Source organism: Hyperolius riggenbachi, chromosome 3 (assembly GCF_040937935.1).
Source record: "Hyperolius riggenbachi isolate aHypRig1 chromosome 3, aHypRig1.pri, whole genome shotgun sequence".
NCBI classification, from domain to species: Eukaryota; Metazoa; Chordata; class Amphibia; order Anura; family Hyperoliidae; genus Hyperolius; species Hyperolius riggenbachi.
In genome coordinates, this window is record NC_090648.1 from 502,715,390 (window position 1) to 502,787,478 (window position 72,089).

The 72,089-nt window shown below is 45.4% G+C and overlaps 1 protein-coding gene across 1 annotated transcript; it reads left to right on the plus strand.

Moving 5' to 3' along the window:
* The first annotated feature begins 1,058 nt into the window (after positions 1-1,058).
* TMEM263 (transmembrane protein 263) lies at positions 1,059-49,720 on the plus strand. Its single transcript, XM_068278325.1, has 3 exons — positions 1,059-1,175; positions 27,067-27,135; positions 46,344-49,720. Exons 2-3 carry the CDS (start codon positions 27,072-27,074, stop codon positions 46,622-46,624), a joined length of 345 nt encoding a protein of 114 aa, XP_068134426.1. The 5' UTR covers positions 1,059-1,175; positions 27,067-27,071; the 3' UTR covers positions 46,625-49,720.
* The last annotated feature ends 22,369 nt before the right edge of the window (positions 49,721-72,089 follow it).

Sequence of the window (72,089 nt, forward strand, 5' to 3'; positions counted from 1 at the left end):
ACTACGAGGGGCTGTAGAAAGCTGCGCCTCACTACGAGGGGCTGTAGAAAGCTGCGCCACACTACGAGGGGCTGTAGAAAGCTGCGCCTCACTACGAGGGGCTGTAGAAAGCTGCGCTACACTACGAGGGGCTGTAGAAAGCTGTGCCACACTACGAGGGGCAGTAGAGAGCTGCGCCACACTACGAGGGGCTGTAGAAAGCTGTGCCACACTACGAGGGGCAGTAGAGAGCTGCCTGCGCCACACTACGAGGGGCTGTAGAAAGCTGCGCCACACTACGAGGGGCAGTAGAGAGCTGTGCTATACTACGAGGGGCAGTAGAGAGCTGTGCCACACTACATGGGGCTGTAGAAAGCTGCGCTACACTACGAGGGACAGTAGAGAGCTGCGCCACACTACAAGGGGCTGTAGAAAGCTGTGCCACACTACGAGGGGCAGTAGAAAGCTGTGCCACACTACATGGGGCTGTAGAAAGCTGCGCTACACTACGAGGGGCTGTAGAAAGCTGCGCCACACTACGAGGGGCAGTAGAAAGCTGCGCTACACTTGAGGGGCTGTAGAAAGCTGCGCCACACTACGAGGGGCTGTAGAAAGCTGCGCCACACTACGAGGGGCAGTAGAAAGCTGCGCCACACTACCAGGGGCTGTAGAAAGCAATGATGTTATATGGGATGGGTAGTAGACAGCTGGAATGCTCTATAAGGGGCAATGGAGAGGTTTAGCAAGTGAACACAACAAGTTATCTCCCCCCAGCCTCCTATACTCAGTGGTGTTGCCGCGGTGTACCGGGTAAGTGCCTAGGCATTCTATATAGCAGAGCTGTCACCTGCATTCATACACACAGGACAGCACAGCCTGGCATTGGCCCCCCATGACCACCTGGCAGCCCAGGTACGCGGGCCCTCCCCTCCGCACAGACAGCCCCCCTCCCCGCCGCACAGGATGAGAGACCAGAAACATCTGGGCAGCTCCACGTCACGGCGGCCAGCTCGCCCGCCCATTGGCCAGCGCGGAGGAGAGCTGTGATTGGCTGAGCGGAAGGATGCGTCAGGCGCCACGTCTGCAGCGGAGTGCAGAGAGAGTGTGAGAGCGGCTGGCGGAGGGAGACGCGGAGAGCAGCTGTGTGACACGGCCGGGGATCCCGGACAGACGGATTGAGGGGGTCGCCGCAGCGGGTGAGTGATGCCCGTCCCGGTGGTCCCCATGCATGGCCGAGGGGCTGGAGAGGGGCTTCCATAGACGGCCAGGAGCAGCAGCTGGGGTCAGCCTGTAGGGACTGTGTGATGGAGCAGTGATAGGGGATGCTCTGGGGGAAGCAGCATTCAGGTTAAAGTGTACCTGTCTGTAGGAAAAACAAAGTGGCCAATTAATATACTTACCTTAGTAGAGGGAATCCTCCAGCGGCTTCTCCATCCACCTCGCTGTTCCAGCGCTGTAACCCCTGAAAATCATCGATAGGGGTTTGTTGATGAAGCACAGTCGCACGCGGAGGCGTAGATGTTTTGCGCCTGCGCAGTAGCATGGAGTGGAGGTTTGTTGATGGAGCACGGTCGCACCGCGGAGGTGTAGATGCTTTGCGCCTGCGCAGTAGCACGGAGTGGAGGTTTGTTGATTGAGCGGGGTCGCACCGCGGAGGCTTAGATGCTTTGCGCCAGCGCAGTAGCACAGAGTGGTTCGGGCTCAGGTTTTTCTGCCAAGCCCCAGCGGTTTTGCGATGCTGCGCAGGTGTGAGCTGTCGTGCGGTCACGCTTGTTCTCTGGGGCCGGAGGATCCACATTCTCCACGGAGGTAAGTGTCTGACTTTTGCCTCCGTTGAACTCGCAGGTTTGCTTTAAGGACTTTGTCATGGACTGTTCCAAGCAGGTACATGAGTACGGACTGCGGAGTGGATGGCTGTCGGTGGATGACTTGTTAGGGACTGTCTGATGACGCCTTGTAAAGAGAAGCATTAGCAGGAACTGTAGGATGGACTGCTGTCAGGAAAAAGTTTATCAAGACTATTGACAGTAGAACCATTATTAGGGACTGTTGGATAGACTATTGCCAGTAGAGCCTTAGTAGGGATTGTGGAATAGACTATTGCCAGCAAAGTCATTAATATGGACTGTAGGATAGACTATTTCCAGTAGAGCCATTATTAGGAATGGTGGAATAGACTATTGCCAGCAAAGTCATTAATAAGGACTGTAGGATAGACTATTGCCAGTAGAGCCGTTATTAGGGACAGAGGAATAGACTATTGCCAGTGAAGCATTTGTATTGACTGTGGGAAGGATTTATTTTATTTATTATTTATTGTATTTATAAAGCGCCAACATATTACGCAGCGCTGGACATTAGTTTAGGTTACAGACAATATTTAGGGGTGACAAACAGCAATATGACAATACAGGAATACAAGAAAGACCAGATCACGCAGCACAGTATGAGTACAAGGTAATGCTTAGTCAGTCACTGGATGGAGCATGGAGATCACACAGCACAGTATGAGTACAAGGTAATGCTTAGTCAGTCACTGGATGGAGCATGGAGATTAGGCAAGTTAGGTTCACTCAGATGCATAGCATGGGTTCACAGTAATGGAGGTGCATGATCAGGTAGGACACAAAAGAAGGAGGACCCTGCCCAAAGGCTTACAATCTAAAGGGAGAGGTAGGGACACGAGATGTAGGAGACCAGAGTTCAGCTGTGGGTTTAGAGCACTTGTGAGGGGTAGTAGGCCAGAGTGAAAAAGGGAGTTTTGAGGGCTTTCTTGAAGATGTTGAAGGAGGGGGCTGCCCTAATGGGTGGAGGTAGGGAGTTCCATAGTGTTGGAGCAGCTCTTGAGAAGTCCTGGAGGCGTGCATGGGACTGGGTGATGCGGGGGGCGGTTAGGCGAAGTTCATTGGAAGAGCAGAGTGAGCGGCTAGGTGTGTACCTCCTGAGTAAGATCGGAAATGTAGGTTGGACAGGTTTTGTGGACAGATTTGTAGGTCAGACACAGTATCTTGAATCTGATTCTGGACTGGATAGGAAGCCAGTGGAGGGATTCACAGAGGGGAGCCGCCGTGGTGGAGCGATGGGAGGAGTGGATAATTCTGTCTGCCACATTCATGATGGACTGCAGTGGGGCAATTCAGGTCATAGGGAGACCAGACAGAAGGGCATTGCAGTAGTCAAGGCGGGAAATTATGAGGGCATGGATGAGGAGTTTGGTGGTGGCAGAGGTCAGGAAAGGGCGAATCTTACAGATGTTACGAAGGTGGAAGTTGCAGGACTTTGTGAGGTTTTGGATGTGGGGAGTAAAGGTGAGTGCGGAGTCCAGGGTGACACCCAGACAGCGGGCTTGAGAGGTAGTGTGAATGGTAGTGTGGTTAACAGTGACATGCACATCTGGGAGGTTTATGGATGTCCGGGGTGGGGAAGATCATAAATTCCATTTTGTCTAGGTTTAGTTTCAGGAACCTAGCGGACATCCAAGAGGAGATGGCTGATAGGCAGGAGGAGACCTTGTCCATGGTAGTGGTGGATATGTCAGGGGTGTGGAGGTAGATCTGGGTGTCATCTGCATACAGATTATAGTTAAAACCCATGGAGGAGATCACCTTGCCAATGGAGGATGTGTATAGGGTGAACAGTAGGAGGCCAAGGACCGAACCTTGGGGGACTCCCACCGAGAGGTGGTTGGGGGTGTATGAGGACTCATTGAAGGCGGTCGTGAAGGAGCGGTTGGAGAGGTAGGATGAAAGCCAGGACAGGGCAAGATCGTGAATGCCCAAGAACTGGAGGGACTGGAGGAGTAGGGGATGATCTACTGTGTCAAAAGCTGCTGAAAGGTCAAGGAGGAGAATGGAGTATTTACCTTCAGCTTTAGCTAAGGCAAGGTCATTGACCACTTTGGTGAGAGCAGTTTTGGTTGAGTGGGCAGGCCGAAATCCAGATTGCAGTGGGTCTAGCAGTGAGTTTGCATTGAGGAACTGGGTCAGGCGTTTGTGAACCAGACGCTCAAGGAGTTTTGAGGCAAAGGGGAGGAGGGAGATAGGACAGTGGTTGGAGGGTAGCGATGGGTCGAGGGAAGGTTTCTGGGATCTCTACTTGTAGAGTAGAAACTGTGGGATAGACCGCTGCCAGCAGAACTTTTAAGCAGGGAGCAAACTTATTTGAATCCCATGCACTTTCCCACATAGTGGAAAATGCATGCAAAATCCCACATAATGTAAGTCTATGGGCAGAATACAAGTCGCATGCGATTCTTTGTCTTTGGGTGTTTTAAAATCCCACAGCAAGTTCCTTCTTCCCACATACTGTATGCAAATCGCATGCGATTAGCATGTAAATCTTTCCTACGCAAAATAATAAAAACATGTGAATTGCTTACATTTTGCATGCCTTAAAGGGACTCCGAGCAGTGCAGAAACTATGGAAAGATGCATATCATTTTAAAGCTCTCTTTCTCCTATTTCCAATGATATATAAACCGCCACCCTACGCCTTTTAGTTTTCGCTATTTTCGCGATTGAAATTGCAGCGGCCGTGATTTCAATCGCGAAAATAGAGAAAACTAAAAGGCGTAGGGCGACGATTTAGGTGTCGCCAGAAAGAGGAGAAAGAGAGCTTTAAAATGAAATCCATCTTTCCATAGTTACTTGTATTACACAGGACGACACTTTCCCCAGTGTCAGCAGCTCCATTCAGCAGTGTTTAAATAGCATTTGGTTTCTGGCTGACAATCCCGCTTTAAGCCTGGCACACACTTTCAATTATGATTGGCCAATTACTGACCAATTTTACAATTTCTAGGTAAAACCAACCAATTTTGAATACTATGAGCTGAATATGTAGGTATGCCCTCATACTACATGGAGGTGGTAACATTGGTCAGTGGTTAGCCAATCAAAATTGGTGTGTACCAATTTACAGAATGCGTACACACATCCAATTTTTATTGGCCAATTTTAACACCTTCATGTAGTGTCAGAGCTTACCCACACAATCTGTTTATAGTATTCGTCATCTGTTGGCCCTCCATACTATATGGAAGTGGTAAAATTGGGTAATCATTGGCGAATCAAAATTGGATGTGTGTATGCTCCCTTATTAGAGGCGTCGTTTTCAGAAGTGAATTCGATTGGTCACATATTGGCACTGAAACTGTTGTGGTCTGGGCCTGACAAGGGCAGCAAAGGGGACTGTGTGATGGACCACTCTTTGTAAATGGGTTTTAAAACCTGGTACACACATTCAATTTTGATTGGCCAATCACTAATCAGTCACCTCTATGTAGCATTAAACCCAACCCATTTTGAATACTGTGAACAGATTTTATGGGTAAGATCTCATACTACATGATTGTCAGTGGTAAAATTGGCCAATAAAATGTTGTATACGGGTATTGGCAAGCTCTTAACGATAAAATCCAGCAGCCGATCGATCGTTGTGGTAATCGGTCGGAAATAATCGGATATGCCCATTAATGGCTTAATCACTGCCAGCTATTCTGATCGATTCCATTAATCTGAATCAGTTAGCGGTAATTTGGCCATTAGTGTACCAGAGATAAAAATAAGTAAAGTATTTGATACTTACCCGGGGCTTCCTCCAGCACGTCTGAGTCCCTCGCCGTCCTCCCGCGGTCTCCCGTTCAGTCGCAATCAGCCCCGCTAACAGCTCAGTCGCGTCCAGTCTGGGGCTTCTGCGCATGTGCAGACCTCCCTGACCGCCTAACGCCAATGGGGGTGACCAAGGCGGCAGCCCCAGGAACACCTAACGCCAATTTGCGTCAAGTACTGGGGCAAGGACTTGCAGGAGATCGCGCGTGCGCTTCTGCATGAATGACAGAGCTCCACCTTCAGCCTCCCAGCGGCAATCGCTGCTAGGAGACTGTTAGACTGCAAAACTGCCGTCTATTTACATTGTACAGCACTGTGATCTACAGCAGCGCTGTACTGGGGGACAGCAGTGTGCTACGGCTGTCCCCCTTAGAGGCAGACAAGTGATCCACTGTCATAGGCTGAAGCCTATGACAGCCGATCACGGTGATAGGCTGGCAGAGGGAAGAGTAAAAAATAATACAAAAAAAATAAAAAATAGGCAATTTTATTTAAAAACAAATGAAATATTTACAAAACAACCCCCAAACATTGGGGGAGCGATCAGACCCCACCAACAGAGAGCTCTGTTGGTGGGGAGAAAGGGGGGGAAATCACTTGACTGCTGAGTTGTACGGCCCTGCAGCAAGCCCTCAAAGCTGCAGTGGCCCTTTTTGTGCAAAATGGCCTGGTCACTAGGGGGGGGGGGGGGTGTAAGCCTACGGTCCTCAAGTGGTTAATGGACACGACCAAAATTTTCCAGTCGATCACCACTGCGATTATATCTTGTTGATCAGCTGCGGGATTGTATCCTAAATGCCCACCTTTGCACTACTTGGAAGTGGTGAAGATTGGCCAATCAGAATTGGATGTGTGTACTATGCTTTAGTCCTGTGACTTGCTCAGTGTTTCTACAGTGCTCCTAAAAATGTGTCAGCGTTGTATAATAGTGTTATGTTTGTGTAAATAATGTAATGGGTAATGTTTGAAGAACTCCTGAGTATAGAAAAAATTACAGAGGCGCCAGCAGAATAAAATATAATCAATTTTAAAACAACAGTAAAATCCGGGGGGTAAGGGTGGACCCACCTCCCTCGGAACCAAAAACACAACCACTGTAGAAAGTGTAGATAAAATTTAATCTGTACTCCAGAATAACAATTGCAACGCGTTTCGCGGGTCTCAAGCCCGCTTCCTCAGGCAAAACACAAAAAACGGGAGCAGCTCAGAAGTTGTGCACACGCAGCGCAGCGCCTCTGTTGCTGCGTGTGCACAACTTCTGAGCTGCTCCCGTTTTTTGTGTTTTGCCTGAGGAAGCGGGCTTGAGACCCGCGAAACGCGTTGCAATTGTTATTCTGGAGTACAGATTAAATTTTATCTACACTTTCTACAGTGGTTGTGTTTTTGGTTCCGAGGGAGGTGGGTCCACCCTTACCCCCCGGATTTTACTGTTGTTTTAAAATTGATTATATTTTATTCTGCTGGCGCCTCTGTAATTTTTTGCATACGATTATCCACCTGGTGGATGGGTGCGAACACCCTTTCTTTTCTGCTGCGGAGAGCGACTTCTTGGCCTGAGTGGGGACAGGCTTAAAGTGAACCTCCGGACTAAAAATCGACTCAGCAGCACTGAAAAGGCCTGGTGTTTCTTTAACAGTTTCACAGCATCAGAACTTTGTTTCTCTTATCCAAGCCTCATTTTTAGCTGCACAGAAGAAAACTGCCCGGGCTTTTTTCCCCTGATGCTGTGCAAAGCATGATGGGATTTCTGATGTTGTTGCTCTCGTTCTGCTGTTTTGGTGCAAATTTGTTTTCTTTACATTTTGAATTTGACATTTGACGCCTAGAATGTGCAGCTGGGAGGGGTAATCAGGACACAGGACAGTTGGAACTGTCTCCTGCTCCTTGTCACCTCCTTTCAACCAAAAAGATGGCTGCCCTCATGACAAAGATGGCTGCCCCCATGAATCACAAACATTTGCCTGTTCTTTTAAAACAGGGTGGGTAAGAGATTATATTACCTATCTATTCTAATTAACATAACTAATGTAACTTAAAGACAGTATGTTTGTTTAGGCTGAAGTTCCCCTTTAATATCCCCATCCGCACTATAAGTGGTTGCCTGATATCCGGCGGCCCATGTTTGTGAGTATATCTCTGATTACTTATTACATATTATTCCAATTATCTCAGTAGTACACTATTGGGGGCTCCCGGTTTTTGTTTTTGTGCTTTACCCTCCTGAGTATGGAAGGTTGTATAATGAAAAAACTAATTTAGATGCCGGACGCAGGCGTAACCCTAACCCAAAAAATCAGTAAGGACTTTGAAGCAGTCTAGATGCAGCCAGCGATGAGTGTAACATTCAACTAACCAGTTCGACCTGATTGGCTGCTAGATAATTTAGGCAAATGTGTTATTATTAACCAGCAGTTCCTTTCCTCTGGCTGCTTGGCAGTTGAAAACACCTGTTATTTCCCACAATGCAATGAGGCTCCCAGGTCCTGACATCACACTCACCCCCCCCCCCCCCCCCCGATAATCTATTCGAGAAAACGTAAAGATTTCTTGTGGGAAAGGGGGCATCAGCTACTGATTGGGATGAAGTTCAATCCTTGTTTAGTTGCTCTCTAAGGTGACCATTAATGGTACAATCTCCCAAACATTTGATTGGAGCATATATGGTTGCTGGTGCCGATCAAATACGAACGATCCTTCTGAATGATTCGGAATGATTCTGATCGGATAGCTTATTTATTTTCTCCTCCATTGGTGGGCCCAAACGAACATTTCCGATCGATTGGATAGTTGATCGCTCTGGATATTTGATCATTAACGGGCACCTTAAAGCCTTGTGCACACCCTAGTCAGGGCAGCCTCTGCTGAGACTCTAGCATGTATGGCGGTCCCCGATTTTCCCCCTCGATGTATTGGCGAGTGATTGTATCAGCCAAGGTCATTCTTCTCCTATTTATTCCAATTGCTCCATCCTATACCATCCCGACAGCCCTCCTCCCCTCTCCATAGCAACAGAACGCATTGCTAGTCTGTAGGCTAGTGACATATCTATACATAACTCTGTCCCCAACTGTTGCAAGAGGGATCAATTCTCAATCTCTACGGGTGACAGTAATTGTGCGTGTGTGTGCACCTCTACATTCTGTACAATGGGGGTTGTCACATATTCAGCAACAGGCAGTGACTGGTCAATGGGCAATGTCTTAATGCAATGTTAAAGGATACCTGAAGTGACATGATGAGATAGACGTGTGTATGCACAGTGCCAAGCACACAAATAACTAGGCTGTGTTCCTTTTTTCTTTATCTACCTGAAAGAGTTAAATATCAGGTATGTAAGTGGCTGACTCAGTTCTGACTCAGACAGGAAGTGACTACACTCTACAGTGTGACCCTCACTGATAAGAAATAACCTTTTTTTTTACCTCTTTCTTGCTCTCAGAAGTCATTTTCTGCTAGGAAAGTGTTTTATAGTTGGAATTTCTTATCAGTGAGGGTCACACTGTAGTCACTTCCTGTCCTGAGTCAGGACTGAGTCAGCCACTTACATACCTGATATTTAACTCTTTCAGACAGAGAAAGGAAAAAAAAGGAACACAGCATAGTTATTTGTGTGCTAGGCACTGTACATACACATGTCTATCTCACTATGTCACATGTCACGTCGGGTATCCTGTAAGGAGTGTTAAATGGACTGGAATATATGGACATGGCACAGTACAAACAAGTGCACAGCGTCATGAAGGGGTTAAACCTGATCCCACAGAAAATTTGCTACAAGCTTGCATCTGACTTCCACAGTGTATTTTTTTTTTTTGTGTGCAATTTAATGTTGTTACAATGTATCTTTCCAATTCAGTTTATAGCCAGCTGTGAAGCTGAGATTTCAATTTTATCAGCTTTGAATCTGAAGTCTCCATCTTGCCATAGGAGTAAATTAGCTGCACAGAGTAGGAGCCCATGTTACTTGGTCTCTGTCAGGAATCCTGTGGAATGATTGTGTTTGAGCTGACACGTGTTTTACATGATTGGATGTAAGAAAGATGATGTAATATTTCTAATTAAATGTATAGAGATGGACAGAATGTATTTCCTGTTTTCTAGTAATAGTGGAGGCTCATGTTAGGCCCCATTCACACTTGCTGTTCGAGTCCGCAAGTGTCCGGGAGTCCGGGGGGCCGCAAAGAGACCGTACGGGTCTCTGCGTTGGCCACAAGGCGGCACAAGTTGCGGATCCGGAATGTATCAGTTCCGGCTACAATAAAGTAGCCGGAACTAGATACATTGCAGTGCCAGAAAGGCACCGCAAGCATGGGGGATACCAGCGTGTAGTCCGGGCCCCCCAAGTGGCATAGGACCGGTGCTGGAAGCATGCGGTCCTATTGCCAGTGTGATGAGAAACATCCGTTTCCCATTGCACAGCATGGCCGCATGCGAAGGGTCAGGATCCGGTCCGGGTGCGTGGGCCGGATGACCGGACCTGAAAAATAGCGCATGTTGGAAAACTGTCCGGAGTCCGGATCCGATCCGGCTCCGTTCTGTACGGAACATACGCATGTGAACGTCCGCATAGACTTTGCATTGCCATGCGGAACGTACGTTCCGTTTGTACAGTATACGGTCCGGATCCGATCAGGCGATTCCGGACAGCGAACGCTAATGTGAACCGGGCCTTAAAGGACACCTGAAGAGAGGGGAATATGGAGGCTGACATATTTATTTCCTCTTAAGCAATACAGATTACCTGGCTGTCCTGCTAGGCCTCTGTTTCTAATACTTTTAGCCATTGACCCCGAACAAGCATGCAGATCAGATGTTTCTAACAAGATTGGCCACATGCCTGTTTCAGGTGTGTGGTTCACACTACTGCAGCCAGCGAGATCAGCAGGGCTGCCAGGAAACCGGTATTGTTTAAAAGGAAACAAATATGTCAGCCTCCATATCCCTATCACTTAATACAATAAAATACATATGGCAGCCACCAGGACTGGACTGAGCTGTAGGATGATTCAGTAGGCAGTTGTAGGGAGCTCTATTCAAATTGCATAAATGTCATCTGAAATTATGGTGTTCATGATTGCTTCAGGTGACTGTTTCTTCAATCAATCTATGGACGAGCTGCTGGGCTTCTGCCAAGCAGCCCATCCTCTTCTATAAAGGAGGGGGGTGGGTTGGAATTCAGGAGTGTCGCTAAATAAGGATACTCAACATAATCCTACTCCTTCCAAAATTATGCAAATTTATTCAGCGTGGAAGGGAACCAATCAAATGCAGGAGGGATGTTTGCAGACACGTGCCTTGCGGTGAATTATCACTTACGATTGTGGCAATGAATATCTTGCGTGTGTGGATAGCTTGTGTGTCTTATTAGTAATAGGAAGCAATGTACAGCATGTGGAATATAATCTGCATAAGACAGATCATATATGATTGGGACAATGAATATCTTTGTGTGTGTGGATAGCTCATGTCTGATCAGTAAGGGCCCGTCTCCACTATCGCGGATCCGCATGCGGATTCGCATAGCCAATACAAGTGGATGGGCCTGTTTCCACTTGTCAGTTTTCCTGAGCGTTTTTCTGCACAGCAGAGCCATCAGAATTCGCCTGCGTGTGGAATGCAGGCGAATCATACGTAATGTATTTAATAGGGAAATCGCATGCGGTTTTGGCATGCGTTTTTTTTCCTGAGATTTCGCATATAAACTAATGTAAATTCACACAGGCAGTGACATGGATAAAATTGCATTTACCCTATCCTATGTGAAATCGCGGCAAAAAATGCATGCGGAATCGCACCCGCATGCGATTTCGTCAGTGGTGATCATGCGGCGATTTCGCACCGCAATAGTGGAAACGGGCCCTTATAGTAAGCAATGTACAGCATGTGGAATATAATCTGCATAAGGCCTGGTTTCCACTTGTACTTTTTGTGTCAGATTTTTCTCTTAGAAAATTTGCATTGATTTGGCAACTGCTGGTAGTGAATGGGGCTGTTTCTATGCAATTAGAATTTTCGTACGCGTGAAAAATTCTGAGGTCCTGCATCATATTTTCGGACATCGCGTACGATTTGCGTGCAATGCTTTGCATAGCAACGTCAATTTTGGCGTTGTTTGCATAAAAAAATTCGCATTAAATGCATGGTTACAGGAAGTTGTCAGCAGTCATGACTAAGCTGTTACTAGGCAGATTATGTGAAATTTGACTAATGGCAACTTTTGCGTACGAAAATGCGCATAAAAATGTGTACTAATTTACACGCAAATTTTTTACCAATCAGAAAAATCTTATACAATTTTTTGGGGACTCGAAAATTTCACACCACAGTGGAAACGTAGCCTTAAGGTGGCCACTAAAGATCCAATTTCTAGCGAAAAATCGTTTGAGCAATCCGATAATTCTGATCTGATGAAAAATCGTTCACTACACCATCAACGAACCAATCTTTTATTCCTATCTATCACAACCAACAGGAAAATACAAATTTTGGTTTGACAAAAATCCAGTCGGACGACTATATTTATAACCGATTGTGCCCATTACAACCAATCCGATCAATTTCCGATCGCCCGAACGATTTTTCGCTAGAAATTGGACCGTTAGTTGCCACCTTTAGGCAGATCACATGATTGTGGTAATGAATATCTTTCGTGTGTGGATAGCTTGTGTGTCTGATCAGTAAGGGCCCGTTTCCACTATCGTGAATCTGCATGCGGTTTTCTGCACGCAGATTCGCTTAACCGATACAAGTTAATTAGCCTTTCCACTTGTCAGGAAACCAGAGCAGGAAAAATCTGCACAGCAGAGCCATCGGTGCGATTCGCAAACAATGTAATTAATAGGAAATTCGCATGCGTTTTCGTTATGCAGATTTTCCATGCGAATTTGCGTACGTTTTTGCATAAAATCAATGTAAAAGCACACAGGCACTGACATGGTTACATTCGCATACTTACTAACATACGCGAAAACGTACGCAGATTCGCTGTAAAATTCGCATGCGAATTCGCGTATGAATTTGCATCCACGTGCGAATTTGTTTTTGCGTTTTCCGCAACGAATTCGCACCGCACCAGTGGAAATGGGCCCTAATAGGAAACCATGTACAATATGTGGAATATAATCTGCATAAAACAGATCACGTATGATTGTGGCAATGAATCTTTGTGTGTGTATAGCTCATGTGTCTGGTTATCAGTAACAGGAAGCAATGTACAATATGTTTAATATAATCTGCATAAAACAGATCACGTATGATTGCGGCAATGAATATCTTGCGTGTGTGTGTATAGCTCATGTCTGATCAGTAATAGGAAGCAATGTACAGCATGTGGAATATAATCTGCATAGAACAGATCACGTATGATTGTGGCAATGAATATCTTGCGTGTGTGTGTAGCTCATGTCTGATCAGTAATAGGAAGCAATGTACAGCATGTGGAATATAATCTGCATAGGACAGATCAGTTATTAGTAATATAACCTCGCACGATAAGTACAGCCACGTGTAGGATGTTCCTCCTGTCATTTTATACGTCTTGGTGACAGAAGTGCAGCCGTGTGATTCGCAGTCACATGCCTCCATTACAATCCGCGCTTGTGCCGTGCTGCGTATAATGTATACAGGCAGCCATCTGCTTTATGTAACGGCTTCTGGGAGGCTCCTCGCTGCCGATTGGTCGGTCAGGCCTCATGTGGCGTCTGCTCACACTGGGCTCTGGAGTAGCCAGTAAAAAGTTCCACAAACTTATAAATGTGAAATTGACATTTAAAGGGCACTTGAAGTGAGAAGGATATGGAGGCTGCCATATGTATTTCCTTTTAAACAATGCCAGTTTCCTGGCAGTCCTGCTGATCCTCTGCCTGTAATACTTTTAGCCATACACCCTGAACAAGCATGCAGATCAAGTGCTCTGACTGAATTCTGTCTAATTAGCTGCATGCTTGTTTCAGGTGTGTGATTAAGACACTACTGATGCATGAAAGATTAGCAGGACTGCCAGGCAACTGGTATTGTCTAAAAGGAAATACATTTGGCAGCCACCTCACTTCGGGTTCCCTTTAATTCCCAATTGTTTTTCTGATTGATTTTCCCATCACTGCCCTACAAAATCTATCAGAAATACGATCGAAAATACTCGAGCCAACCAGTCAACCTGATGGGAAATTGAATGGTGCCTGCTAGGCATTAAAGTACATAGAAACAAAACACTTTTTTTATCTGGCTGAGCAAACAATCCCGATGACACCAAAATGCTGAAAAAGTTCAAGGCTAATTATTTCTTTGTTGGGAGCTGAATAAACCAGTTTTACATCACTCTGACATGGCTGCTGTGGACATGCCAGAAGTCAGATTTAACTCCCAAAAGTCTAATAATGTATCTCGAAGCAGATTGTGTCCTGGCTGGGACTTTATTCTTCAAGGCATGGTACTAAATCTTTATTGCATATCAATGTTATTGACATTTTTGTTGCTTGTTTACAAAGAGTCTACAGTGGTTTGCAAAAGTATTCGGCCCCCTTGAAGTTTTCCACATTTTGTCACATTACTGCCACAAACATGAATCAATTTTATTGGAATTCCACATGAAAGACCAATACATAGTGGTGTACACATGAGAAGTGGAATGAAAATCATACATGATTCCAAACATTTTTTACAAATAGATAACTGCAAAGTGGGGTGTGCGTAATTATTCAGCCCCCTTTGGTCTGGGTGCAGTCAGTTGCCCATAGACATTGCCTGATGAGTGCTAATGACTAGAGTGCCCCTGTGTGTAATCTAATGTCAGTACAAATACAGCTGCTCTGTGACAGCCTCAGAGGTTGTCTAAGAGAATCTTGGGAGCAACAACACCATGAAGTCCAAAGAACACACAAGACAGGTCAGGGATAAAGTTATTGAGAAATGTAAAGCAGGCTTAGGCTACAAAAAATTTCCAAAGCCTTGAACGGAGCACTGTTCAAGCGATCATTCAGAAATGGTGGGAGTATGGCACAACCGTAAACCTACCAAGACAAGGCTGTCCACCTAAACTCACAGGCTGAACAAGGAGAGCGCTGATCAGAAATGCAGTCAAGAGGCCCATGGTGACTCTGGATGAGCTGCAGAGATCTACAGCTCAGGTGAGAGACTCTGTCCATAGGACAACTATTAGGGCCCATTTCCACTTTTCCACGGAAAAAATTTGCATGCATTTGTATGCGAATTACATGCGAATTTGCATGCGAAGTTGCATGAATGACGCTGTATGCAAATTTAACCATGGCAGTGCCTGTGTGCTTTTTAATTAATTCCATGCGAATTCGCATGAAAATTCGCATACACCCGCATAGTGGTATGCAAATTCTGATGGCTCTGCCATGCAAATTTTTGCCGCGGACGAAAACGCTCAGAAATCCTGACAAGTGGAAACAGTCCCATTCACTTGTATTGGCTATGCGAATTCGCATGAAGCAAACGCATGCGAACTCGCAATAGTGGAAATGGGTCCTTAGTCGTGCACTGCACAAAGTTGGGCTTTATGGAAGAGTGGCAAGAAGAAAGGCATTGTTAACAGAAAGCATAAGAAGTCCCATTTGCAGTTTGCCACAAGCCATGTGGGGGACACAGACAGCAACCATGTGGAAGAAGGTGCTCTGGTCAGATAAGACCAAAATGGAACTTTTTGGCCAAAATGCAAAACGCTATGTGTGGCGGAAAACTAACATTGCACATCACTCTGAACACACCATCCCCACTGTCAAATATGGTGGGGGCAGCATCATATGCATCATGCTCGGGGGGTGCTTCTCTTCAGCAGGGACAGGGAAGCTGGTCACAGTTGATGGGAAGATGGATGGAGCCAAATACAGGGCAAACTTGGAAGAAAACCTCTTGGAGACTGCAAAAGACTTGAGACTAGGGCGGAGGTTCTACAGGACAATGACCCTAAACATAAAGCCAGGGCAACAATGGAATGGTTTAAAACAAAACATATCCATGTGTTAGAATGGCCCAGTCAATGTCCAGATTTAAATCCAATCGAGGATCTGTGGCAAGATCTGAAAACTGCTGTTCACAAACGCTGTCCATCTAATCTGACTGAGCTGGAGCTGTTTTGCAAAGAAGAATGGGCAAGGATTTCAGTCTCTAGATGTGCAAAGCTGGTAGAGACATACCCTAAAAGACTGGCAGCTGTAATTGCAGCAAAAGGTGGTTCTACAAAGTATTGACTCAGGGGGGCCGAATAATTACACACACCCCACTTTGCAGTTATTTATTTGTAAAAAATGTTTGGAATGATGTATGATTTTCGATCCACTTCTCACATGTACACCACTTTGTATTGGTCTTTCACGTGGAATTCCAATAAAATTGATGCATGTTTGTGGCAGTAATGTGACAAAATGTGGAAATCTTCAAGGGGGCCGAATACTTTTGCAACACACTGTACATGCTGGACATTAGAGTAAATAACTAACTTGTTATAAAGTTACACAGAAGAAATGGGGTTTCCTGGCCAAAAGTGTATTTGGGTGGAGCACACAGCATTTTTACCACTAATGCAAGTCAATGGGCCGCATAAAAAATGTATATGCCTTTTGAAACGTGCGTTTTCAAAAACGCACATAATGAAAGTCAATGGTAACGCAATGGTATGCGTTTTTCATGTGGTTTTATATGCGTGTTTTTTTGTTTTGTGACGTATATCCACTTCCTGTTGTCTTTCTAGTGATTTGCATAAAACGCAATATAAAAACGCATGTAAAACTCATACAAAATGCATATGTGTTTTGTATATGCAAACCCTAAAGTCATAAAAATACACGCAAAACGCTTAAAAACCGGGTATGCGGGGGGGAAAAACGCACACAAAATTACGCACATGGCAGAAAACTCGCCTTTTCATACAAAGCCATGTGTGCACCCAGCCTTACTGCTCAGGCGCAGCTCTGTTCACACGGGCGCAGTGTGGCACCTCCTACACAGAGGAGAGTGCAGCCGCGGACTAGAAGAGGCTCCCGGCCAGCAAAAGTGGGTCAAGGAGGATAAGGGGAGACTCTGGACCATCCATGCTTGGCAAGACTCCCTAATGCTTCACAATGGCCTACTGAGCTTGTCCTTAATGACTGCAGAGGAGAAAAACTGTATACAAATTATTATTGCAACCCTTTGACACTTATATATGTTACGGCCAGAACCCGATGTTTGGCCACTTTGCGTTGTGTCTGGCCGGTCAATGTCCGAAATGAGCCGAATCCTGGCGGCTCCGATCATTTTCCCTGGCGCTGGCTCCGCCCCCCTGCTATCGGCTTTCAGTCAACCGGAGACACATGAACTACATGTCCCATGAGCAATGCCTCATGGGACTTGTAGTTCCACCACAGCTGGAGTGCCAAGGTTTGCCATCACTGTGACCTAGAGATAATTTTCATGCTCTGTTTAAAATAAATTTTAAGTATTTTACAATTGAAAAAGTATATCAACCTCCGAATCGCTCTCATCTCGGGTTCCCTTTTAAGGACTTTTTTTTTTTTTTTTTTAGGAAAACCAATTAACTTAAAGGGAACCCAAGGTGAGAGGGGTATGGAGGCTGACATGTTTCCTTTAAAATAATGCACATTGCCGGGCTGTCCTGTTGATCCTCTGCCTTTAATACTTTTAGCCATAGGCCCCTGAACAAGCATACAGATAAGACGTCTATGACAAATCTGACCAGATTAGCTTCATGCTAGTTTCAGTTGTGTGATTCAGACACTAATGACCAGAAAGAGCAGAAAACACATATATAAGTAGATAAATACTTGATCTACTTACATAACACATGTATTATACTGTCCACATATGGCACTGACTACTAAAGGGCCAGTGCTCCTAAAGTATGCGATAACTCTAAATCATAACAGCAGAAAAAGTTTGGAATGCAGGATTAGCATCTTTATCACTTAATACACTCAGACCAGTTGTTGTTGAAATTTGGTTTTTATGGTGACAATCCTGCTTTAAAAGGAAATAAATATGTCAGCCTCCATATCACTCTCGCATCAGGTTGGGGCAGTGTGGCTGCAGTGAGTCGGGCAGTGTAGCTGCAGTGTCAGTGTGGCTGCAGTGTGTCAGGCAGTATTGCTGCAATGTATTGGCCAGTGTGGCTGCAGTGTGTCAGCGTGGCTGCAGTGTGTCAGCGTGGCTGCAGTGTGTCAGCGTGGCTGCAGTGTGTCAGCGTGGCTGCAGTGTGTCAGCGTGGCTGCAGTGTGTCAGCGTGGCTGCAGTGTGTCAGCGTGGCTGCAGTGTGTCAGCGTGGCTGCAGTGTGTCAGCGTGGCTGCAGTGTGTCAGCGTGGCTGCAGTGTGTCAGCGTGGCTGCAGTGTGTCAGCGTGGCTGCAATGTATTGGCCAGTGTGGCTGCAATGTATTGGTCAGTGTGGCTGCAATGTATTGGTCAGTGTGGCTGCAATGTATTGGTCAGTGTGGCTGCAATGTATTGGTCAGTGTGGCTGCAATGTATTGGTCAGTGTGGCTGCAGTGTGTCAGTGTGGCTGCAGTGTGTCAGTGTGGCTGCAGTGTGTCAGGCAGTGTGGCTGCAATGTATCAGCCAGTGTAGCTGCAGTGTGTCAGTGTAGCAGTGTGGCTGCAGTGAGTCGGGCAGTGTAGCTGCAGTATCAGTGTGGCTGCAGTGTGTCAGTGTAGCAGTGTGGCTGCAGTGTGGCTGCTGTGTGCCAGTGTAGCAGTGTGGCTGCAGTGAGTCGGGCAGTGTAGCTGCAGTGTCAGTGTGGCTGCAGTGTGCCAGTGTAGCAGTGTGGCTGCAGTGTGCCAGTGTAGCAGTGTAGCTGCAGTGAGTCGGGCAGTGAAGCTGCAGTGTCAGTGGTTTTGGGTGAGAGAGGGGCAGCTATTCTGGGCTCTGCTTGCATGATGTGTCTGTGTAGGTAGAGGTAAATAGTTCCCCATCCCCTGGGATGACATGGAAGTGTTGCTGTAAAGCGTGGCAGAGCTTCCAGCTAGCCAGGGATCAGGTTTAAGTCTCTGCCACGTCACTCCAGCAAAGAAAAGCCTCCCTGTACTCAGCCAGCCGCCTCCCTCCTGCACAGCTTTCCTCTACAACCCATGCCTGTAAAACGTGTGATTATCCATCTGCAGAGCTGGAAGGAGATATGGGGGGGGTGCAAATTTTGCCTGCTGCTGCCGCCTTGTTGCACGTTAGACTCTTGCTTTGCACAACCGCCATGCAGAGAAGCGATATCAGACCTGTCTCGGCCGTATTACAGATGTAGGTCTTTTTTTAGCCTGCGGAGCAAGTACTTGAGCCAGTAGTCTTTTTATGGTGCTTTTATTATGTCATACTTCTGCTCGTTATATGTTGTAATAGCAAATTTATTTAGTCCTAGTTCACACTACAGATCACAAGCGCAATCGCTAAGCGCATTTGAGAGCAATTTTGTAAAGCGATTACTGGCTTTTTGTGCGATTTGTGTTTTTGTTTGGCAATTCGCGATTTTGTGTGTGCCGACAAACAGGTAGTTCACTCTTTGACCCGTATCTGAATGTCTTTTAAAGAAAATTTGCCCCCCAAAAAACGCTCACCGACTCGCTGTGCACTTTTAGGCTGCTTCCACACAGGGACGTTACAGGCGCACGTTAGTGCGCCTGTAACGCTCCCCCAACGCACAGCAATGTAACACAAGTGGGCTGTTCACACAGCCCACGTTGCGTTACATGTAATGCTGCACGTTCGGTGCAAAGTGCAGCATGCTACGGCGTTAGAGCGGCTATAGCCACGTTAGACTGTTTGCACATGCTCAGTGGGGGGCGGAGAGGAGGCGGGGAGATGCCGCTACAGTAGCCGCGCACATGGCTACTTAATATTCACTGCACTGGCGGCAGCTGATTGGCCGGCGGGACCACGTGATGCGGAGTGTCTCGCTCCGCATCACGTGGTCCCGCCGGCCAATCAGCGCCACTCTGGGAGACCTTATAGGGATAGAGCCGCCTAACGCGGCTCACTCTACCGTCCTCTCTTGCAGCACCATACGTTGTGTTAGGTGCACGTTATGCGACCTTAACGTGGCACCTAACGCAACGTCTTGGTGTGCAAGAAGCCTTAAAGCGATTTTCCTATACCTTACGTTGAAGCGCAATTGCCCAGAAAATGGTGCAGGACCCGCATTTGCAGTTTGCCAAAAACAAATCTCATCGCTCATATGAGAACGCTCACATAGGATTTCATCACAAAAGCGCTTTTAGAAACCCTAGCGATTTAAAAAGATAAATTTTAAAACGCTCAGTGTGAAGCAGCCCTTATTCTGTAGTGTTTTTGTATTTATGGTGGTCTACTTCTTTTTGTTTTTTGAGTGCTTGTAAAGCAAATGTATTGTGCTGAAACCTTGTAATTGGTCACATAAGGCTGCTTTCACACTATATCCATTGCGCATCCAGAAAAAGAGGGTCACACCAGTGAAGGGAAGTCACATTGTACGATACATACAGTGCAACATGCAGTCTGTAGATAGACTTGTGCCTGCCCCGCACCCAAAACCCAAAAAACTGAATGGAAATAAAATTGCATTGTGTTTCAATACATTGATATTTTCTGTTGCCATGCGACGTACATAGTGCGAAAGGTGCCCTATGACTGGTAAAATGCAATTTTCCATCAGATTGGTGCTCAAATCGATTATTTCCAACAGGTCTGATCTGATTTCTGATAGTTTCTCTGATCGATTTTTGTATAGAAGGGATCAGAAAATCGATCATAAAAGTGATCGGGTATCAGATCGGAAAAAAAACTGGAACAATTATCTGATCGTTTGTCGATTGCCTTTATCATCAGTATCCAATCTGATCGATCAGAATGTTCGTTGGAAGATAAAATTGGATCGGCCCTTAACTTGGCTGAAATGTAGAGATGGCAAGATGCTCATTGTTGTCACTGAAGTTAATTTGCACCGTTGTGATGCAGAACAGAAACCAGGTCTTCCTGTTAGTTTGGCGTGTGCACTTCAGTTGACACAGTGTGACAACGTGTTGCTCAGGAGATGCATTACTGCACACGTCTGTTTTTGTTGTGCTGGGCATGTGTAATGGCCAAACACAAGCAGCTGATCCCAGCAGGTGCTGAGCGTGTGTAATGGCCAGACACAAGTAGCAGATTCCAGCAGGCGCTAAGCGTGTGGTGGCCAGACACAAGTAGCCGATCCCAGCAGGTGCTGAGCTTGTGTGGTGGCCAGACACAAGCAGCTGATCCCAGCAGGTGCTGAGCGTGTGTGGTGGCCAGACACAAGCAGCTGATCCCAGCAGGCGCTGAGCGTGTGTAATGGCCAGACACAAGTGGCCGATTCCAGCAGGCGCTGAGCGCGTGTGGTGGCCAGACACAAGCAGCTGATCCCAGCAGGTGCTGAGCGTGTGTGGTGGGCAGAGACAAGTAGCCAATCCCATCAGGTGCTGAGCGTGAGTGGTGGGCAGACACAAGTAGCCGATTCCAGCAGGTGCTGAGCGTGTGTGGGCAGAGACAAGTAGCTGATTCCAGCAGGTGCTGAGCGTGTGTGGTGGGCAGACACAAGTAGCTGATTCCAGCAGGTGCTGAGCGTGTGTGGTGGGCAGACACAAGTAGCTGATTCCAGCAGGTGCTGAGCGTGTGTGGTGGGCAGACACAAGTAGCTGATTCCAGCAGGTGCTGAGCGTGTGTGGTTGCCAGATAAAAGTAGCCGTTCCCAGCGAGTTCTGAGGGTGTGTAATGGCCAGACACAAGTAGCCGATTCCAGCAGGCGCTGAGCGTGTGTGGTGGCCAGACACAAGCAGCCGATCCCAGCAGGTGCTGAGCGTGTGTGGTGGCCAGACACAAGTAGCTGATCCCAGCAGGTGCTGAGCGTGTGTGTGGTGGCCAGACACAAGTAGCCGATCCCAGCAGGTGCTGAGCGTGTGTGGTGGCCAGACACAAGCAGCTGATCCCAGCAGGTACTGAGCGTGTGTGGGCAGAGACAAGTAGCCGATCCCAGCAGGTGCTGAGCGTGTGTGGTTGCCAGATAAAAGTAGCCGATCCCAGCGAGTTCTGAGGGTGTGTAATGGCCAGACACAAGTAGGCGATCCAAGCAGGTGCTGTGTGTAATGGCCAGACACAAATACAAGTAGGTGATCCCTGCAAGTGCTGAGCGTGTGGTGGCCAGACACAAGTAGGCGATCCCTGCAGGGATTGATTGGGACTGGAAACATTGGTGTAGCCATATTGGACAGCTGTACCTTCCTAATGCTTATTCATTATATTAATCTGTATCATGATTATTATAGATTGGGCACTTTAGTTGTATAATAACAGAGGCAAGTAGAGCGGTCGGCCAGCATCTTTGTATAGATCCTTTCCAGGGAGAGCTTTTATAAAGAATAAAGGAAGTACTGAAAATGCCCCTTGAGGAGATGGATTAATCCAAAACATGTCAGATATGTCCTTTTTACTACATAAAGACAGCAAAATGGGGAAAAACATAATCCTATAGTGCACTTTCGGCTGTGTTCCCACTACAGAGGCAAATGGACATATTTTTTGTCAGTTATCCGCTGATCGCAAAACTGATGGTGAATGACTGTTACTTTTATAGATAGGAACCGATCACACTTGCACACCACTCGTGTGCAACAGATCCATGGGATTAGCTGTGGTAAGCGGGACGTACTTCTGTGCAGCCCGCGATAATCCTGGGCAGTCGGATGCGTTCCCCATATAACCTGTGTTTGAAATGCATCCTTCCCATAAAGCTGAAGCTATGAGCACTAATGCTATAGGGCGCTCCTTGTGAAAGGGTAATTCAGGGTTTCGAGTTACTACAACTCTGAGGGGGAATAGTATTTAACTCCGCCGGGAATCAGAGCGGCAACGGGGCGAGCCGTTACTCTGCTCACCCTGTATAGAGTACTGAGAGAAAAAACACAAAGACAACGGGAGCCCAAATGGTGCAGTGTGTCACAGGTAATGAGTATTCAAAAGAATTTTTCTGTAAAATACTCAAAGGTGGGTTGCACAAGCAGCAACCGACCACTTCAGGCAGGTGGAGTATCTTAAAGGGAACCTAAACTGAGAAGGATATCGATTTTTCCTTTTAAAATAATACCAGTTGCCTGACTCTCCTGCTGATCCTGTGTCTCTAATGCTTTCAGCCACAGCCCCTCAACAAGCATGCAGATCAGGTGCTCTGACTGAAGTCAGACTGGATTAGCTGCATGCTTGTTTCAGGTGTGTGATTTAGCCACTACTGCATCCAAAGAGATCAGCAGGGCTGCCAGGCAACTGGTATGGTTTAAAAGGAAACACCCATATCTCTGTTTAGGTTCCCTTTAAACCTGACTCCACTCAGGTCTACCAGCAGACCTGGATACAGTCACCTTAGATACCACAGGTGGCGGAGTTCCACCCTGGATCAGATGCACAAGACTCCCCTCACTGAAGAGCGGGGGGAGTAAGGCCCAGACAAAGGTAAAGAGGCGCCCAATGTATATAAAACACTCTAAAATCAGTAAAATAAAAAGGATGAGGTGGCTTACCTATTTGCCGCATTTGAGGCGGCCCGAATGCGGCAAATAGACTGCAATGGGACTTTTATTTGGCCTGAGGAAGTGGGCATGGTCCCACGAAACGCATTACCTGTGATTATTTTCAATTAAAATTCATTACCTAAAGTGAGTTGTCGTCTGTGAGGTAAGCCACCTCATCCTTTTTATTTGATTGATTTTAAAGTGTTTTATATACATTGGGCGCCTCTTTACCTTTATCTGCTCACCCTGTGCCCAACTCGCCGGCAGTGAAATAATACGTATGCAATTCCCTGGGCTCCAGTTAGACCACAGCGTACAATGAGATCGCATACTACACTGCAGTAGCGTACCTACGGGGGAGGCGGGGGGTGCGGGACGACACGGTACACAGAGAGTGGTGACACACTGACACAAATGGCGTCAGTTAGCTCATCATAATCACGCCCATCTTTCACCACAGATACCCGAGGTACGCCACTGCTGCACGATCTGCTTTCGCTGCCTTTTGTGGTCCGGCTGCAATTTGGAACCCAGCCTTACTCTACGACAAATGTACATTTTATCCAGGGCTGTGGAGTCGATACAGAAATCACCCAACTCCTCCGTTTTATGAAACCTCCGACTCCAGTTACCCAAATTTGCTCCGACTCCTCAACTCCACAGCTCTGTATTTTATACATATGCATACTCTACACTTGAGATGCTGTTACCCACACTAAGGCATAGTTGGTCATTAAAGAGACTCTGTAATGAAAAAAAGTTCCCCTGGGGGTACTCGCCTCGGGAGGGGGAAGCTTCAGGGTCCCAATGAGGCTTCCCCCACCCCTGTAGCTGCAGGCAGTCCAGCGCTGGCTCCCCCGAAGTGTCCCGGAATCCTCCCTCGACAAGCCTGACAAGCACGGATTTATTTACCTTCTCTGGCTCCAGCAGGGGCGCTGTTGAGGCTCTCAGCACAGAGATAGGTGGAAATAGCCGATCTCTGTCGGATCCGCTCTGCTACGCTTGAGATTTGCGCCTGCGCAGTAGAGCGACCCGACAGCGATCAGCTATTCAGCCTATCTCCGAGCGGAGAGCCGATACTGCGCCTGCGCTGGAGCCGGGAAGGTAAGTATTTACATCCCCGCCGTTCCGGGAGCTTTTTCGCCACCGCGGGACACAGGAGGACAGGGAAAGCCTCGATAGGATCCGTAGACTTCCCCCACCCGAGGTGAGTAACCCCCCCGTTTTCTTTAATAAAGGGATGCATGCTAAAATAATGTTGATAAACACTGATTTATAGCAAGGATGCTGAACTAAAACTCCTATGACTCCTCACTAGCCAGTGACTGTTACATGGATACTGTAATTGAGTTGTGGGAATTGCGGGCGGCACTAGAGGCTTACAGACAAGCCCTGACATGATAATGTGCTGATATTATGCTGCACTTCAGCCGCTATCTCCTCTGATCTTCCTCTATGCGTGTAACAACATCCTCCTCAGTCACACATTCTCATGCTAAGGATTTTCTCATCAATGTGAACGTAAACAAAATCGTGTGCAAGTGATTAGGGAGGCTGGCTGGTATCTTACTATTTTGGCAGTTAAACTGCTGTTCAGGAAGTGCCGTTGAAAACAAAGAAAACCCTGAGAATCCCCCATGAGGAGATGGACTGGCCAAAAACCTGTGGGTTCTGTCAGATTTTAACGGCCTACTTTTTCCCCATCGTGGTCCTTTAATGTGCCCATTCACACACTTCTATACTGACAGTTTGAGGTTTCTCCGTTGTGGGTCCACAACACTGAAACTCAACTTCGATGATTTCTTTCCAGACAGCTGGTAGAATAGCGTGCGTCTGTTTCCGAGTGCAGCGAGCACTGCGACGGATCCAAGGCTGGATTTATACTTTTCCTGCCCCTAGGCCAAATTTCTTGCAGCTCCCCTTCCATGTGCAGCCCTCCTATTCCTTGTGCAGCCCCCTCTTCTATCTCTAACATTTATGTACAGCAGCCTCCTTCAGCTCTATACGGGTCTCTTGGGCAGCAGCTACCTATTTCTATGTGTTGCTTCTTATTTGCAACCTCTGTATTCCATTTGCTGCCTCTTCTTCCATATATGGCAATCCCTCTTCCATGTCCAGCCGCCCCTTGCCCAGCTACCGCCTAAAACCCGGGCCTTGGTGGCCCTTCCTGAAATCCGGCCCTAAACAGACCTCTGTAACAGCACAGCATATCCACACCGTAAACCATACACTGACTACAAATACTTGTGTGTCTTGATTGGGTGATTGTAGTGAACAGATAAGATTGTATATCCGTTGGAGCCAAAATATTTGCTATGGCTGTGTGCTATGAAATCCGTGAGGCATCAGTAAGTCATTAATACGTTTTGTCTGGCGTTATTTTTAAGTGAACCTAAACCAAGTAAAATTTAAAATAAACCCACGATATACCTGCAGATGGATATTACATACTTACCTCGCCGTCCGTTCCTCTCAGCTCACCCTTTTCTTCTAACAACCACCCCTTGCAGTTCTGACAAGATTTTGTCAGAATTGAAATTTTATCAGTTGCTGTCAGTTATAACTGAAAGAACAACTGATGTGCAAGGTTATGTCCATGTTTCCCTATGACTCACATGGGCGGTATGACAGTTTAACAGTGTGCTGACCAGGAAGCTGTTATGGGGTAATGGCCATTTTTAAAATGGAGGATGGAGAATTCCATTGATAACTGCAGACAAGTCAGATTCGGGAGAGGAGAAATTGATTGATGAGTAGCATAAGAAGGAGGTAAGTATGACCTGTGTATGTTTATTTTGAGTTTTATTATTTTATTATTTGTAGCTGCAAATGTAGCTGCAAATGAATATTACATACTAACCTCACTGTCAGTTTCTCTCAGAAGCTCACCATTTTCTTCTTACAGTGATCCCTTCCCGTTCTGACAATATTTTGACTGAAATATACCAGTTGCTGTCAGTTATATATCAGCAGCTGTCAGTTACAACTGAATGTGCAAAGTAATGTCCATGTTTCCCTCTGTCTCAAGCGGGTGATATTACAGTTTAAAGAGACTCTGTAACATGAAAAAGATCCCCTGGGGGGGGACTCACCTCGGGTGGGGGAAGCCTCCGGATCCTAATGAGGCTTCCCACGCCGTCCTCTGTCCCACGGGGGTCTCGCTGCAGCCCTCTAAACATCCGGCGACAGACCCAACTGTAATTTCAATATTTACCTTTGCTGGCTCCAGCGGGGGCGCTGTGGCTGCTTTCCTCTCCGAACTACATGGAAATACCCGATCACAGTCGGGTCCGCTCTACTGCGCAGGCGCCGGAAACTTGCGCCTGCGCAGTAGAGCAGACCCGACGGCGATCGGGTATTTCCGTGTAGTTCGGAGCCGACAGCCGTCAGAGCGCCTGCGCAGGAGCCAGGAAGGTAAATATTACGTCACGGCTGCACGGAGGGCTGCAGCGAGACCCCCGTGGGACAGAGGACGGCGTGGGAAGCCTCATTAGGATCCGGAGGCTTCCCCCACCCGAGGTGAGTACCCCCCAGGGGATTTTTTGAGGTTACAGATCCTCTTTAACAATGTGCTGACCAGGAAGCTGTTAGTGGGTAATGGCCATTGAGAATGGAGAATTCCATTGATCACAGTGGACAAACAGGATGCAGGAGGGAGAAAGAGATTGATGAGTAGACCACACGGGAGATAAGTATGACCTGTGTATGTTTGTTTTGAGTTTTATTTTTCAGTTCAGGTTCTCTTTAAGCTCTGCAGCAGCACGGAATAATCTGTAAATGACGTATAATGGTGTTATTATTATGCAGCAGTACAGGCTGTTCTCAGCGCAGTCTCTGGGGTCAGGCGAATACTTCCATCCTTGCTACGCTTTGCATAAAGCTGCTCTGTGGCCTGCAGCAGACAGACAATCCTGCATTCACTTCTGCCAGGTGACTGATTGCCGTGTACATTACCCTAATGGAAGTGTGTTTGTGTTGCAGGCACAATGAATCAGACACAGAACTCCGAGGAAGAGGTCCCAGCATATCTGCGGGAGGAGGAGCCAGAGGGTAATTATACTCCTTACTCCAAGGAATTGTCACTTTCCTATCTGCTTGGGGGCTTTTGTGTTGGAGCTGAAACTTTTTCCAGTTGTAAAGTTTTTCTTCTTGCCGGTTTTACAGTTAGTTTTTATGTTGTAATAGGGATATGATGTTCTTGTAGCACCCACCGCAATGCAAACAAATGATAAATGTATGACCCTGCGACAGAGTGCGTCGATGGGGTCAGACGCATAGTGTCGTCTGTCCGTCCCCACCCCTCCCCCCCTGGCGCTTGGTGACGTATTACTGCTGTACTGCTGTGCAGGTAGTATGTCACTGGATGCTGCGCTCTGACGTTTACACTACATGCGTCACCCATAGACTTGCATTACCCCGAGCAACGTGCATTAAAGAGAATCTGTACTCTAATATTCTTACACTACAAAGCATACCATTCTAGTCATTATTTTCTCCTGGGCCCCTCTGTGCTGTTTCTGCCACTCTCTGCTGCAATCCTGGCTTGTAATTAACAGTTTTAGGCAATGTTTACAAACAAACTAACCAGCTTCTAATAGGCTCAGCTAAGCAGAGTGTGTGAGTCATTCATAGTATGCAGGGGGCCTGCAGAGGGTGTGTATCGCTTCTATCCAATCACAAGCAGCCCTGCACATTCCACACAATCAAAGCCTTAGCCCGACAAACAGGACAGAGGAAAGATACATTGATTTATTACAGAGACAGTGCAGTTAGGAAAGACTGCAGTAAGCCAGAGCAGATTAGAACAGGCATAGGAACTTATAGGATAGAAGAACTAAGGCTGAAAAAATTGTTACAGAGTCTCTTTAAGGGTGGTGCTTGCAGTAATGCACTGTTGCCCTTGCGTTGGATTATTATTTAGTATTTATATAGCGCCGACATATTATGCAGCGCTGTACAGTGTATGTATGTATATATGTATGTATATGTATATATGTGTATATATATATTGTCTTGTCACTAACTGTCCCTCAAAGGAGCTCACAATCTAATCCCTACCATTGCCATATGTCTATTATGTAGTGTAAGTACTGTAGTCTAGGGCCAATTTTAGGGGGAGCCAATGAACTTATCTGTATGTTTTTGGAATGTGGGAGGAAACCGGAGTGCCCGGAGGAAACCCACGCAGACACGGAGAGAACATACAAACTCTTTGCAGATAGAGCCCTGGCTGGGATTCGAACCAGGGACCCAGCGCTGCAAGGCGAGAGAGCTAACCACTACGCCACCGTGCTGCCCTACAAGGGTTGGATTCTTCCAGTGCCCTGCAAGGGAGCGCAATAAGTGTGAAAGTCGCCATAGACTTCCATTGCTTTAGCGGCCCATTTTTTGAAAAATAGGTTATTGCAATGCATGTTTACCCTGCTAGTGTGAAAGGGGCATAAAGGGAAACCTAAATTGAGGGACATGGAGACTGCCATATTTATTTTCTTTTAAACAATACCAGTTGCCTGGTCGCCCTGCTGATCCCTTTGGCTGCAGTAGTATCTGGATCACACTCCTGAAACAAGCATGCAATAATTGAGTCACACTTCAGTCAAAAACATCTGATCTGCATCTGACAGGTTTTGAACTAGGCCAGTGATCTGCAAACTTGGCCCTCCAGCTGTTAGGGAACTACAAGTCCCACAATGCATTGCAGGAGTCTTACAGCCACAGTCATGACTCATAAAGGCAGATGCATTGTGGGACTTGTAGTTCCTTCACAGCTGGAGAGCCAAGTTTGCAGATCACTGAACTAGGCCACCCCCTCATGTAGTATTCTCAATTAGAGATGTGGCGAATGGTTCGCCGGGCGAACATCTCTGGGGGGTTTACTACTTTCGGGTCGCTCTGACCCGGAGTAGTACGCCTGCGCTGCCCGGTGGAGTGCGTCCTAGATCACGCCCCTGTTGCCGGGCACTCTCTGCGCATGAGCGAGACGTCGTTCATGATGTCACGCACATGCGCAGAAAGTGCCCCGGCAACAGGAGCGCGATCTAGGACGCGCTCCGCCGGGCAGCGCAGGCGTACTACTCCGGGTCAGAGCGACCCGGAAATAGTAAACCCCCCCCCAGGGATTCAGAGATGTTCGGGAACCGTTCGCCACATCTCTATTCTCAATATTTCCTTGATACTTTACAAAAGCATTCCCTAGAAAAGATCAATACAAAGATGGTGGCCAGCCTCTCTCCTCGCTGCACGCGGTTTTGGCAGTTGAAGTGAGTAAGGCCTGGTTCACACTGCAAGAACTTTTCTGAGCGCTTGTGATTTTGAAAGCTCTTGCTAATGTAACCTTATCGGTGTGTTCTCACTACAGCGAAGTGTAGTTTTAAAAAATCACCCCTAGCATTGCATTAGCAAGAGCTTTTGAAATCACTGGCGCTTAAGTGCTGAGAATCCCTTTTGAGGAGATGGACCCGTGCAAAAACCTGTCAGATCTTTACAGTGACACTGACATAGGGAAAAAAGTAATTTATAGTGCACTTTACTCTGGAACAAATTAGCGTTTTATACTTATGCATAATCGTGCATTTTGAAATTTTTTTCCAAGATGGTGGTCCTTTAAAATAAATCAATATGTCAGCCTCTATATCCCTCTCACTTCAAGGACAACTAAAGAGAGAGGGATATGGAGGCTGCCATATTTATTTCCATCTAATCAATACCAGTTGCCTGGCAGCCCTGCTGATCCTCTGCCTCTAATACTATTAGCCATAGCCCCTGAACAAGCATGCAGCAGATCAGGTGTTTCAGACTTTAAAGTCAGATCTGACAAGACTAGGTGCATGCTTGTTTCTGGTGTAATTCAGATACTACTGCAGCCAAATAGACCAGCAGGGCTGCCAGGCAACTGGTATTGATTAAAAGGAAATAAATATGGCAGCCTCCGTATACCTCTTACTTCAGTTCCCCTTTCAGGTGTGCTTTAGGCTGGCCCTACATTATCCAATGTTTTCAATTGATATTATGATCAATGTAAAGATGGATCTTTACAATCAACTAAATAAAGACCAGCCTTGCGGACCAATCTTTAAAGAGACTCTGAAGCCAAGAAAATAAAACAGGTTTTACTTTAAAAACCTGTTTTAACATAATTGCACCACCTAAAATGCAGCATCCTCACGGCTGAAAACTCAATTAACCACTTCAGCCTTCAGTCGTGTTTCACTTTATGCATCCGAGCAATTTTCACCTCCCATTCATTAGCCAATAACTTAACCATTTCAGCCCGCTGGGATTTTTCACCTTAAGGTGCGTACACACATGCGACTATAGTCGTTTGTAACGATCGTTCCCCGATCTTTACCAACGACGATCGTTACAAAAAACGAACCAACGACTATTAAGGCAAACGACGAACGAGGCAAATCGCTACAAAACAAAGTTCTGTCTTGGCGGATTTTTACCACCGACGATCGTTAGCAAAAGTGGTACATCGTTGGAAACGATCGTTCGTACCAGGCTGGACATGCGTATTTCACTTTTTCTCCAAGGAACTTTACAATTTTATGCGCAGGCGCATTAAGTGCTTTTACGTGGTGTAACGTTCGTTCTAACGATGTGATCGTTACACACTTTTTACAACTAACTTTACTTCGGTCGTTCTTTCGTCAATTAAAAGTTCGTTCGTCGTCCTCAACGAACGATCGTTGTCGCATGTGTGTACGTAGCATTATGCATCGGAGCAATCTTCACCTCCCATTAATTCGCTAATAACTTTATCACTACTTATCACAATTTATTGATCTATATCTTGTTTTTTCCGCCACTAATTGGGCTTTCTTTGGGTGGTACATTTTGCTAAGAATTATTTTATAAATGCATTTTAACAGGATTAATAAGAAAAAAAATGGAAAAAATTCATTATTTCGAAGTTTTCGGCCATTATAGCTTTAAAATAATACATGCTACCATAATTAAAACCTATGTATTTTATTTGCCCGTATGTCTCGGTTATTATACCATTTAAATTTTGTCCCTATCACAATGTATGGCGCCAATATTTTATTTGGAAATAAAGGTGCATTTTTTCCGTTTTGCATCCATCACTATTTACAAGCTTATAATTTAAAAAATGTTTGTAGTATACCCCCTTCACATGCATATTTAAAAAGTTCAGACCCTTAGGTAACTATTTGTTTTTTTTTATTTATTTTTTATTGTAATTTTTTTTTTTTTTTTTTCCATTAAAAATTTTATTTGGGGAATATTTTGGTGTGGGACATAAACAGTTATTTTTTAATGTTGTTAGATGTGTAAATTTTAATGTAGAAAATGTGTTATTGTAGTTTTACTATTTGGCCACAAGATGGCCACCTTTTTGGTTTCCCTCCTTGTACCTCTCACTATGTGGAAGCCTCACGGGTGAGCGCTTCGGTTTTTCTGCGGGGGACAGGGATCGGTGATCGGGAACCATGTTCCCTTTCACTGATCCCAGGGCTAGCGGGGGACACAGCGGGGACACGGGGGCGCGCCCGCAATCACGCGCAGCTGAGCAGCTGCTTGGACGTGAGCTTCACGTCTGGGCGGCTGAAATAGTTAATCACTACTTATCACAATGAACTGATCTATATCTTTTTTCCACCACCAATTAGGCTTTCTTTGGGTGGTACATTTTGCTAAGAACTACTTTACTGTAAATGCAGGAAGAATAACAGGAAGAATAAGAAAAAAACAGAAAAAAAATGCATTATTTCTCAGTTTTTGGCCATTATAGTTTTAAAATACATGCCTCCATAATTAAAACTCATGTATTGTATTGGCCTAATAGTCCCGGGTATTACACCGTTTAACCACTTTACCCCCGCGCGTACGTATTTCTCCGCCCCTTTTTCCATCCTTTAAAAACCAGGGACGGAGAAACACGTACTTTCCGCGTTCCTGACGCTGTCCGCGCTCCCGCTCGTAAACACGCCGCCCGCCGCTAGTAAAACCGCCGCCGCCCGCTCGCCCGGAGATCAATGAACAGGAAAATCCATTCCCGTTCGTTGATCTAAGCCCCACAATGACCCGCTGCTCTCCTATGGGCAGCGCGATCATTGTGAGAAGAAACTCGCGTGTCCAGCCTCCTCCTTCTTCCTCCAAGCTTCCGGAAGGAGGCTTGGAGGTCGCAATAAAGCAAAAAGTTACTGTGGCCATCTTGTGGCCAAATAGTAAACTACACCCTACACATTTTTCACATACAAATAAATGACTTTTACACACAAATATTAACTCATTACCTCCCACACTCCCCATTTTTTTTTTTTTTTGTAATTAAAAAAAAATTCAAAAATTTACAATTAAAAAAAATACATAATTAGTTACCTTAGGGACTGAACTTTTTAAATATTTAAGTCAAGAGGGTATAACACTGTTACTTTATAAACTATGGGCTTGTAATTAGGGATGGACGCAAAACTGAAAAAAATGCACCTTTATTTCCAAATGAAATATTGGCGCCAAACATTGTGATAGGGACATAATTTAAACGGTTTTATAACCGGGACAAAAGGGCACATAAATTTCATGGGTTTTAATTACAGTAGCATGCATTATTTAAAAACTATAATGGCCGAAAACTGAAAAATAATTTTTTTTTCCCCACATTTTTCCTATTTTCCCATTAAAACACATTTAGAAAAAAATAATTCTTGGCATAATGTCCCACCTAAAGAAAGCCTAATTGGTGGCGGAAAAAACAAGATATAGTTCATTTCATTGCGATAAGTAATGATAAAGTTATAGACGAATGAATGGAAGGAGCGCTGAAAGGTGAAAATTGCTCTGGTGGTCAGGGGGTAAAACCCCTCAGTGGTGAAGTGGTTAAATTATGTCCCAATGTATGGCAACAATATTTTATCTGGAAATAAAAGTGCATTTTTTCCGTTTTGCATCCATCACTATTTACAAGCTTATAATAAAAAAAAAAAAATAGAAATGTTTCATCTTTACATAGATATTTAAAAAGTTTAGACACTTAGGTAAATTAAGTTTTGTTTGTTTGTTTTTGTTTTGTTATTGTAATGTGTTTTTTTTTAAACATTTTATTTGGGTATTTTTGGGAGGGTGGGATGTAAATAGTAATTTTTTTTAATGTAAATGTGTGTATTTTTTTTGTTTTTTTTTTTTACATGTAGATGTAGTTTTACTATTTGGCCACAAGATGGCAACCATGAGTTTGTTTACATGACATCACTCTAAGCGTAACATGTACACTTAATGTAGGGGGGTTGTAAGAGGCAGAAAGAGCGAGGCTTCCGAGAGAAGCAGTCGCTTTTTCTGCCGGGGGAAAGGGATCAATGAACAGGCACCATGTCCCGATTCATTGATCCCTGGACTAACGAACCGCGGCTCGGGAGCACGCGTGCACGCACATGGCCTTTTGGACGTAGCCTCTACGCCCAGAAGGCTTAAATGGTTAATAATCCCTAACTGTCAGGACAAAAATCCCCTTTCCTGGTCGTGGATTTTGCTGCCCGGGGAGGCAGAGCTTTGAGCAGCTCTGCCTCTACATGCGTCAATCCGTGCATATCTCCGCCTCTCCCCGCCCCTCTCATTGAAAGAAGACTGAGAGGGGCGGGGAGAGGTGGCGATCAGCGCTGAAGGACACGTGTAGAGGCAGAGCTGCTGCTGAAAGCTCTGTCTCTATGCGGAAGGAGCCCTGCGATGTGCCCCAGGGAGTTTGGGGTGATTTTATGGCATTTTCAGCTTCGGGGATGCTGCCTTTTAGGTGGGGCAATTAGGTTTACCAGGTTTTTAAAGTAAAAACCTGTTTTTTTTTTTTTGTTTTTTTTTTTTCTTGGCTTCAGACTCTCTTGAGGCCTGGAACCCACTACAAAACGCTATCGCTAATCGCAATCGCTAGCGTTTTACATGAGCGGTTTGCCAGCGATTTCATGAGCGTTTTTGGGAGCAATTTTAAAAAGTGTAATTCATTTGCCAGCGATTTGTGTAGCAATTAGCGTTTTTAATTCTGATTGGTCCTTTCAATTAAAGGGGAACTTCAGCCTAAACAAACATACTGTCATCAAGTTACATTAGTTATGTTAATTAGAATAGATAGGTAATATAATTTCTTACCCACCCTGTTTTAAAAAAACAGGCAAATGTTTGTGATTCATGGGGGCTGCCATCTTTGTCATGGGGGCAGCCATCTTTTTGGTTGAAAGGAGGTGACAAGGAGCAGGAGACACAGTTCTAACTATCCTGTGTCCTGATTACCCCTCCCAGCTGCACACACTAGGCTTCAAATGTCAAATTCAAAATGTAAAAAAAAAAAAAAAATTGCACCAAAACAGCAGAACGAGAACAACAAAATCAGAAATCCCATCATGCTTTGCACAACATCAGGGTAAAAAAGCCCGGGCAGTTTTCTTCTGTGCAGCTAAAAATGAGGCTTGTATAAGAGAAACAAAGTTCTGATGCTGTGAAACTGTTAAAGAAACACCAGGCCTTTTCAGTGCTGCTGAGTAGATTTTTAGTCCGGAGGTTCACTTTAATTTTCATTTTGTTACAGTGTGCAGTAATGTAAAAACGCTAGCAAAATCGCTCTGTGTAGGTTTTGATGAGCGATTACGCTAGCGGTTATATACTTTACATTGCAGAAACGCTAATCGCTAACGCTCAAAAATTCTGCATGTCCGGAGTTTTGCAATTTGGTAATCGCAATCGCTCCAGTGGAATTTGGCCCATCCATTAACATTAGCTGAGCGTTTAGGGAAATCGCTAGCGGTTGAAATCGCTCCCTAAACGCTCAGAAAATCGATCTAGTGGGTTCCAGCCCTTATTGTGATTTTAGCCCTCAAGGGAACCGGAGGTGAGAGGTATATGGAGGCTGCCATATTTATTTCCTTTCAACCAATACCAGTTGCCTGGCAGTGTTCCTGATCCTGTGTCTCTTATGCTAGATACACAGGATGCGTTTTTTCCGTTGATTTTTGATTTGTGTTTCCGCTCTATTTCTCGCTCGATTCTCTTATCTTTTCTTATCAATTTCCATTCACTTCTATAAGAAATCGAACAGAAAAACCATCGAAAATGTCAGACATGATGGAAATTATCTATCGAATACAAAATTGTATGGTGTGTTCCTAGCATTATACTTTTAGCCATAGACCTTGAACAAGCCTGCAGAAGGTCAGGTACTCTGACTCAGCGGACTCTGTTTTACTGGATTAGCCATATGCTTGTTCCAGGGTTTTGACACTACTTATGCCAGAAGATCAACAGGGCTGCCAGGCAACTGGCATGGTTTACAAGGACATAAATATGGCAGCCCCCATATTCCTTTAAAGCCATTTTCTGCTAGGAAAGTGTTTTATAGTTGGAATTTCTTATCCGTGAGGGTCACTTCCTGTCTGAGTCAGGACTGAGTCAGCCACTTACATACCTGATATTGAACACTTTCAGGCAGAGAAAGGAAAAAAGGAACACAGCCTCGTTATTTGCACTGTACATACACATATCTATCTCACCATGTCATGTCACTTCGGGTATCCTTTAATATCGATCAGAATAGCAAATGCTTAACCTCTTATCCCTCCCGAGGTATTCTATCTACTCCCCGCTGGACTTTATCTAAAGTCCCAGGGGCATAGATAGATCTCCATCTTCTGCCCCCCCATGAGCAGCTCGTTCCCTCCGGCGACCATTAGAGGACAGATTGGTGAATGAGAACAAATGTTCCCAATGCAAATTTAAGTGCCTAATTAATGAATAAGTGCTGTAACAAACAAACTGATTATTCAATGTAAGTATGTAAAAAAAATAAAAATAAAAAGATAAAAAATAAAAAAATACACTTTTGCTTTCACTTAGCCCTAGAATGCTTACTATTTAGTGGCCAAATTTAATATTAGTTACCAAACTAAAAAACTTGTGTAAAAAAAAAACCAACAGTGATGGAGTTTGAATGAGATTGCATACATTTACGCTAGGAATTTAGCTTTTTGTATATGTATGTCTTGAAGGTATGTTGTTTTTGCAAATTAGGGCTCGTATTCACTGATAGAGTACAATGAGAAAACCAAAAACCGGGACAAATAAAATGTGTTGGTTTTATCTACGGTTGCACTTTTTATCTCAGAGTAACCAAGCAGCTCGGGGTGACCCAAACCACTAGGACTATCTCAAAACTAGAACGGCTCCAAACTGAGATGATTTTTTTTGTTTCTATCCTATACCGTAAAATAAGAGTTCTTGGCAAAGTACCACCCAAAGGAAGACCAATTTGTGTCAAAAACAAAACAAATGATCTATAGATCATTTAGGCATGATAAGTAGTGATAAAGTTATTGGCGAATGGGAGGATCGCTGAAATGTGAAAATTGCGCTGGTCTATAAGGGGAAAACCCCTTAGTGGTGAAGTGGTTAAATCCACTTCTATCATAAGTTTTGTCTAATTGAATGTCCAATTGGGCACAAACATTGCACAGTGTAGGGCCATCTTAACTTGCTGTATTGTTTTGTACACACAGGCATTGGGGTGTACTGTGACATTCACTGTGAGCACAGAGCTGACATTTATTCCCTTTTAAACAATATACATTGCCTGGCAGCCCTGCTGATCCTCTGCCTCTAATACTTTTAACCATAGCCCCTGAACAAGCATGCAGATCACGTGTTCTGACTGAAGTCTGACTGAATTTGGCACATGCTTGTTTCAGGTGAGTGATTCAGACACTACTGATGCATAAAAAAATCAGCAGGGCTGCCAGGAAACTGGTATCGTTTAAAAGGAAATAAACATGGCAGCTTCCATATCCCTCTCCTTTTAAGCCTCTGTGGCTGGCACACACTACAGCTCTGCAGGCCTCTGTCTAGTTCCTTCTTTCTCTGTGTGCATCGTTCTGTGACAGGTTCTCTTTGAAGCCTGTGAGTTGTGATCTGCAGAGCCTGTGCCATGAGGGGATCTTGTGACTGCATACGTGACCCCAAGTCTGGGAAACAGTCTGTGTTTACATAGCATCAGATTGCCCCGCTGGTGGCCACAGACCATTTATCAGGTGTGACAATGACAGTGGTGACAGAGCTATTTTGGGGACTTGGAATGCAGCCCCATCTGCCTGCTGCTCTGACATCCACGATAAGGTGATTATTTGAATGCTGTTTAGTGGATTGCAGCACTCAAATGAGAAGGTATAAACTTTCACATTTACATAGCACTGATGGTTTCCTATTTCTCCAGAGGTATCTTAACATCCATTTTAATTGCTAACACTGCCACAGAGTACATAGGAATGGCACATAGTCATAGTCTAATAGCCTTCCATATAATTAGCACTGACATACTCTGCAGCACTTTACAAAGTACATAGTCATGTCACTGACTGTCCTCAGAGGAGCTCACAATCTAATCCTACCATAGTCATAGTCTAAAGGGGTCTATACACTGATAGATATGGAGCAGATTCGACCATCAGATTTCTGTCATATGCCTGTCAGGTCAAATCTGTCAGGAATCTATCTGATGTGTGCCACACACTAGACACAGAATTCCATTAGATGTCAGAATGAAATCTATTGAAAATTGATTTAAATGCATTGCTGTACCACTGAAAATTATTTATTTTCAGTTTATATAGAGTCTGATCCCACTTTAACCACTTCACCTCCAAGGGTTTTTACCCTTAAAAAACCAGAGCAATGTCTCCTTCTATTCATTCATACTTTTTGCTAAGAATTAATTTATTCTAACTGTGTTTTAACAGGAAACATAAGAAAAAAAAATTGTAAAAAATTCATAATTTAAATTTAGTTTAAAATACATGCTACCGTAATTAAAATTCAGACATTTTATTTGCCCATTAGTACAATGTATGGCGCCAATATTTTCTATATATAATTGGCAAGTGTCTCTGCGTCCATTTTTGTCCCTGTGTCAGTGCTTTTTAGCACTGCGCATGTGCATGGACAAGACGCAGAGACACTGCCGACAGTGGCGAGAGCCGGAGGACAGGACCAGAAGGGGCGGGCGTGTGTGCGCGTGGCGGGTGTCACGGGGGCGTGCAGCGGGCGTTGTATGCGCGCGGCGGTATAGTGACAGACCTAGCCCGTTTTTAAACGGGCTAAGTCACTAGTTTGGATATAAAGGTGCATTTTTTTTTCAGTTTTGCATCCATCCCTAATTACAAGCCCATAATTTATAAAGTAACAGTAATATACCCTCTTGACATGCATATTAAAAAAGTGTCTAGTCCCTAAGTTAACTATGTATTTTTTTTTTGTTATTGTAAACGTTGATATTTATTTTTCCCCAAAAAAACATTTTGGAGTGTGGGAGGTGAGGAGTTAATTTAAAAAGTAAAAATAGTTGTTTTTTAAAAAAAAAAAAGTTGTGGGGTGTAATTTTACTATTTGGCCACAAGATGTCCTTGCGCATAACTGCCGTATGCATAGTGTCACTATGCAAAAAGAGGAAGTTATACGTGGACATGTAAGTATTGTTTTTGTAAATGGAGGCACCAACTCATAGTCGGCAGCATTCATTCACACGGGGGGGGGGGGCTTGATTCACTAAATCGTGATCACCGAAATCACGGTCTCGCTAGCGTTTTGCGCACGCTGTAACCCACGTAATGTTTTGGCGTGCAATTGCAAATTTTTGCGCAAAAACGTGGCTGTTTTTGTGCAAAAATTAGCGTTTGCACACGGAAAACATTATGCGGATTACAGCACGCGCAAAACGCTAGCGCAACCTTAATACCGGTTATCACGGTTTAGTGAATGAAGCCCAGTACTTAGATCAACGAATGGAAATGTGTTCCCATTCATTGATCATCACACGGCTAACGATTGGCGACGGTAACCAGCACTGGGGGGGGTATGTTGTTTCGAGCGGGAGTGCACGGCGGGGAGGAACGTAGTGGCTACGCCCCTGCAAGAAGTTACGAGAATTTGCAGGGACGTAGTTATTCATCCCGGGGAGGGGAAGTGGTTAAATCCTCTTTAAAGGTCCCCCCCCCCCCTTCATGGTAAAACCATGTCACTTTAAATAGATAATTTTTAGAAGGCGCATTCAGTGTAGCATTTGATGGAGAGACCCATACACCTATATGAATGGTGAAGTAGTGCGGTGACAGCGGTGCGTGGCTGGGATGTTGGCGTACGGAACGTCTCGCTGTCAGTAATGAGAGCGCTTGTGTGGCAGATGTTGTGATGAAGTCGTTGAGGCTCTTCCTCTCGCACCTTCTCCATATCACAGCTCAGTGAAGGAAGCAGCAGCGTTCTATTGATGTGACAGGTGGAAACCTACTTTGAAGCCAGGCGGTGGGGAGGGGGGAGGGGTTGTAGCGGGGAAGAGGCGATGGAAGGTGCTCTGCTGATGGAGATTGAACACAGAGGGGAATATTCTAGTTGGTTCAGGTTCTGCTGATCAAGATTGAACGCAGAATGCGGGGGGCTGCTGCCAGCTCCATCCTTGTAAACCGCAATCTATACAATCTTCCATATATCGTTTTTTTTTAAGCCCGAGTTTAGACACTATGTTCTTTTTTTCAACTGAAGAAAAGGGATCGGGTGCTGTCTGTCCAAACAGGACTACATTGCGCAATTATTCAAATCGCTACACGCACAGTGCGTAGAATCGAGAGCCCCAGCGGACGCACTGGGCCTGCCAGAATTCTGCTTTGGAACTGTGAGCAAGTGTGGCTGTTATTTGTATACAGTGGAGAAAATAATTATTTGACCCCTCACTGATTTTGTAAGTTTGTCCAATGACAAAGAAATGAAGTCTCAGAACAGTATCATTTCAATGGTAGGTTTATTTTAACAGTGGCAGATAGCACATCAAAAGGAAAATCGAAAAAATAACCTTAAATAAAAGATAGCAACTGATTTGCATTTCATTGAGTGAAATAAGTTTTTGAACCCCTACCAACCATTAAGGCCACATACAGACATCAGACCATAGTCTTTGGAAAATGAAAGATCACAGACCAATGTTACCACCCTTCCTGTAGTATAAGAGCCATACTCTACACAGTCTCTTCTATGGAGCTGAACTCCACATCAGGAAAAAATCTTGGCAAGATGCTGCACACACAGATGCTGTACAGACACAAAAGATCAGTATCTGCAAAAGATCTGTTCCTGCCAAAGATCCGTTCCTGCAAATTGCAATGATAGTCTATGAGATCTGCAGATCATCATACACACATGATTTAACTGACATTCATCTGCAGATCTGAAAATCCATCCTGGTGGATCTGATCTGCAGATGAATGTCAGTTAAATCATGTGTGTATGATGATCTGCAGATCTTATAGACTATCATTGCAATTTGCAGGAACGGATTTTTGGCAGGAACAGATCTTTTGCAGCTACTGATCTTTTGTGTCTGTACAGCCTCTGTGTGTGCAGCATCTTGCAAAGATTTTTTTCTGATGGGGAGTTCAGCTCCATAGAAAAGACTGTGTAGGTATGGCTCTCATACTACATGAAGGGTGGTAAGATTGGTCTGTGATCTTTCATTTTCCAAAGACTATAGTCTGATGTGTGTATGTGGCCTAAGAGTTCTAGCTCCCACAGAGTGGTTAGACACTTCTACTCAATTAGTCACCCTCATTAAGGACACCTGTCTTAACTAGTCACCTGTATAAAAGACACCTGTCCACAGAATCAATCAATCAAGCAGACTCCAAACTCTCCAACATGGGAAAGACCAAAGAGCTGTCCAAGGATGTCAGAGACAAAATTGTAGACCTGCACAAGGCTGGAATGAGCTACAAAACCATTAGCAAGAAGCTGGGAGAGAAGGTGACAACTGTTGGTGCGATTGTTCGAAAATGGAAGGAGCACAAAATGACCATCAATCGACCTCGCTCTGGGGCTCCACGCAAGATCTCACCTCGTGGGGTGTCAATGGTTCTGAGAAAGGTGAAAAAGCATCCTAGAACTACACGGGAGGAGTTAGTGAATGACCTCAAATTAGCAGGGACCACAGTCACCAAGAAAACCATTGGAAACACATTACACAGCAATGGATTAAAATCCTGCAGGGCTTGCAAGGTCCCCCTGCTCAAGAAGGCACATGTGCAGGCCCGTCTGAAGTTTGCCAATGAACACCTGAATGATTCTGTGAGTGACTGGGAGAAGGTGCTGTGGTCTGATGAGACCAAAATAGAGCTCTTTGGCATTAACTCAACTCGCTGTGTTTGGAGGAAGAAAAATGCTGCCTATGACCCCCAAAACACCGTCCCCACCGTCAAGCATGGGGGTGGAAACAATTTGCTTTGGGGGTGTTTTTCTGCTAAGGGCACAGGACAACTTAATCGCATTAACGGGAAAATGGACGGAGCCATGTATCGTGAAATCCTGAACGACAACCTCCTTCCCTCTGCCAGGAAACTGAAAATGGGTCGTGGATGGGTGTTCCAGCACGACAATGACCCAAAACATACAGCAAAGGCAACAAAGGAGTGGCTCAAGAAGAAGCACATTAACCACTTAAGCCCGAAGGGTTGAAATTTTTTTACATCCGAACAACTTTCACCCCCCATTCATTTGCCAATAACTTTATCACTACTCATCACAATTAATTGATCTATATCTTGTTTTTTCCGCCACCAATTAGGCTTTCTGTGGGTGGTGTGTTTTGCTAAGAGCCACTTTACTGTAAATGCATTTTAACAGGAAGAATAAGAAAAAAACTGAAAAAATTCATTATTTCTCAGTTTTCAGCCATTATAGTTTTAAAATAATACATGCCTCCATAATTAAAACTCACGTATTGTATTTGCCCATATGCCCCGGGTATTTCACCGTTAAAATTATGTCCCTATCACAATGTATGGCGACAATATTTTATTTGGAAATAAAGGTGCATTTTTTCCGTTTTGCGTCCATCACTGTTTAGATGCCCATAATTTATTAAATCATATTGATATACTCCTTTGACATGCATATTTAAAAAGTTCAGACCCTTAGGTAACTATTTATGGTTTTTTTTTTTTTATCATTGTAATTTTTTTTTTTTTTTTTTTAATGTAAACTTGTATGTGGGTATTTTTTGGTGTGGGAGGTAAACAGGGTTTTTTCTAATATATGTATATGTTTAGTTTGAAAACTTTTTTTTTTTAAGGTGTAATTTGCTATTTGGCCACAAGATGGCCAGAATCAAAAGGTCCTGGGAGCGATCAATCTCGCTCCCAGGCAGAAGAAAGGAGGCCAGAGCTCAGAAAAGCCGCAGCATCTGAAGAGACGCTGTCGGCTTTTCTCCGGGGGGGTCCGATCAGCGAAAGGGATTTATAATCCCTTTCACTGATCGGTGGGCTAGCGGCCAGCAGCGGGGGCGCGCACGGGGGGGCCCACGGGAGCGCGCGCAGCCCAACTGGACGAGAAATCTCGTCCAGTTGGGCTTAAGTGGTTAAGGTCATGGAGTGGCCTAGTCAGTCTCCGGACCTTAATCCAATAGAAAACCTATGGAGGGAGCTCAAGCTCAGAGTTGCACAGAGACAGCCTCGAAACCTTAGGGATTTAGGCCTAGTGCACACCAGAGCAGTTCGGCTGCAGTTTGCGATCCGCTTGCGGGTGCGGATCTGCTAGGGTAATGTATTTCAATGGGCTGGTGCACACCAGAGCGGGAGGCGTTTTGCAGAAACGCATACTCCCGGGCTGCTGCAGATTTTGGATTGCGGATGCGTTTCTGCCTCAATGTTAAGTATAGGAAAAACGCAAACCGCTCTGAAAAACGGCACTTCAGAGCGGTTTGCCAGGTGTTTTTTGTTACAGTAGCTGTTCAGTAGCAGCTTTACTGTAACAATACATGAAATCTACTACACCAAAAACGCTTTACAAAACCGCAAAATGCTAGCTGAAACGCTACAGAAAAAGCGTTTCAAAATCTGCTAGCATTTTGCGGATCTGCTAGCGGTTTTTGGTGTGCACTAGGCCTTAGAGATGATCTGCAAAGAGGAGTGGACCAACATTCCTCCTAAAATGTGTGCAAACTTGATCATCAATTACAAGAAACGTTTGACCTCTAAGCTTGCAAACAAGGGTTTTTCCACTAAGTATTAAGTCTTTTATTGTTAGAGGGTTCAAAAACTTATTCCACTCAATGAAATGCAAATCAGTTGCTATCTTTTCTTTAAGGTTATTTTTTCGATTTTCCTTTTGATGTGCTATCTGCCACTGTTAAAATAAACCTACCATTGAAATGATACTGTTCTGAGACTTTTCATTTCTTTGTCATTGGACAAACTTACAAAATCAGTGAGGGGTCAAATAATTATTTCCTCCACTGTAAATAATGTTATTGGAAATTACTGGCCATATTACATAGTTATTTGGGTTGAAAAAAGACATATGCCCATCGAGTTCAACCAGAGAATTGGTTGAACTCGATGGAAAATTGATTGGAAATTCTTAGCAAACTGCAATTTGATAGACTTTAAAGGGAACCTGTGGGATATGGAGCCCGCTTATTTATTTCCTTGTAAACCATGCCAGTTGCTTGGCAGCCCTGTTTATCTTCTGGCATAAGTAGTGTCCAAGTCAAAACCCTGGAGCAAGCATGCAGCTAATCCAGTAAAAGCTCTGAGTCAAAGCAGCTGATCTGCCACATGCTTGTTCAGGGGCTATTGCTAATAGTATTAGAGGCAGAGGATCAGCAGGGCTGCCAGGCAACTGTTATTGCTTAAAAGAAAATAAACATGGCAGCCTCCATATCCTTACCTCGGGTTCACTTTAATACAATTTTTTAAATTGCAAAAAGAGTCATACAGCAACCTATTACCCATTCATAACATAAGTAAAATTTCCCTTTTTAAGGTTATCATACATTACTAAATTTTTGGCATCGATATCTGGCCGATTCGATCATAACCAAATCTTGCAACATGACCACCCAGTCGATTTATCAATCGATTTTGGGTTAATTTGATTGAAACGGTGGATCCAGCAAGCTGGATAAATCTCGGTCTATATGGCATGAATTAGTGGGCAGCAGTAACGTTGTTTGGTTTCCCGACGACCAACTGATCATTGACTGGACTCCACGCCCCACCCAAGTGTATGGGTACCCTCCCCCGAGGCTATGGGGAGTCTTTGAAAAGCGCAAAGGAACAATCCAGCCCCAGATGGTGTAGTAAGGTAGCACACTGCAATTTTCAGGAAATGAGGTAGAAGATAGGTACCCACAAGGGCGGGTTATCGCTAAGGCAACCACTGTATTTGCAGGTGAGGAGATTACACCCGACCCCACTTTGGTTAAAAAGTCACTCACTGTAGAAGAAACTCCTTCCCCAGAGGCAGACTAGAATAATTGATTTGTTATCGAACCGAGGCGGCAGAGTAGAGTAAAACATGTTAAAAACTGTTTAAAATGGGAGGTAGTGGTGTGCTTACCTCCCAGAGTAGACGGAAGCAGTCAATAACAAGTTAAAAATAACTCTTTAATCAAACACTTCAAAACCGCAATGCATTTCTCAGGCATGATCCCGATTCATCGGGCAATCAATAATGCAACGCATTTCACGGGCAGTAACCGGCTTGATCGGGCAATCCATAATGCAACGCATTTCAAGGGCATTAACCCGCTTCCTCAGGCAATCAATAGGAGTAACTGTCAACAAATCTCAGCCAGCAAAAGCACCTCCACGAGAGAGGACCCCATGGGGGAGCATCTCATGCTCAGCCTGTCACCTCCTGTGTCCGGCATCTTTTTTAAATTGCCGCTGCAAGCACCTGTACTGCTGGACTCATGTTCCAACGTCATGTCACGTGATGGTGTCATGTGATGCAGGTGCTCGATATAGCAGCAATTTCATGTCACGTCACGTGATGGTGTCATGTGATGCAGGTGCTCGATATAGCAGCAATTTCATGTCACGTCACGTGATGGTGTCATGTGATGCAGGTGCTCGATATAGCAGCAATTTCATGTCACGTCACGTGATGGTGTCATGTGATGCAGGTGCTCGATATAGCAGCAATTTCATGTCACGTCACGTGATGGTGTCATGTGATGCAGGTGCTCGATATAGCAGCAATTTCATGTCACGTGATGGTGTCATGTGATGCAGGTGCTCGATATAGCAGCAATTCAATAAGTTCCGAGACACAGGAAGAGGCATGGAGTCGCACCGTTGTGACAGGTGAGCCTTCAACAATCGCCATGGGTTTGGGGGGTGATTGGGCATTTTTCATTAAATGGGGGGACCTGGTAAGTGGAGGCGGCAGCAGTGCTATGGAAAATTCCAATAGATTTTATGCTGAAATGCTGCCTGCAGTGTGTGGACAGGTAATCGATAAGAGGGTCTATCTGGTGGCCGTCGTATGGCCATCTTTACCCATTAGCAGCTTCAAAGATATTTTCTCGTTTGAGATAAGTGCACTGCTTTTGGCCCACAGCCGGCAGAACTGGTTGTGCTGTAAGTTCTTGGAATGCTTTAATCTCTCTCTACTAGCAGATGATATAGAACTGAAAGCAGAAGTCCTGTTATTGTTTCACACTGCCCCCTAGTGACAAATGACCATAAATACACATTAGAGCAGTACCAACTAGTGGCAAGGAAATGAAACAAAGATGAAATAAAAAAATGTGCTAAAATCACCACGGAGCACTTGCAAGCCTCTAAATAAATTGGCTGTTAAAGGGTTAAGAGTGCGTACACACATCGAGTTATAATTGGCCAATTTCACCACTTCCATGTAGAATAAGAACTTGCCTACACAATCTGTTCATAGTATTCAGAACCTCTTACAGAGAAGTGGTAAAATTGGCCAATCAGAATTGGAAGTGTGTACTAGGCAGGGATGCTCAAAAAACCGTATTCGGATGAAATCCGAATAGGTTTCTTCAGATTTCATCCTGCTAATGAAAGCACCTGTGTGGGAAGGCGAGGGGGAGGGGGATTAATCTTACCCATCAGCCGTCTTCTTAGGTCCGTCCCTCGGCGCCTCCCACGATGCGGTCCAAGCCACGGTCATGTAATTACAAACACTTCCTCCTCCCAGGTTGAAGGAGGAAGTGTTTGTAGTCACGTGACGCGCTTGGAACGTATTGTGGGAGGCGCCGAGAGACGGATCAAAGAAGACGTCTGATGGGTAAGATTAATCCCCCTCCCCCTCGCCTACCCACACAGGTGCTTTCATTAGCAGAATGAAATACCTATTCGGAGTTCATCCTGTGATCATCACTGGTACCCAGCTGAAGTGTTCATAGCATCAAAACTCTGTTTTACAGGTGATATATTTGACTTTCCTTATGCTAATTTCTTGCGACTCTCTTCCAGCTTCCGTCAAGGACCACCCCCAGCAGCAGCCAGGCATGATCTCTCGCGTAACCGGAGGTATCTTCAGCATCACCAAAGGAGCCGTGGGCGCCACCATCGGCGGAGTGGCCTGGATCGGAGGCAAAAGCTACGAGGTGACCAAAACAGCCGTGACATCGGTGCCGAGCATAGGGGTCGGCATCGTGAAAGGCGGCGTATCGGCAGTCACCGGCAGCGTCGCCGCCGTGGGCTCGGTGGTCTCCAATAAAGTCTCTGGAAAAAAGAAAGACAAATCTGACTGAGCCAATCATGTCACTCCTCAAGGACTGCCCTCCCCCCACCCCATGTGATTTGGTGTCTGCCGAAGAGTTACGCAAACGCCACACAAGACACTCGTTTATCGTAACGCTGGTGCGGCCAACCGACCGGGCAGACAGATAAGCAGCTGTGCGGTGAACACAAGACTTTAACGCGTTCATCCGATCGGCTTCTCCAAATGTTACATTTTTATCCACCAAATCCTGTCTTATTTGTCGTTCATGGAAAATATTTTGAATTTTTTTTTTCTCAGTCGCTGGAAACGGTGAAGTCTGCAAAGCCATTTATTAGAAGATGTTTTTTTGCCCTACTTTTTTTTTTTCGTGTGTTTTTGCTTATTATGATGTTTTGAAAAGTCACAGCGCATAGTTGTGTCATTATGGTTATCCATTGATTATTTACTACATTTTTATTATTATTATTGATAATGTATGGCTTAGCCAGTGGAGCAATAACGTAACCTATTGATCCATTCCACGTTCCCTACACGGTTTACTATATCAATGCAATTTTTAGGGGTAGATGGCGCACTAGAAGAGTCGGTGTGTTGTACAAATAAGTTAAAAAAAATAATAATGTGGGTTTATTATTTTTTATTTTATTTTGTCCTAGAATTTCAAACGCTTCTTCCCTTTTTTTTCCTCTATATATTCCACAATAAATGTTTATATTTTGCAATTTTTTCGTGTTAGTTAAGTGCCAGTGTTGCGTATCATCTCAGCATTGCTGACTTGTCGGAGGTAGTTTGAGGGTGTGGCTTACAGGCCTTAAAGTGAACCCTATAGTGAGAGGCACGTGAGAGCTGCCATGTTTGTTTCCTTTTTTTAAGGCAAGGGTCACACTTGCCATGATTCGCATTCTTTTTTTGCACTGTGGAAACGCACAGAATGCTTCCCTACGGAGAACGGCAGGAAGGTTGGGGTATTGTGCCGGTTTCCCGCAATGGTGAGAATACAAAATACCGGCGCTGCGGGCTTTTGTCGTACACCATGTGTGATTCTCTATTGCCGACAGGCTGAAAAGTTTTGCCGACTGGCGGAAAGTTTGCATAGACTGCAGATGTATCTGTGGAAACACACTGCAGTTTTCCGCTGAGTCAAGTGTGACCCCAAACTAAAAAAAACCCAAAACATTTTTGTGGCTGTAAGGTTGATCCCCACTCCATTTTCTAAGGGCCCGCTTCCACTAGATCAAAATCGAGGAAACTGACACAGCACCCTTGTGGGAACTCGGCCGAAAAGGCCTTCTCCAGACCTCTCCTAACATTTCCAGTGGAGATATCGCCTAGGTCATGTTGGATCATAGGGTTGGAGGTGTGAGGTAAGGGTTGTGTGACTGCAGTTGTGGGCAGCATCTACATCGAAAAACTTTTTTTTTTTTTTTTTTTTTTTTTATAATAAATACAGAACAGGGAAGCCTGGAGCCTGCATGGCACTGCAGTTACAACATGCAGCAAACCAACATTAAGTTCCATTATGACCCAGGTAGGGACTTCAGACTTTACCTAATGTTTTTTTTAATCCCATCCAGGTTTGCTGCATCATCTGGGTCATTTAATTTATTAGTGTAAAATCCTCAGCGATCCCTGGAGAGCATACGATAGGCCGCATGATGCCGTGACCTCAAATCAATATGCAGATGAAGAGTTATACCTTGGCTGGCTTCCATATGTGACGCGGAAACCACTGAAGCCATATGATCAGCCTGACAGATAGAAAACTGACTTTTTCCCCTGCGCTACCGGTTCCAGTTCCCTTCTGTGTTATCCATGCTAACAGCTGTTTTATCCTATAGAGTGCCGTTCCAGTTTCCCAGCCCCCGGGTTATGTCACAATCCCACTGCTTGATACCCACGTGGGCATCTGTACCTGGTATATATTCACTGCACCAGAGGGGGGAGGTGTCTTACTGCATAGGGGATCCTTTCATCCACGCAACCCTTGCTATCAGCCTGCTTTATGAATGTAGGATTGTAGCTTGATGCCACCAATGTCAGACTTGACCCAGTGCCCACTAATGGTATGGCCACTACCCGTGCTGCACAACCATTCACTCTGCAGTGCCAGTGCTGTGTCTGTGCTGCACTAAAGCAGTGACCTGCAAACTTTGCTCTCCAGCTGTTAAGGAACTACACATCCCACAATGCATTGCGGTAGTCTGACAGCCACAGTCATGATTCATAAAGGAAAAATGGATTGTGGGACTTGGTAGTTCCTTAACTACAAGTTTGCAGATCGCTGCCCTAAAGATTAGGCTACAATATACGCAGTGTGAGCTTGTGCTGCTGCGCATGCGCAGTGTGAGCTTGTGCTGCTGCGCATGCGCAGTGAGATCCTAATCTCCGTATCAGAAATTTTACTTTCAGCGTGTGCTGTGGAGATATGCGCATGAGACATGTACCCCAATTCATTAAATTTGAGGCTCGAAATCTCAGTAGCCTCCACTCCTTCCCTCCCACACACACCAAATTTGGAGGGTCAGGATGGAACCCCCCGAGCCACAGCCATGTCTTTGGTTCCCAAGTTATGGAGTGCAAACTCTACCTTGTGAGCCATCGGGCCTGGGGACCTGAAATTTGCCACAGGGGGTTGTTTGTAGGAGGCATGGCTGCAGAGGTCTTGCGCTTAAATGTAACCATAGGGGTGCATCTTTGGGCATGTGCATTGAAGGAACTAAGAGCAGCACAGAAATCCCTTCTGCGCAGGTCTCCGATCACACTGAGCATGCATGAGATGAGGCGGAGCTCAGTGACACAAGGGCAGCTCTAGGGTATCGCAATCAGACCTTATCCAAAAGAACTAGTCTGTAGGAAGCTCTCATGAGTCATTTTGCTTCCAGTATCTCTTGACATAGCCGTACCCTCACCCACCCACCTGCCATGTCCATCGTCAGCCTCTGCCTTGGAGCATAGTTTACAGTCAGGTGGGTAAGCTGTGCACACCTGCTCATACACTTGTACTTGGGTGAGCGGGGGTGTGGCTTTGTGAAATGTAGCTACACCCACTTAGTGCCCCGCCCTGGCAGGCTATAAGCCAGCCTCTGCAGAACCTGAAGTACAGTCGGTAGAGATGTGAAAAAGATGCAGGCAGAGTAAATGCCAATCGCTTGCATCCTGGAATCAGACCATTCTGAGGCACTTCCTGTTAATTTTTATTGGTCCAGTTCCAATCTGCATACAGTTAGCACCGACCATAACGTTAGGCTAGCCACACCCATCCCGGTAGCAGGCCAGCTTCTCGCAATCGGACAGGCTAAAAGCTTTTTTGGTCTTATGTATAGTTATAGTGGATTATTCATCGTTACATTCACTGATCCTTTTTTTCTCCCAATTTCACTTCACCTATCTTCTAGAAGAGTAGCTGGAGGTAAACGGTCAGAGGGCACAGCTGCTGCCCTGTGATTGGCTGGACTTTATTCTGGGAAATGCGTGTTGCGTCTCAGCTCCTGAGTGTGAATAACAGAGCCCTTGTTCTGTTTACACTAACCTTTTTCTCTTTTTAGCTTTTTTTCTGTTGTGCACACTGTCAGGAATAACAGGGCAGCTGCTGTCTTAAAGGACAACTGAAGTGAGAGGGATATGGAGGCGGCCATATTTATTTCCTTTTTAGCAATACCAGTTGCTTGGCTGTCCTGCTGATTCTCTGCCTCTACCTTTAGCCATAGCCCCTGAACAAGCATGCAGCAGATCGGGTGTTTCTGACATTGTCAGATCTGACAAGATTAGCTGCATGCTTGTTTCTGGTGTTATTCAGACACTACTGCAGCCAAATAGATCAGCAGGACTGCCAGGCAACTGGTATTGTTAAACAGGAAATAAATATGGCAGTCTCCTCATTCTTTTCACTCCAGTTGTCCTTTTTTTATGTCAGCCCATATAAGGAGGCAGTTATACATTTTTGACGAGTCAGGTTGCCCAATTTATCGTTTCAGCAGTGAATCCTAAATTAACACTTTATGGCAAGTTCTGCTGATGTAATTTGCCAAGGAAAAAATAAAATGCCCATGTAGATAAAACCGAGGTTTTCAAATTACTGTTCATGGGAAGTCCCAAGTAGGTCTCCATTACGTTATCTCCTGTCCATCCTTCTCTTGTTAGTGCCTTATAGAAAACCCTCAGGAACACGCCCATTGTGATGTCACTTCCCTCTGTGTGATGTCATTGCATGCTATAGAAACCTGTCTACCTGGGTCAGCCCAGAATAAAGGGATATTAATGTTACATACATTCCACTGCGGACCTTGCAGCTCTGTTGTATCATAATTCACACCAGTCTTGTATTTAAGCAATACCAGTTGCCTGGCTGTCCTGCAGATCCTCTACCTCCTAATGTTTTTAGCTGTAGATCCTGAACAAGCATGCAGCAGATCAGGTACTCTTGACTCAGCTGACTGGTTTTACTGGATTAGGCATATGCTCGTTCCAGGGTTTTGACTCAGATGCTACTTATGCCAGATCAACAGGGCTACCAGGCAACTGGCATTGTTTATAAGGAAATAAATTTGGCAGCCTTCACATCCCTCCCACCTCGGGTTGGGTTTCCTTTAAGGTGCCCATACCTTACTTTTCTCGTACGATCGACCCTTCGATTCAATCATTTTGTTGGAACGGTGTAGAATCCATTATGTTCCATTCAGCTTGATAGATGGAAATTGGCTGGTATCGTGTCAAATTGACTAATTTACCTAACTGGCTAATCAAGTAATATATCGGCCCCTATGGGCCGGGGCTCACACTGCGGTCTAAATCTGTCAGTTTCATGCTAGGAACAGACGTATAGATTGCTCCTAAGCTCTGTGTGTAACCCTTCCAATGCTGGTCTAGTAAAAAAAAATGCTGGTTGCATAAATAATGTAAATAATGTTTTGGAGCAAAGTTGAAATGCAGGGTTATATTCCGCTTTAAGCGCTTGATTCGTTCAGATGTGTTGCGATTTGTCTATTCCTCTGCAGAACGCACAGTCCCGGTTGGATGCCATAATGGCAATGTTGTTATGACATGTCTGATGCAACAGACCCATCTGAAAAAGCCTTCTTAGTGTGCACTGAGCCCAAGGTTGGCTAATGATGGAGATGCAGATATATCTGACTTCATGCAGTAGTATGTAAATTTGTATGCAAATATATGCAGCTTGGAGATGGACCAATCAATGTACACATGGGTGGAACTTGATTGGTCCATTTTCAAGCTGCATTTGCATAAACATTTACATAATGCTGCATCTCATTGATCATCCCTGTTGGCTAGTAGGAATGGTCCATAATACCATAATTCCTGGTGGATGCAAATTTTATAGATTTATGCAAGTTTACATCGACTGAAAGTTATTAGCATCTTAATAACTGACCACAAACTTAGAAAGTATGGAGTTTTCACGCCAGTTAGTTTTAAAACTAACCTGTGAGGAAAAATTAAAAAATACTTATAGTTCCAAGCCTCTTGATGATTGAGGTTTCCCAGAACCTCCTCAAGCCCACCGCTGGTGACCAGGACCGTGTTATAGAACAATACAGTGCTCGTGTGGCTTTGCTCCACTAGGCATGTGCGAACCGTACTTGCACATGCCCACTACGAAGAAACTCCTACTTGGATGAAAGCGTGGATACGCTCTCGTCGGGTGCGCTTGGAGGAACCCAGCATTAGAACGGAGGGATGTTGGAGGATCCAGGCTAAACTACCCAGGCACCTCCCTATCCCTATATAGGCGGTCCCATACTTACAAACCGGTTCCATTGCAGGAGATTGTAAGTTGAACTTGTTTGTTGAGCCGTGTGAGAAAATTTACTTTTGGACAATTCTGGATTTGGACATATAAACTATGTGGTTTGGTTGTTTTAAATAAAGGATGGTCCATAAGATGCAAATAATTTGGAGTTGATGCACTGTTATGCAAATTTATGAAAAGGTTTGCAGCTTGAAAATGGACCAATCCAATTTTACCTCAGCAGGACAGGATTTGATTGGTTCATGTCTAAGCTGCATACATTTGCATTAAAAAATGCTGCATCAGGCCGAAGTTATTTGCATCTCATTGACATCCCTAGTTTTCAACATGCTTTCGAACCACTTATAACAGTTTATACAATATTTTATCATCTCTCAAAAATGTAAAAAACAAAACAAAACCCAGTACTGTATATTTTGTACCAGAAGATAGCTTTGTTTGTATCTCTAAAACGATGTAACTTGAGTTGATTGGAAGTAGGGGGCTGTCTGTACTGTAGTATGTTTTTCTTTACTTCACTTTCACATTGCAAGTAAACCTAAACTTGGTACTTTTCCGTTAGCCGGGCGCATCCACTAGGTGGCGATAAAACTCCACCAGAATGACATCTTTCCCTACTATCCATGGCGGCCTGGAGGGGGGGGGGGATAGTCATTAACGCCACCTAGTGGATGCGTCTGGCTAACGGAAAAGTACCCTAAACTTTTCTGAGAACTTGAGATTTGAAAAGCTCTTGTAGGGCTTATTCACACTAAGAGCGTTTTTTTTTTTTTAAGTGCTGGCGATTTTGAAAATCACTTTAAAAGCACTGGTGTAATGTTGCTCTATGTGAGTGTTCTCATATGTGTGATGAGCTTTCTTTCCGAGCGCAAACGCGGCTTCTTCACCATTTCCTAAGCGTTTACGATTCAATGCAAGGCATAGGAAATCCGCTAAGCGCTTGGCAAAGTGATTTTTTTTGGAATGCTTTTGTAAAAAAATGACATTCAATGGATTCATTTCCAGGTCAGAGTTCACTTCCAAACAAAGCGCTTGGATAAATCGCAAATCGCACAGAAAGCAATGGGAAAATCGCTCACAAAAAGCAGCGCTTGCAATTGTGATATAGATTTATGATGTGAACTAGGCCGTAATGTAATGCTATGCGTGTGATCCCACTGGAGGGCGGAGCTGGATCATCCACAAGGCACACTTATGCTGCGTACACACTGGCGACTATGGTCGTTTGAAACAGCTAATTAACGATCGTTCCGCCGACAATCGGGGAAAAAACTTTACCCAACGATCATTAACACGAACGACATCGGGAAGATGGAAATATCCAACCTGACGGATCGTATCTACCGACAATCGTTACAAAACTATAGTGTGTACAGACATCGGCCGAGAATGATCGTTACAAGGGCCAATGCACCTGCGTTGAATTCTGCCCAGCTTCAGTACTTCCTTTGTAGCGCGGCCGTAAAGATTGTTACATTGCTCATTTCAATTAAACTTTGTTTTCAAGTTAACCATCATATATTTGTATCTATTGTAATTCCATGTTAGTGTGTTTTATTTTATAGAAATATGTACACAACATATCCTTATGATCGTTCTTTTCTGCGAGAACGATCGTTAAAATGTGTATGATGATCGCTGCATCCTATCGTTGCCGTATCGTTCGTCTTTCAATTATCGTTCCTAGTGAACGATCGTTATCGCAAGTGTGTACGTAGCATTAGGCAGTTGCCTAGGGCCTGGAGAGAATCTAGGGGCCTGGTGGATGCTAGCCCTCACCAAACCTTACTAAAAAAAAAAGCCAGGTGATCATCAGCAGTGGGGCAAAGACTGCTATCTTGCTAGGACCCATTTAATCCTAAAGGACAACTCTAGTAAGAGGTATATGGAGACTGCCATATTTACTACTTTTTAAGCAATACCAGTTGCCTGGCAGCCCTGCTGATCCTCTGCCTCTAATACTTTTAGCCATAGACCCTGAACAAGCATGCAGCACATCAGGTGTTTCTGACATTGTCAGATCTGACAAGAGTAGCTGCATGCTTGTTTCTGGTGTGATTCAAACACTACTACAGCCAAGTAGACCAGCAGGGCTGCCAGGGAACTGTTATTGTTTAAAAGGAAATAAATATGGCAGCCTTCATATACCTCTCACTACAGTTGTCCTTTAACCCATTAGTGGCGGAGGGGTGTGATTTTTCTAAAACAAATCCCCCATAGCATTAGCCAGAGCTTTACAAATTACTTATTAGCTACTAGTTACTTTATTACAATTACTACTAGAGAAGGGCTGCTAGTGGGTTCCAGGCCTAAACATCAGATCTTTTTGACTTGTAAAAGTTGACCTTTATTGATATATCAGATACCTGTATTCTCATAATTCATCTCTTTCTAGTATTTTATAAAATAACCAAATCCAAGCAAAATGAATTTGAATGCTGTCATGCAGGATAAGCAAAATGTGCCCCTGCATTGCCTCCAGCAGGAGGCGACCTCTGTGACTTGGGTGGCAGTGATTTGGTAATGCTGGAACCCTAAGAACATTCAGTAGAGATTGTCAATGAGATTCTATGAGATCTGGCTTGCATGCAAGTTGTATGCAGATTCGGCCAATCAGATTGATTTCCTGTCCATGTCTGGCCCAATTTTTTTTCACTGACCAATGAGAGACTGCCTAAACATCCCCCCCCCCTTTCCTGAAATACTCAACCCCTGTACTCACTTTCTGTTTGTTTTGACAATCCTGCTGTTTTTAGCTTTGCAGTTTCCTGTCTTTGCTGGTTTATATATAGATATTTTTTCTTTTCTTTGGAAGGTCCCAAAAGCTGTAGCTGTATATTTTTATACATAGCAAGATACTTATTTTCTATATAGAGTTATAATTATTTGCTGTGTTTAAACTAGAGAAATGCTAAGCGGAGCCACTGTGCGAAATTCTCCCGCGAAACCGCAACCTCTGGCTATCATTTCCCCGCCCCTTTGTATTTTTACTATACCTTTTTTCGGATCTTGTACTGAAGTAGTTGCCCACTTGAACTGTGAATTGTGGTGAGGTTAAAAAAAATAAATAATAAACTTTGTGCCTATAAAAAAAAAAAGAAATGGTGTTTTTGTTTTGTTTTTTCCTTCCTGTTTGTAAGGGTGTGATTGTGTTTGCTTTATCATAAGTGCAATGCATGGGGACAGGAATGCAACAACCACCTGAGGCTGCTTATCAGAATTCTCATAACTCTTCTTTTCTCTTCATTTCAATAGACTTCGTGACATTATTCAAAAAGTAGCAGCAGTGCTTGCCGCGGGGCAACTGATGCTGTATGTTTATTTCAGAGACTCCATCAACATTAAGGGTTTCTTCACCTCCACACTACAGTCTATATAACATAGTATTGCTGTACAGTTGTTATATATTTATATAGCGTTGACAACGTCTGCAGCACATTACAGAGTACATAATCATGTCACTGACTGTCCTCAGAAGAGCTCACAATCTAATCCCTACCATAGTCATAGTGTAATGTCCTACCATATTATTATTATGTATTTACTAGCTGATTGCCCGGCGTTGCCTGGGTATGTATTTGGCTAGTGTTGGCTCCGCCCACTTTTTCTAACCCTAACACACAATTACTCAATGACCAAGTTTGTGAGCTTTGCGGTCTTTGGAATCAATAATTTGCATTGAAATTAAAAAAATATGATTGGCTGTTGCTCCACCCCCTTTTCTGAATTTGAACCCCAGTCACCCAATGACCAACTGTAGCAGGTTTGAGGCCTGTGCCATTAACAGTGCAAGAATGGCAGCAATTAAATATTCCCCTTGAGAAGCAATAGGTGAAGTTTGAGTCACTTTTGTAGGCTCCACCCACTTTTCTGAATATTTAACCCAGTCACCCAGTGACCAACTGTGCAAAGTTTGAGAACCCTGCCATTAACAGTGTAAGAATGGCTGCAGTATACATTTTCCCAGTGAAATTTGTATTTGTCTCCACCCACTAATGACGTGGAACTGCCCGCCTGTGTATGTATTTGACAGGTTTTGGCTCTTCCCACTTTTTCTAACCCTAACGCACGAACACTCAATGACCAAGTTTGTAAGCTTTGGGGTCTTTGGCATCAATAATTTGTATATTCCCATTGAAATTAAACAAATCAGATTGGCTGTCTGTCGCTGCACTCCTCTCCAACATTTGAACCCCAGTCACCCAATGACCAACTATAGCAGATTTGAGGCATCTGCTACAGCCCCGTTTCTATGAGCGTGCGATACGTGCAATCGCCCGGGGCGCTTTATTGTGCGGCAGGAGGGGGGCGCCGGAGCGGGGGAACGGACATAATAGTTATAACTCACCTTCTTCATCCATTCCCCCGCAGTTTCAATATCTTTCCTCTCCCGGCGTCCGTCGCCTGGTAACAGCGCCCCCTGTGATGACATACCGCATGTCATCACAGGAAGCGCTGTTACTAATGAGATAGATGCCGGGAAAGGAAGGACATTGAAGCAGCGCGGGTTCAGCGGAAGCAGGTGAGTTATTACTATTATGTCCGCTCCCCCCGCTCCTGCGCCCAACTCATGCCGCCCATACCAACTAACCTAAACTGTGGGAACCTACCTAACACCTGTATTGTGGGGCACCTACCTAACTAACCTAAACTGCAGGAACCTACCTAGCTAATCTAAACTGCAGGAACCTACCTATTTAACCTAAACTGCAGGAACCTACCTACCTAACTAACCTATACTGCGGGAACCTACCTAACTAACCTATACTGCGGGAACCTACCTAACTAACCTAAACTGCCGGAACCTACCTAACTAACCTAAACTGCAGGAACCTACCTATTTAACCTAAACTGCAGGAACCTACCTATTTAACCTAAACTGCGGGAACCTACCTACCTAACTAACCTATACTGCGGGAACCTACCTAACTAACCTATACTGCGGGAACCTACCTAACTAACCTATACTGCGGGAACCTACCTAACTAACCTATACTGCGGGAACCTACCTAGCCAAGCTATACTGTGGGAACCTACCTAACTATCCTATACTGCGGGAACCTACCTAACTAACCTATACTGCGGGAACCTACCTAACTAACCTATACTGCGGGAACCTACCTAGCCAAGCTATACTGCGGGAACCTACCTAACTATCCTATACTGCTGGAACCTACCTATATAACCTAAACTGCAGGAACCTACCTATCTAACCCATACTGGGGGGACCTACCTATCGAACCCATACTGGGGGAACCTACCTATCTAACCCATACTGGGGGAATCTACCTATCGAACCTATACTGCGAGAACCTACCTATCTTACCTATACTGCGAGAACCTACCTATCTAACCTATACTGTGGGCACCTACCTATCTAAACTATACTGGGGGCACCTACCTATCTAACCCACACTGGTGGCAACTATACAGGCTACCCTATACTGGAGGCACCTACGTAGCTAACCTGTACAACCTGTACTGCGGGCACCTATGCCTGGCTCCATGGGGGTGGGGGTGGGGCGATTTTTACACCCTCGCCCTGGGTGAAATTCAGCCTAGAAACTGCTCTGATCTGCTATTACCAGTGTAAAAATGGCAGCAATTTAAATATTCAATTTGAAAATCAACAGGTGAATTTTGATTGGCTATTATAGGCTCCACCCACTTCCCTGAATATTAATCTCAGTCACCCAGTGACCATCTTGGCAAAGTTTGAGATCCCTGCCATTAACAGTGAAGAAGGGCTGTAGTTTACATTTTCCCAGTGAAATTTGTTTTTAGCTCCGCCCACTTTTTGTAACCTGGACACACAGTCACTCAATGACCATGTTTGTGAGCTTTGGGTCCTTGGCATCAATAATTTGTGTTTTCCCAGTGAAATGAAACACATCTGATTGGCTGTTTGTGGCTCTATTCCAGGCATGGGCAAACTTGGCCCTCCAGCTGTTAAGGAACTACAAATCCCACAATGCATTTGCCTTTATGAGTCATGACTGTGGCTGTCAGACTCATGCAATGCATTGTGGGACTTGTAGTTCCTCAACAGCTGGAGGGCCAAGTTTGCCCATGCCTGCTCTATCCCATTTTCTGAATTTGAACTCCAGTGACCCAATGACCAACTGTATCAGGTTTGAGGCTTGTGCCATTAACAGTGCAAGAATGGCAGCAATTGTAATATTCCCTTTGAAAATCAACAGGTGAATTTTGATTGGCTGTTTTAGGCTCCACCCACTTTTCTGTATAATAATCTGTGCCATTAACAGTGCAAGAATGGCAGCAATGTAAATATTCCCCTTGAAAATCAAAAGATGAATTTTGATTGGCTGTTGTACACTCCACCCACTTCCCTGAATATTAATCTTAGTCACCCAGTGGCCAACTGTGTCAAGTTTGAGAACCCTGCCAATAACAGAATGGCTGAAATCAATCTAACAAATCTGATTGGCTGTTTGTGGCTCCACCGCCTTTAGTGAATTTGGTTCCCAGTCACCCAATTACTGACTGTATCAGGTTTGAGGCCTCTGCCATTAACAGTGTAAGAATGGTAGCAATGTAAATATTCCCCATGAAAATCAATAGGTAAATTTTGATTGGCTGTTGTAGGCTCCACCCACATTTCTGAATAATAATCCCAGGCACCCAGTGGCCAATTGTATCAAGTTTGGGAACCCTGCCATGTAAAAAAAATTACCAAGTTTATCAGCTTTGGGGTCCTTGGTATCAATACTTTGTATATCTGATTGGCTGTTTGTGGCTCCGCCCCTTTCTGAATTTGAACCCCAGTCACCCAGTGACCAGCTGTACCAGGTTTGAGGCATCTGCTATTAACAGTATAAGAATGGTTGCAGTTTAAATATTACCTTTGAAAATCAAAAGTTGAATTTTGATTGGCTGTTGTAGGCTCCACCCACTTTCCAAAATCTTAATCACATTCACCCAATGACCAACTGTGCAAAGTTTGACAACCCTGCCATTAACCGTGTAAGAATGGCTGCAGTTTATATTTTCCCAGTAAAATGTGTTTTTGGCTCCACCCACTTTGTGTAATCTTGTCACACAGTCACTCAGTGACCAATTTTTTGAGCTTCCCGGTTCCTGGCATCAAAAATGTGTGAATGGAAGCAGTTTATCCAGCAAAGAAATCTGATTGGCTGTTTGTGGCCCCACCCCTTTAGTGAATTTGGACCCCAGTCACCAAATGACTGACTGCAGCAAGTCTGAAGCCTCTGCCATAAACAGTGTAAGAATGGCAGCAGTTTAAATATTCCTCTTTAAACGCAAAAGGTGAATTTTGATTGGCTGTTGTAGGCTCCACCCACTTTCCAAAATCTTAATCTTATTCACCCAGTGACCAAGTGTGGCAAGTTTGAGAACCCTGCAATTAACAGTGTAAGAATAGCTGCAGTTTACATTTTCCCATTTAACATGAATGGCTGAATTTTGATTGGCTGTTTTATGCTCCACCCGCTTTTCCTGGATTTGTAAACTCGGTCACCAAGTGACCAACTGTGCCAAGTGTGGGGACTCTGGCTTGATTACTGTGAGAATGGCAGCCTTTTACATTTTTTCCATTGACTTGAATGGGTGAAATCTGATTGGCTGTTTGTAGCTCCGCCCACGTGTGCAGGGGGGCCGCGAGACCCCCAGAACATATCATCCCAGGTAGTAAGGGATCTGTGTACCAAGTTTCGTTCAAATCGGTCAAGCCGTTTTCGAGACACACACACACCACACACCACACACACACACCACACACACCACACACACACACCACACACACCACACACACCACACACACCACACACCACACACACCACACACACCACACACACTTTTATATATATAGATACAGCACTGACATCTTCTGCAGCACATTACAGAGTACATAGTCATGTCACTGACTGTCCTCAGAGGAACTCACAATCTAATCCTACCATAGTCATAGCCTAATGTCCTACCATATTATTATGTATTTATATAGCACTGACATCTTCTGCAGCACTGTACAGAGTACATAGTCATGTCACTGACTGTCCTCAGCTCAGAGGAGCTCACAGCATTGCAGTGTTCTCCCCAGGCTCTTTTAGCCGGGTGCTCCTCCCGGCTAGTTTTGGTGACCACCCGGCTGTCATCGGCTCCCCTCCTCTGCTGTATGCAGAGAAGCGCCGACCCTGCATTCTGTTATCACGCCCCACCCAGCTACTTTTTCATGCCACCCGGCTGGAAATAATTTCTGGGGAGAACACCGCATTCACATCTTCTGCAGCACTTTTATTATTTTGGGCGCACACAGTAATCTATTCCAGCCTGTCTGATTTGCTTCTGATCGAGAGAGAGATTTTGAGTTTGGGATTTGCTTGATCGGTAATTGGCTCTGAGGTGAACTATGCATAGTGTGTATAGTTCAGTGTTTATAGAGGAGAAATTATGAAACCCTTGGTGGGCACACTGGGCAGCACGGTGGCGTAGTGGTTAGCGCTCTCGCCTTGTAGCGCTGGGTCCCCGGTTTGAAATCCCAGCCAGGGCACTATCGGCATGGAGTATGTATGTTCTCCCTGTGTCTGTGTGGGTTTCCTCCTGGCATTCCAGTTTCCTCCCACATCCCAAAAACATACAGATAAGTTAATTGGCTTCCCCCTAAATTGGCCCTAGACTATGATACATACACCACACAATATAGACATAGGACTATGGTAGGGTTTATGCTGGGGATACGCGGTTTGTTTTTTAGCTGATAAGATGGTTCGATAATTTCTGACATGTCCGATCTCACTTTCTTTGGCCGCTCGTTTTCTGATAGCAGTGAATGGAAAATGATAAGAAAAACGAGCGGAAGATCAGAGAATCGACTGCAGAATCGAGCGGCAAAAACGATTGAGAGCAGAAACGAACCGTGTATTCCCAGCATTAGATTGCGAGCCCCTCTGAGGGACAGTTAAGTAACTAGACAATAAATCCTCTATAATAACCTCCCTGTGTTGCTGCGTCCAGCTGTCCCTGTGATTTGCTACTGCGCATGTGCGCAGTACGGACAGCTGGACGGGAGCGAGGCGGGCGGGTGCGGGCATGCGCACTGGCGGCGGTGGCGGTAGAAAAAAGACCTAGAGCCCATTTTTAAACGGGCTTTGGTCTACTAGTACTAAATAATACAGTAATTTAAAAAAATTGGTGCCCAAATAAAACCTACACATCAGGAATGGTCACTGAATGTCTCTTTTTCACACCTGGCTTTATGGGCCTCGACAATGATTGAAGTTGCAGAATTTTGTGACAGAACGGTATTTTATTTCTCCCTGTAAGCTGAATTGTAAGTAAGGCCCCATTCACACTAGAGCGTTTTGCCGGCGATTTCAGCAAAACGCTCAGACGCCAGCGCTTTTAAAAGCGCTGGTGTAATAAAACCACTATGGGCCCATTCTTACTTGGGCGATTTGTGCTACTCGTCGCAAATCGCGGAACGCAAACGCGTAGCCTGCATCATTTTCAGGCGATTTCCCGGCGATCACGTTTCAGTGTTATAGAAGCGCTAAACGCGATCGTGGGAAAATCGCTGCAGTGTCCAGTGATTTTTTTTTTTTCGTGTGAAATCACGGGAAAATCACTCCCGCCAAACGCCGGCGGTAATCACCGGTGTTTTGCTATTTCAAGTGTGAATGGAGTCTAAAGGTCTCGGGTGTTTTAGCTACAACAGGCCATAAAGCCAGCTCGGGCCCAGAGGACATTGTGCAGGCCGGTGTCTGGCCTGTAATCTGTGTCTGCTTGTGACCAGCTATTCCTGATCCTCTGCTGTCATATCTCCTCCAGGCACATTCCTCATACATTATCTCACAACCAGCTAGTAAGAGCTGCATAGTAGTCTATCCAGCCTGATCACTACCTCGCTGTCCCCTTCTGCCTCTCTGCTTGCCTGCAACAGGCCCCGGAAAATCGGTTGGTGCAGGCGCAGTCCAGCCAGACGTGCTCCCCTGTCTCGCTCCTGCCGTCAGTAGCGTTCTGCACCTGTACAGAATGCTACCAGCAACATGAACTTAGCGGGGCTTTCCCAGGGACAGTTGCGGGCGAACGGAGAGGCAGAAGAGGATGGCGTGGGAGCGATCAGGCTGGAGGAAGCCCCAGGTATGTATATTTTCTTTATAATCCCCTATCTTAGGTTGCCTTAAAAGATACAATCCACCATGACGGTCGTCACTTGACGCATGTTGCAAAGCGTCAATTCGTCTAGTCTTGTGCCTGTATCCACGTCGCAAGATTGTGCAAACAATCATTTGTCACTCAAAAAAAAAAATCACAGCGCGTCAGAAAAATCACTTTGAAAATGGCGTTGTGGGTACAGGCCTTTACAGTAGACACAGCATGGGAAATAGAATGTTTTGGTCCCTAAAGCTAAGTACCCATGGTCAGATGGATCGTGTGGTCTGTCATTCTGCAAACCATCTGGCCTAATCTAGCGTTGTTTGTGGCCAAAAAAAGAATGATCGCAGAAAGAGTTTCCGCGACAGCACATTACCTTGGGAGTCTGTGGGCATGTGAACGATCGCTCGTTCGGTGATCCGACATGACGGCTGCGTTCATTGCACGTTGCTAAATACGATTGACTTATTACAAAAACTTAACCATGGTCCCAAAATCAGGAAAACGGTCATCATGAAAAAAGTCTCTCATTGCGGAAAAAAGTCGCTGCAAAAATCATGTTAAAGGAAAACTATCGATTAACATGTTTTTTTTTAACCTGGGATTGAAAGAGTTCCTGAAGTGCTGGTAAATAATGATGTATACAATTCACTTGCTTATCTCTTGTTTACTGTATCAAATTCCTTTATCTGACAGCAGAGTGAACCATGATGGGATGGGGAATTCCCTCACAGTGCATCTGTTAACCCTGTATGTGTGAGAGAAAGCTCTCTGCAGCTGCCTGTGTACTCTGCCTCTGATTGAAGTGTCTAAAGTGAGCAGAGGAAATGGAACTTGTTTGAAACATTTGTAATCGTCTGTGACACCACAGCTTTTCATACTTTTGTTTTCTTTTTTTTTTTTTTTTGCTTTCAGTAGTCTGATGATGTGCAAAAAAAACACAAAACAACAACACTAGCTGTACACTGAAAGAGAGACCCCTTTTGAGAATGATTTGTTCCAATAGAGCTAAATCCTACACACAATGAGTTAACGCTTTTGCCTCTATAACATGAAAAGTTTACACAGCTACTTAGAAATTATTTGTACATTGTCATTTCAGAACACTTGGGCCCATATGCAATTAACTTTTTCTTCTGAGAAATCTTAGAGGAGATAATTTTTTATCTTCTATTTAGAATAAGTTTTCAGGACTTTTTTTTACAAAAAGTAGGTGGAAAAATACTATCAAAACTATCTTAAGTGTTTTCTAGCTTGATGATGAATTAAAAGGCGTTTTATTGACAAGTTTCAAAATATCACTTAGGAGAAAAAGTTATTTGCGTAAGGGCCTTGGTTTGATAGTGTTCCTTTAAGGACCTTAAGGCCTGGGACCCACTAGCAGTACGTTACTAAGCACTTGTGATTTGAAAAGCTCTTGCTAACGTAATCCTTGTGTGTGTCTTCACTGGAGCGATATGATTTTCTAAAAATCCCCCATAGAATTGCATTAGCAAAAGTTTTTTTCAAATCACCAGCGCTTAGAAAAGGCTGCTAGTGGGTTTAAGCCCTAAGGCTATGTTCACAGTGGGCTTTTCCTGTAACAGCAGGAACGGGACTCGCACAGCATTCCTTGTGGGGTGCTCTGGGGAAGACCCGTGGCCACTTAGGCCCGGTTCACATTAGCGTTCCAGGTCCGGCTTCCCCGGACCTGGAACGCTCCATACACAGCGGATGGTGAATGGATACATTGTTAATCAATGTATCCATTCACACTCGTGCGCCGTCAGGATCCGATCCGGGAACACAGCTCCGGGACGGTCCGGCTTTTTTTCCAACATGCGCTATTTTTCAGTCCGGCCCGGTGCGGCTGCGGACCCGGGCCGGATCCTGACCCTTGGCATGTGGCTATGCTATGCAATGGGAAACTGATGTTTTCCATCACACTGGCAATAGGTCCGGATGCTTCCAGCGCTGGTCCTATGCCACTTGGGGGGCCCGGACTACATGCCGGTATCCCCCATGCTTGTGGTGCCTTTCCGGCACTGCAATGTATCTAGTTCCGGCTACTTTATTGTAGCCGGAACTGATACATTCCGGATCCGCAACTTGTGCCGCCTTGTGGCCACCGCAGAGACCCATACGGACTCTGCGGCCACCGGACCCGGACCCCTGGACACTTGCGGACTCGAACCGCAAGTGTGAATGGGGCCTTAGACGCCAAGCCTTGGGAGAGCCCACGCCTACCACCTGTCACTTGGTCAATAGGGCTTGCTCCAGGCTTTCACTATAACACAGGGACAACAAAGGGATGATTTGCATATTCCGCAGTGATGCCTTGTGGGAAACATATGCTCACTCCAACCTGAATAACCACAAATGCCTTTTGTACTAAGAAGGCAAACTTCTGTTTTAATGGGGCTTCTTAGAGGACAGGTCCGAGGAGAAAACACAAAACATCTACTTACCTGGGGCTTCCTCCAGCCCCTGACAGCCGATATGTACCTCTCTGCAGCTCCGGGGTCTCCTCTGTTGCAGATGTCTTCTGCGCCTGTGCGAGCAGCCGTGCTTCCGTGGCCGGGAGTGTTCTGTGCAGGCGCAGTACTGCACCTGTGCAAAACACTCCAGGCCACGTGAGTGCGATGGTGAGTGGTCCTCGCGCAGGAGCAGAAGATGCTGACCTGGAGAGGTTGGCATCTGCAATGGAGGGGTCCCCGGGACACCGGCTGGAAGCAGAGCTGCGCCAAGGGACACATACAGGCTGTCAGGGGCTGGGGGAAGCCCACGGTAAGTAGATCTCGTTTTTTTTCTCCTCGGATGTGTCCTTTAAGGTGGCCACAGACTTATAGATTGCCACAAAATTCAGTCATCAGATTCCAGTCAGATGCCTGTCAGATCAAATCTGACAGGAATCTATCTGATGTGTGCCCCATCGAATGGCAACCGCTTCTGACCGATCTAGCTATTTGACCGATTTTGTCCAGAAATCGATCGATCGATCAGGCCTGCTTCATTAAAGTGGACCCAAATTAAAAATACAAGATTTCAGAAATAAAATCTATTTTCTAAATGATAATAATAAATAGCAGCCTTTTTTCAGCTGCATGATGACAAATATAAAATATTTTACATTTATTGGAGGAACCCCTCCCTTCCTTTCATATTGCCGGGACAGAATCCGGCAGACTGGTGGAGTAGGAGGCTTCCGGCAAAGGAGGAATTGCTAATGGCTGCCACCTGTATAATCCTAGTTATGAAAAGAGAAGGGTGAAAAGCATGCACTGAAATGATCATAGGCTTGAAGGAGTGTTTATTTATCTTGGTATGTGTCAGAGTGGTGCAACTACATATTTTGAATTAAAAAAATGTTTGGTTTGGGTCCACTTTAAGTTCTAGCCTGATTCGATCAGATTGAATTGCCCATATATCGACGGGAGAAATTGATGAGTGTATGGCCATCTTTATCTTGGACTGACCACTATCAGTCACCACTTCCTGCAGAGGAGATAAGCAAGTTTTTGCAGTGCAACACGTGACAAGATCCTGAACAGTCACAATTATGTCAGTGTGACCATGCCGTGTATGAAGGTGATGTGGAGTGTTTGTTAACATTTAAAGTATTTTAATAAGCTGTATAAAGTATTTACACTGCACACACTTCACCTGTGACTGTCTGATACAGCTGCATATTATCTACTACCATAGCCTTTTGGGGTTGCTGCCATCTGCTGGTGAGATGAGAGAGATGATGTCACCATGTAAATAATGCTGGGAGTACAGCATGAGCTTTTTCGGCAGATACTGTAGATGGCTCGACCGATAATTCTGACCGACCTTGATCTGATTTTGATCATTTTTCGGAACTATTTTTTTTAATAGAAGTGAATGGAAATTGTTCAGAAAAACTTATTGGAAAATGTAATGGAAAAAGGATCGGCCAGTAAATGTGCTGGAAAAAAACTCATCATGTATTCCCTTCCCAGCATTAGTGTTACCAGGCAGCACACTCTAAAGTTGGCCACTTTGGGATCTGGCTGGCCAGGAACAGGAGGGGGCACAGCACAGGAAGGGGGGCAGTGGCGGGCATAGAGCGGCAGGGAGGGGGCCATTCAGTATAGGTAGTGAGATAACCCCTGCCCCCTCCCTCCAGTATAGGTAGTGAGATGACCCCTCCCCCTTCCCTCCAGTATAGGTAGCGAGATGACCCCTCCCCCCTTCCCTCCAGTATAGGTAGTGAGATGACCCCTCCCCCTTTCTTCCAGTATAGGTAGCCAGATGACCCCTTCCCTCTAGTATAGGTACCCTGATGACCCCTCCCCCTTTACCCTCCAATATAGGTAGTCAGACGATTCCCTTAATCCCTCCTTACCCCCCCCCCCCCCACACATCCTTCAGTATAGGTAGCCAGCTCACCTTCACACCGCAGCAGCCATCAGCTCATCTCCAGTGCAGAAGCTTCCTCTTCCTTTCCAACTCTAATGCTGCCCAAGTCCATAGCCGCCGACCACAATGCAAACGTGCACAGAGAGCAAGGTGGCTGCTGCACAGGTGGCTAGCAGCAGAGTACCGCGGTCAGGCACTCACCTGATCTATGCAGGAAATGATCATGCGCTCCCCCTTCTCCACAATAAATACTCTTGATAAATATGGAAATGCAGATCCCCTTGCGGGTACAGACTCACCAGATCCTAAGGTCTCAAATAACCAAGTCTCGCCTCCGGGGGTGTTGGCCCCCCCGTCGCCCCTCTGGCCGCTGGATGTCCTCCTAGGTCTGATGGCTCAGCTGGGCTCCGCTGGGATCTCCTTCCCAATCACATACGATGTGGAGATAAGAAAAAAACAAGAGGACCAGCCTCTACTCGTGCATTACCGTCTTTTATTTTTGTAAAAAAGATTTTTAAAAACAGACTTTAAATGAAGTTTATCAGGCAGGCGGGTGGGTTACAAAAGTGCTGGCTAGGAGGATTTAGCTCCCGGGTGGCCGCCTCCCGCCGTCCTATACAGCCCTCCTCGCCGCCGCTGGCAGATCAAAAAACGCCACGCCGGGGATCACAATAGTGACGCCACTTGGCTACTCTCACTGGCGTACGCGTCACACGTTACGCATGTACGCGTTGACGTCACTCAAGCCACGCCCTACGCGTAATTGATGGTACATGTATAGCATCAGTCTAGCTGCATCTCCTAATGTGGATATGAGAACAGAGTTGGCATGAAGAGGATATTACAGCGCTGTACTGGTGCATATTGCATGGGTTGTATATCGCTATGGCAACCTAAGGAATTTACATGTGAAGTGGGAGTTACTTCCCGGATGGTGGCTGGGAAGTGCTGTGGGAATAAAAGGGTAGCGTGGACGTCACTACGTTTAGCCCCTGATGAGCTGTTACCAGCGAAACGCGTAGGGCGTGGCTTGAGTGACGTCAACACGTAAGCCAGTGAGAGTAGCCGAGTGGCGTCACTATTGTGATCCCCGGCGTGGCGTCTTTTGATCTGACAGCGGCGGCGAGGAGGGCTGTATAGGACGGCGGGAGGCGGCCACCCGGGAGCTAAATCCTCCTAGCCAGCACTTTTGTAACCCACCCGTCTGCCTCATAAACTTCATTTAAAGTCTGTTTTTAAAAATCTTTTTTACAAAAATAAAAGACTGTAATGCACGAGTAGAGGCTGGTCCTCTTGTTTTTTTCTTATCTCCACATCGTATGTGATTGGGAAGGAGATCCCAGCGGAGCCCAGCTGAGCCATCAGACCTAGGAGGACATCCAGCGGCCAGAGGGGCGACGGGGGGGCCAACACCCCCGGAGGCGAGACTTGGTAATTTGAGACCTTAGGATCTGGTGAGTCTGTACCCGCAAGGGGATCTGCATTTCCATATTTATCAAGAGTATTTATTGTGGAGAAGGGGGAGCGCATGATCATTTCCTGCATAGACTGTACCAGCACAACCTGGCATATCTTGCAGCACCCCCCACAAGTTCTGATTTGGACTGTGTGTTGAAGCATATAGTTGTTTTGGACAGTTTATAATTTAAGAGATGGTTTGTACCATCTAGGTTTATTATTGTGAGCGCTGAAAATCTTTTTTCCTACTCACCTGATCTACCTGCATTGCCGCATTTGCAAACTTGCAAATGCTGCACCAGTTTAGACTGCTGCTTTGGTGCCCTTGCTCCTCTGGTGCCCTTGCTCCTCTGGTGCCCTAGGCCATGGCCTAGGCGGCCTTGGCCTAAATCCAGCCCTGCAGCAAGCAGGGGGACAACTTACCACTTCTCTTCCAGGCGCCAGAGCTCTGCGTGCCGCTGGTCTGGCCTTCTCTGTTGTCCAATGCGACTCACTGTACTTCCTGTGAGAGCAGGATTGGACAGCAGAGAAGACCAGCGGCACGCAGAGCTCCGGCGCCTGGAAGAGAAGTGGTAAGTTGTTCCCCCGCTCGCTGCAGCTGTGCTACATTCTGAAGGGGGGAGCTTGGAAGGTGGGGCCCCCTCCCCGCTGATCTGTGCCCGCTGCTCCCCTTTCCAGGCTACTGGGGACACCTATAGACCTGGCTACCTAAACTGGAGACACCTATAAACCTGGCTACCTATACTGGGGACACCTATAGACCTGGCTACCTAAACTGGGGACACCTATAAACCTGGCTACCTATACTGGGGACACCTATAGACCTGGCTACCTATACTGGAGACACCTATAGACCTGGCTACCTAAACTAGGGGGGACACCTATACCCCTGACTACATATACTGGGGACACCTATAGACCTGGCTACCTATACTGGGGACACCTATAGACCTGGCTACCTAAACTGGGGACACCTATAAACCTGGCTACCTATACTGGGGACACCTATAGAACTGGCTACCTCAACTGGGGACACCTATAAACCTGGCTAATTAAACTCGAGACATCTATAGACCTGGCTACCTAAACTGTGGACACCTATAGAGCTGACTACCTATATTGGGCGCACCTATAGCTGGCTACCTATAATGGGGGCACCTATAGCTGGCTACCTAAACTGGGGACACCTATAAACCTGGCTACCTATACTGGGGACACCTATAGACCTGGTTTCCTATACTGGGGACACCTATAGACCTGGCTACCTATACTGGGGACACCTATAGACCTGGTTTCCTATACTGGGGACACCTATAGACCTGGCTACCTATACTGGGGACACCTATAGACCTGGCTACCTATACTGGGGACACCTATAGACCTGACTACCTAAACTGGGGACACCTATAGACCTGGCTACCTAAACTGGGGACACCTATAGACCTGGCTACCTATACTGGGGACACCTATAGACCTGGCTACATAAACTGGGGGGGGGGACACCTATACCCCTGACTACATATACTGGGGACACCTATAGACCTGGCTACCTAAACTGGGGACACCAATAAACCTGGCTACCTATACTGGGGACACCTATAGACCTGGCTACCTCAACTGGGGACACCTATAGACCTGGCTACCTCAACTGGGGACACCTATAAACCTGGCTAACTAAACTGGGGACATCTATAGACCTGACTACCTATATTGGGCGCACCTATAGCTGGCTACCTATAATGGGGGCACCTATAGCTGGCTCCCTATACTGGGGGCAACTATACTTGCCTATGGGGGGAGGGCCAAATCTGCTACTTTGCTTAGAGCCCCATTTGACCTTAATCCGACTTTGCGCCCCCCAATTGAAAATGATCCCCCAGTGCCTGTGCAGTGTAAAATCCCACCTGTCCTGCTGCCACGACTCCTTCGCTGGCACCTCCGTGTTTACCGTTACACCCAGCTCCACCACATGGTGGCACATCTACCGCGTGGCGCGTGTGACGTCAGGCCTGGTGCCCCCCGGGGGTAAAGGCGGAGCAGGTCAGGAGTCGCAACAGTGGCACAGGTGGGATTTCACTCTGCACATGCCCTGGGGGAGGGGACATTTACACTTGAGAAGGCTCGACAGGCTGCGCCCATCACGTTCGTTGTGGTATTGAATGCAGTTACCACCACGCACCCGTACCAAGATTTTCTAGCATGCTTAATCAATACATTCAACTGATTTCGTCCCAAAATTGATCTAATAATCCAATGGGGCATGCTTGCTGCGGGACTGGTTTTCACCCAATTCGATAAAAGTATTGCAAAATTGCTAGATGTATGCTTTAAGGTGTATACACACATTCAATTTTGATTAGCCAAGCAATGACCAATTTTAGCACCAGCATGAGGGCCTACAGATTTTGAATACTATGAACAGATCGTGCAGGTGAGCGCTTATGCTACATGGAGGTGGTAAAATTGGCCGATAACTGGCCAATCAAAATTGGATGTGTGTACCAGGCTAAATCTAAGTACAAACTTTTCCAGGAACTGATCTTTTGCATGTGTACAGCATCTTTAAGCCTCGTACCCACGTTTCCCGCCAATTTTCTCGACGACCGGCGTTTTTCAAACGATGTCGCGAGGTGGGTACAGGTGCACAATTGAGAACGTCGCCTAACGTCGCGCCGATGACGACGGACCAACACGGCGGATTGGATCTTTAAGATCCCTGATGACACTGCGCAAAGTACCATGATTGCGGTAGTCTGGCCTGCACCGCCGTGTACGTTGCGTGACCTCGCGCTTCAACCTGCCGTCAGGAAGAAGCGTCGATAGCGACCGTTGTCAAGGGGACGTTGCTGGACCTGTCGAGCGGTGAGTACAGCATCTCATGTGTGCACCTAGCATTATAGAAGTTCAGGAACCCAGGATATTCACATAGGCTATGAACATCTTCGATCCCTGCAGGAGCGTAACTAGAAATCACTGGGGGCCCCCTCCCTTCAAACCTTCCATCCTAAACACCCCCCCCCCCCCTTCCTGTCCCCAGACATCCTTCCCCCGACCTTCCCCCCCCCTTCCTTTTTTTCACAGGTAAACTGAGAAGCAATGTTATTCAATTGGCTAGTGCACACTTGAATGTGTTTTCCCCATGCAGCTATAAACAGACAGCAGTGAAGAATACTCTCTATCAATTATCATTAGCTTCTGTGATAAAACATGCATGTTTTCACACATACAGACACACATGGGGCCTGATTCACAAAGCGGTGCTAACAGTTAGCACGCTGGTGAAAAGCCCTTTATCACGCCTAAACTCAGTTTAGGCGTGATAAGTTTAGGTGTGATAAGTTTAGGTATGATAAGTTTAGGTGTGATAAGTTTAGGCATGATAAGTTTAAGCACCAACTGCGTTAGCACCGCAGTGCACAGCTGATCAAAAGTTTTGCGCTAGCAAAGTCTGGTGCACTTTGCATAGAGTTTAATGGCGCTGCTTTGCGTGCGGGACTTTGCACGCTATCTACACTTATCTAAACTTAGCATGCCTAAACTTATCACACCTAAACTTATCACGTCTAAACTGGCTTCTCACCAGCGTGGTGCAATGGTTATCATGCCTAAAGTCTCTAACTGGGTTAGCACCGCTTTGTGAATTGAGCCCATGGTGTACAGAAAAGCATACAGAATACCGACAGATGAGTGTGCTCCCAGCCTCAGCTTATTACACTCACCCAGTCCATCTCTGCACTTGGGGAGGGGGTGGAGAGGCTGGGGGCTGGGCACT

Bases quoted from the DNA above. Each gene is read 5' to 3' on its own strand.
- TMEM263 (XM_068278325.1), top strand. From the start codon at position 27,072: ATGAATCAGACACAGAACTCCGAGGAAGAGGTCCCAGCATATCTGCGG. The intron at 27,136-46,343 runs GTAATTATACTC...ACTCTCTTCCAG, and splicing joins GCGGGAGGAGGAGCCAGAGG to CTTCCGTCAAGGACCACCCC.